The following is a 72,089-nucleotide window of genomic DNA, read 5'->3' as shown; positions in this document are numbered from 1 at the left end:
CTTTTGGTATATAATGGAAATGTTTCAAGTGAAGGAAGGTTGATAGCTCTTTTAAATTCTCTTCATGGGAGTAATTAGCTGAATGTAGAGAGACGTTGTGACAGGAGACTTCAGACCTTTGGTGTGCTCCTCTTGTACAATGTGGGAAATAATGGACGCTTTCGGTGTCCCTGATGGCTATGTGTGCAGGAAGTGTGTCCATCTGCAGCTACTGGGAAACTGCTTTTCTGAACAGGAGCTGTGGGTGGACTCACTGTGGAGCATCTGAGAATGTTATGGATAGCTTGTTTAGTGAGTTAGTCACACGACAGGTGAGGGTTTCCCAGGGAGAAAGGGAATGGGTGACCATCAGATCAAGTAAGAAGATCAGGAAGGGAGTGCAAAAGTCCCCAGTGATAATCCCTTTCTCAAACAGAAAGAGATATACCGCTTGGGATTCTGTTGGGGGTGAAGCCGTGGGGTGGCTTCTCAGGAAATCGGCAACAGCCAGGTTTATGACACCACAGATAGCTGTGCTGCACAGAAAGGGAGGAAAGACAGTGGTAGGGTTATAGTGACAGGCGATTCAATAGCCAGGGTTAGGGCAGGCACTTGTGTGGCCACAGCCGTGAATCCAGAATGGTATATTACATCTGTGGTGCCAGGATCCACGATATCATTGAGCGACTGCAGGACATTCGGGAGCTAGAGAGTAAACAGCCCGTGGAGGTGGAACACACAGATACCAACGGCATCGCGAAACAAAGGGATGAGGGCCTGAAAGCTGGATACAGGGAGACAGGGATACAGTATAATGTGGCACCTGAAATACAATAATGTCAGACTGACTCCCAGTGTCATGTGCTCGTGAGAGCAGGAATAAGACGGAAGATCAGCTGGATGTGTGACTGGAGAAATGGTGTATCAGAGAAGGGTTTAGATTCTTCAGGCATTGGGGCCATTTCTGGGTGGGACCTGTACCAGCCTGACCGTGTACCCCTGGGCAGAACTGGGAGAAATCTCCTGGTGGGGGCTATTGTCAGTTCCATTGGTGAGGTTATAAATACGCTGGCAGGGGATGGGAACAAAAGTGTACACTTAGATGGGTCAGATTCAGGTCAGAGAATGGGAAGTAGAATATTCGTGATGTAGTCAGTCGCTCGGATAGCCAAAGGAAAGGAGGATTAAACGAGGATTGCGTCCCTCTTCATCCATCAGTCCTGCCATCCCAGGAATCAGTCAACAAAACATGGAACTGTGCAGCTCTCTGACTCTAAGTGCTTCAGCAAAATGGTGGAAATCTACAATATAACCAAAAGTCCTGGAGATTCTCAGCAGGTCTGGCAGCATCTGAAATGGTGACAGATGCAAGAAATTTTGCAGCCTTGAAGAAGTTGTATAATGCCATCCCACAGCATCCACTGCTCCACGGAACATATCCTCAGCTCCTCCCTGTGGTTCACATATATCAAGACTGGCAACACCGTTGTAAATCTTTTCTGAACTCTTTCAGGTTTCCAAACATACTTCCTATCGCAGGGAGACTGGAATTGAAAGCAGTATGGGCATTCCAAAAGTGGCCAATCCAATGAACTGTACAGCCGAAACATGATCTCCCAACTTCTATACTCAATGTACTGCACAATAACAGCTAGCATAACAAACACCACCTTCACCGACCTGTCTACCTTCAACCCCCCTTTCAAGGAACTATCAACCCACACTGCAAGGTCTATTTGTTCGACAAAACTTCCCAGGAACTTGTCATTATGGGGTTGAGCCCTATTCTGGTGACATATTTCTGAAGTCGGGGGACTAGAATTTAATGTAGTAGTCTAAAACAGGCCTCACCAATGCCCAATACAGCCACAACAATAACCAATAGACAGTAGACAATAGGTGCAGGAGTAGGCCATTCAGCCCTTCGAGCCTGCACCGCCATTCAATATGATCATGGCTGATCATTCCTAATCAGTATCCGCTCCCTGACTTATCTCCATAACCCTTGATTCCACTATCTTGGAGAGCTGTATCCAACTCTTTCTTAAATGAATCCAGAGACTGGGCCTCCACACAGCCACCACTCTCTGGGTGAAGAAGTTTCTCCTCATCTCTGTCCTAAATGGTCTACCCCGTATTTTTAAGCTGTGTCCTCTGGTTCGGCACTCACCCATCAGCAGAAACATGTTTCCTGCTGCCAGAGTGTCCAATCCTTTCATAATCGTATATGTCTCAATCAGATCCCCTCTCAGTCCTCTGAACTCAAGGGTATACAAGCCCAGTCGCTTCAGACTTTCAGTGTAAGGTAATCCCTCTATTCCAGGAATTGACCTCGTGAACCTACGCTGCACCCACTCAATAGCCAAAATGTCTTTCGTCAAATTTGGCAACCAGAACTGCACACAGTACTCCAGGTGTGGTCTCACCAGGGGCGTGTACAGCTGCAGAAGCACATCTTTGCTACTATACTCAATCCCTATTGTTATGAAGGCCAGCATGCTATTAGCCTTCTTCACTACCTGCTGTACGTGCATGCTTGCCTTCATTGACTGGTGTACAAGAACACCCAGATCGCTCTGTACTGCCCCTTTACCTAAATTAATTCAATTGAGGTAGTAATCTGCCTTCCTGTTCTTGCCACCAAAGTGCATAACCATACATTTATCCACACTAAACTGCATCTGCCATACATCTGCCCACTCACCTAACTTGTCCAGGACAACCTGTAATCTCCTAACATCCTCATCACATTTCACCCTACCACCCAGCTTGGTATCATCAGCAAATTTGCTAATGTTATTGCTGATACCATCTTCTATATAATTAACATATACTGTAAAAAGCTGCAGTCCCAGCACGGATCCTTGCGTTACCCCACTGGTCACTGCCTGCCATTAATCACTACCCTTTGTTGTTTCCTATCAGCCAACCAATTTTCAATCCAATCTAGTACTTTGTCCCCAATACCATGCGTCCTAAGTTTACTCACTAACCTCCTCTGTGGAACTTTATGAAAAGCTTTCTGAAAGTCCAGACACACTACATCTACTGGATCTCCCTCGTCCATCTTCAGAGTTACAACATGACCTCCTACCCCCTTACTCAGTGACAGAATCCCTAAATGTGGAAGCAGGCCATTCAGCCCATGAGACCATACCAACCATTGGAACAGCATTCCACCTGAACCATGCAACCAAGCATTTCCCACAGCTAATCCACCTAACCTGCAAGACGTCTGATTGTTTGAGGAAATCAGAGCACACAGAGGAAGCCCACGGAGACACATAGAGGGAGAATGTGCAAACACCACCCAGTGGAATTGAACCCAGGTTCCTTTTATTGATTAGGGCACAGACCAATAAAGGTCAGCGTCCCAAATGCCACCTTCAGCACCTGATCTCCCTAAAACTCTACTTTCCAGTAACTGTAAAGTTGTTCTGAGCCCTTCAGAGGGGTTGAAGTGGAGGAGAATAAAACAGGAAAAGGGTTGAGGTGTAGATCTATAAAATAACTCTCTGTCCCCTCTGCCTCTCTCTTTCCCCTGTTTCCCCCCTGCTCTGCCCCCCCCCCGGCTCTCTGTTACCCTCCTCTATCCCAGTAACCCTCTTTCCACACACACCCTCTGCCCACCTCTCTCTGCCTATCCTCCCCTCCGTGTCTCCTAGTTCTATACTCCTCACCACAGGGAAAAGCCTTTGTCTATTTACACTACTCATACCCTGCCTGATTTTATAAATCGCTATAAGGTCACCCCTCATTCTCTGACGCTCCAGGGAAAACACCCTATCCAACCCTGGCAACATCCTTGTAATTCTTTTCTGACCCCTTTCCAGTATGAGAACACCCTTCTGATAGGAAGGAGACCAGAATTGCAACTAATATTCCAAATGTTCTGTCCAGCCGCAATATGACATCCCAACACCTATACTGAATGCTCTGATCAATAAAGGAAAGCGGACTAACTGTCTTCTTCACTATCCTATCTACCTGCGACTCTACTTTCAAGGAACTATGAACCTGCACTCCAAGGTCTCTTTATTTTGCAACACTCCCCAGGAACTTACTATTAACTGTAAGGTTTGTTTATCTAAAACGGAGCACCCCCGCATTTTTCTAAACTGAGCTCCTCAGCCCATTCACCCATCTAATCCAGATCCCTTTGCACATTGAGGTAATCTTTTTCACTATCCACCACACCTCCAATTTTGATGTCATCTGCAAGCTTACTGACAATACCTGTTATGCTCACATCCAAATCATTGATATAAATGAAGAAAAGTAGGGAATCCAGCACCGATTCTTGTGACAGTCCACTGGTCACAGGCCTCCAGACTGGAAAGCATCCCTCTGGCACCACCGTCTGTCTTCTACTTTGAGCCAGTTCTGTATTTAAATGGTTAGTTTTCCCTGTATTCCATGAGATCTAACCTTGCAAACCAGTCTCCCATGAGGAAACTTGCCAAACGCCTTTCTGAAGTCCATGTAGATCACGTCCACCGCTCTGCCCTCATCAATCCTCTGTGTTACTACTTCAGTAAACTCAGTCCAGTTCTTGAGACATGATTTCCCACGCACAAAGCTGTTATGAATATCCAGGTCTTAACTCTGTACATTAGGGTCTGTATATGTGTTAATATTCTGTATAAAGTTCACGTCCACCAGTTTTGTATTGGTAACTGTGTGTTGAGTCTTGGTAATAACACCGATACCGGTGAGTTCCTTTTGAAATGTAGTCCCTATATCCCTAACCCACTCCCATCTGCTCTTTCCCCTCCATCCCCGCCGTAGACAGTAAGTGTGAGGAGCTCATGGAGTTTCCACGTGAGTGAGATTGAGAACATCTTCCCTTCATTCCACTAGCCCACCAGGAATTGGTGGTAGTGTCCTTACCTCTGGACCAGGAAGACCGGGTTCAGAGTTGAGTAACAGCATATTTGAAGAGGCTGATTAGTAAACATACCCAAGCCACCAGGCCATAATGGCTCCCAGCTGTCCCTATCCGAGCCTCCTAACACAACCTTCCTGTAGTTTCTCTCCTGTCAAACTCTCCCCTTGCTCAGTTTGTCCAGGATCCCCTTCTGTTGCTGCGCTGCTCCTGTCCCTCACTGACCTGTCCATCCCCCAGTGTCCTCCATATTCATTCATTGTTTACAATCCCATTGCCCCAGTCCTCCAGCCCTGCCTCCTTCACTCTATTGGGCAGTAACTGCTGTCAATCTCCAGGCTCCTCTGTGATCTGGAGCATGTGCTGTAGGAGGGGAGACCAGTGCACGGGCGCAGTGCTGGCCAATTATTAGCGTAAGTGCAGTACGGGTCAGTGCCAGGGAGAGAAACTGTGGGTGTGTTGGATTAATCTGTCATTGGCAGCTCCCTCCCTTCCTCCCTCTGAGAACACAACCCAGGGGAATGGCCCCTCTCCTCGTATCCTGACGAATGGCCAAAGTATTAGTGGGGGAGCATTTTGCAGAAAATTATCAGAACTCGTGTGAAGATTCAGGATCCTTATGAAAGGGATAAGGATGCAAATGCAATTAGAGTTCTAATTTGGTTCATTTAATTCAACCAGATATGATTTGGACAGAGTGTGCAGGAAGCAGTGTGCGCAGGATGGTTCTCATCAGAGGGTGGAGCTGGGGAAAATAAGTAAGCGGTTCCAGATTGATTTTTTCCCCAATGTGGTTCTGACCAGGAAGGAAACCCTGGGCGGGTGGGGGGGGGGGGGGGTCGGGGGCAGTTGGGAAGATTCACCACCACCCAGGAGGCTCCTATTCAGACTCATTGATTTAGTTTGTAGCCTGCAGGCAGTAGCACGTAAATTGAATTCAAACAGAGGAGAGAGAGAGAGAGTGAAAACTGCATGTGGAGGCAAGGAGTGAGGAGGTTGGTTTGGATTTCAGTTCACGGAAGAAAGAGTTGAGACTGACATTTAAAGCTTTGGAGGAACGAGGAAACTAAAATGTAATATTGCAATTATGTTACGAATTCTGTATTAACAGTGGTGACTTGTTTCTCTGTTGTAAGGAACTGAAAGGGTGAATTGGCGGTTGAGAAATTCAAATTGAACTTCATGTTCAGATCTGGTATTCAGATTGCCACAGATCAAGTAAATGTCATTCGCCGTTTTATGTGGAAAGAAAGATGCATTCTGTTCATGAGCGAATATTTCAGATGTCAGTGTGACTGGAAAAAAGTATTGAGACGCAGCCAAGTGCATGGTAGTGGGGTGAGTGTTGAGTGAGCGTTCATTTGTTTTTACAAGTCTGAATAATTATTGGCAAATTTCCTAGGAACAGTTAAGCCACAGCTTTATTTTGTATGAGGGCAAGTTTTGAATTAATCATGCAACCAGAAAGTCACAATGATACCTGTTTCAGGGAAAAAAAACATGAAAATAGGAATTTTGTAAAGGAGTGAATTATCGATCATGGCTTGTAATCAATTGGGGTTGTCATGTCGATTCCAGACTCGTGGGGACACCCTGGAAATGTGATGAATACAATGTAGGTTCCAGTTATTAAATTGTAAAAAGTGCAGAATAAATTTACAAGGATGTTGCCAGGGTTCCGGGATCTGAGTGATCGGGAAAGGTTGGACAAGCGAGGACATTTTTGTTTAGAGCAGAAGAAACAGAGGGGGGAGTCTTTTAAAGAAGTGGATAAGACCATGAATAGCTTGGGTAAAGTCAATACACTCAGTCTTATTCCCAGGGAATCAACGACGGGGGGTGGGGGGGAGGTGGGGGGCGGGCGTCAGTTTAAGGTAGTCGAGAAAGAATACAAGGCAACCTGAGGGGCAATTGTTTTTCAAGGGTGGTACACGTATGGAATGAGGTGCCAGTGGAAGTGGTTGAGGATTTTACATTAACAATATGTAAAAGGCATTTGGACAAATACATGGATAGCAAAGCGTCAGAAGCAGATGGACCAAGTGCAGGGAAATGAGGTTAGCGTGATGGACATTCTGGTCAGCATGGGCCAGTTTGGGCCAAAGGATCTGTCTCTATTGCAGGACGCTATACCTCTAAGTATATTTGCTATTTCTCCCGCTAGCTTTGGTAGTACCCTGGGATGTACTCCATCAGGGCAAGGAGACTTGTCTACCTTTAGCTCCATTAGCTTGCCCAGCTCCAACTCTCTCGTGATAATGGTTGTGTCTTGGTCCTCACCTTCTTCTGTCTCCTTATCAGTTACTGGCATGTTATTCGTGCCCTCCACTGTGAAGACTGACTGCTGTGTACTCATAGTCCTGAACTCTACTGGATACGAATAACTAAGCACCGAACTCTGAGAGGTCTTCTGTGACTCTTTATTGATGAGACATGGCAGTTACCTGGATCTTGAACATGCAAAACACCTCCAGGCATTATCATGTAATTGTCCAATGTGCGGCTCCCATTCTTTTACGTTTGTGACTTGTGGTTTTGAATATAACCTGTCTATTAGGATTATCTCCATGGCACTGGCAGTTTAAAACATCTAGTTTAGTTCAACACTTAGTGGTTAAGCCACACACCCCTCCCCCACGGTTCACTCAAGCACCTGACAGACTCTTCAGTTTCAGTGGAGTTGTCTTTCAGGATTCTGATGTGGAGCAGCATGTGTTGGGTGTGGTGGACAAAGTTAAAAATCACACAACACCAGGTTGTAATCCAACAGGTTTATTTAGAAGTACAAACTTTTGGATTGTGCTGCGATTTTTAACATGATCAGGATTATCTCTATGGGAACAGTTATGTGCTTCAACAATTACATAGGACATATGTTCCCCATACAATAGGTTCCCCTCTAGCAGTGTAAACTGCTACTCTGGCCCTGGGGATAGCTACTCATCACTTTTCTCCACAAATCCCATCTAGCTTTCTGTTAATCTTTGATATTTTTTCAATCTCCTAGTTTCTCGCTGGCCTTTGCCGATTTGTATGCCTTCTATTTCAATTTGATAGACTTCCTTTTTTCCTTAGACAACCATGCCAGATTCCACCTATTCCTACAATCCTTCCTTTTCATAGATATATACTTTTGCTGAGAACTTTGAAAAATTGCTTTGATATTCCTCCTCTGTCCATCAGCTGTCCCACCGTAAAGTCATTGCTTCCAGTCTACATTAGCCAACTCCTGCCTCATCCTATTGTAGTCTCCTTTGTTTAAGCACAAGATCTTGGGATTGGATTTAATCTTCCCACTTTCGATCTGTATTCAAGCAGATTTATCACAAGTCTTTTATCAGATTAGGAGGTGAGATTATGTTTCCTGGGTGTTTGGGTTTTCATTGTCAGAGACCTTGGCATTGAAATAAAGTATAGGATAAATATTCACAACAGATTATTCTGGACGCTGTGAATGTCCTACACAGTCTAAAACCAAAGATCACTGTCTCCCCTCAGTTTAAAATTGCAACATCATTATCTCCCACATGCTTCCTCACTATCTAAGTTTGGAACACGAATCCACCTGACTATCCTGTTTTTTTCCGAAAATCTCCTTTGGTGAAGGCGGTCAGTTTAGGTTTCCGCTTTCCAGTTATTACCGTAATATATAAGCACTGGGCACAGGAGACGCAATGCAGCCCTTCGAACCAGCCCCACCATTTAATACGTTGATGATTGAACTCAGCTCGGTCTCAGCTGGATTTTTCCCGCCTGCTTTCTCTCACCCTTCAACTCACTGGAAATTAAACATCTGTATCTCTTCATTAAATTTGCTCATTGGCCTGGCATTCACTGCATTTTGAATAGGGAATTCCACAGATTCACAACCCATCGAGATAGGTGCATTCTTCCTAATGAGAATAGAATAGAGTCCCTACAGTGCAGAAACAGGGTAGTCATCTATTGAGTCCACACAAACCCTGTGATGAGCGTCCCATTCAGACTCACCCATTCCCTGTATTTCCCATGGTTAATGGCTTAACCTGCACAAGCATCGACACTGTGGGCAATTTAGCATAGCCAATCCACCTAACCTGCATACATTTGGCATGTGGGGGGAAGAAAACTGGAGCACTGAACAAAACCATGCAGACACGGAGAGAATGTGTAAACTCCACATATTCGTCTAAGACTGGAATCAATCCCGGGTCCCTGACGCTGTAAGGCAGGAATACTAACCACTGAGCCACCTCTGCTTAAAATTTGCTCCGCCTTATTAACTTCTCCAGCCCCTTAATTGGATGAATCTATATTCCTGACGTCAGAAATCATGTTTTGGACGTAGCTGCCTCAGTAAAACCCATTCACAGCCCATATTTCCAATACCCAACACCCTCCAACCCAGACTTTCCATTGACTTTCCAGAGATACGGCTTCATGGGGGCTAAAATTCCCATAATCCCTGAGGCAGGGGCAACACGTGTGTGGGGAAACCCCGCACTGTACATGTACAGAATGTGGGTGGGCTTTGGAGAATGTGCTTTGGGGTAACTAGCGGAAAGCAATCCACACTGTGGTTGGTTGGAAGAGGAACGTATTTGCTTAAAGTATTGATCTGCTGAGGGGTCAAAGTGTCACCACACCCACGTGAGACCAAGCTCCATCCCCAATTCGTCATAACGCTGGTAATCGACCAATGGGAAACAAGGAAGAATCTGACCCATTCTCCCAGTCTGTAGGTTCCTCTTCTGTCCAGGATCTGCCACCTCCCTTTCTGTTTCCTTTTGTTTTATTCTGCTGTTACATTATTGACGTGCAGCAACTGAAGGGAAAGGAAGTGAACCCAGAAAGGGTGCAGAGTCTAACCAGGAAGGGAATTGGTGGCATGGATCTGTTTATTAATAACTGAATGAGAATGGGGAGGGTGTACATTCGGGGTAGCAGAGTCAGAATGGTGGGAGAAAGTAATTTGGCTGGAGGGATCCAGCTTTGGTGGGGAAAGGGTAAAAAGATATTCCAGAGAAACAAGAATGGTCTGCTCTGAATTTCTAACCTGTACATATTCCTTTATACAGTGTGTTAGCTGGTGAATATTCGAAGGCTGAAATCTCAAAATCATGTGCAGATCGTGATTAACTTAATCAGCATTTGAAGAACCAAAGGTGGAGAATCACTTGGCCAAAATTCTACAACACTCTCCCTCACAACATTATCGGTCTATCTGCTCCAAACTGACTGTGAATGGTTCAAGACAGCAGCTCACTACCATCTTCTCAAGAGCAACGAGAGATGGGTAATAAATGCTGGCTGAGTAAGTGATGCCCATATCCTGGAAATGGTTTATATCTCTAGTTGCTGAAACCCGGATGATGTTACTGCAGGATGATGAGGGACACTGAGTGCAGCCTCCAGGAGGCAGAACCATCACATTACCCCCACCTACACCCACATAGTAAAACCGGAACGTCACTGGAACAAAAGGCAGCGACGCCAAAGGATGACTTTGATATAGTTCTTAGAGGTAAAGTCATGAAAGTGGATTGGAGCACAGCAGGAACAGGAGACTGAGCTGGATAGTCAGCTGTTTCCCATTGAAAGGTGGAGCAGGATTGAAAGGCCGAATGGCCTCCTGCTGCTATCTTCCAGGTATGTGTGTCGCCCTGGAACCCGGGTAGGAAGGAGTAGGCAGGACAGGGATTCTCCAGGTGATTGCACAGTTTTCAGTGAGTGACGGTTTGATGGAATTTAACATTTGTCTTTAAAGCAAGGTTTGTAAATTTGGTATTAAAAAATCTAAGGGCTTCTTCCACGATAAATGAAACGAAAAGAAAAGAAGCAAAACTATCCAAATATAACAGTTTTAACATTTCAAACGCTCTGTAAAACAAAATCCTGAAGAATCCCGGACACCATCACTTTCTAATTATTCAACTCCAGGGAAATATTCCCTCCCTGACTGAACCTTTGGCTTGACTTAACTGCTTTTCAGTCCTCATTCTTTTGAGGTGTGAAGCGTTCTTTTTCCCCAATGTCTCCTACCCAGAAGTGTTTTCACGTACAGCTGAGCAACTTTCCCACCATCAAAATCATTGTGACGCCATTTTAGTTTTGTTAGTATATAACCACAAGTAGCAAACCACCTGTGTAACCAATTGAATATTTACAAACAAAGCCCTTAATGGGCAAAGCAAACCATTACAAGTCACAGAGTGGAAAGCGACTAAATCAAAGTAGAGTTGATGGGGAGCGGGCAGAAGTGGAGATAAAATACTATATCTCCTGCGTTGCCCACTTCTATGTGAAGACATCGAGAGCATAGATATACTTCACCTGCTCCTTCTCCAAGGACACCCTGCTGTGCAGCCTTTATCCTCAATCACAGAATAGAAACCCGACAGTGTGGAAGGGAAACATTGCCCATTCAAATCCCACCGACCATCCGAAAAGCATCCCACCCAGAGCACTCCATCCCTGTAACACTGCTTTTCCCATGGCTGATCGACCTAATCCTCACATTCCTGAACACTGTGGACAATTTAGCATGACCGATCCACCTAACCTGCACATCTTTGGGCTGTGGGAGGAAACCAGAGCACCTGGAGGGTCCCACACTACCATGGGCAGAATGTGCAAACTCCACACAGGCCGTCGACCAAGGCTGGACTCCAACCTTGTGTATGATGCTGTGAAGCAGCAGTGCTACAGTCACAATTTAAATCAAAACAGATGATCCCTGCTCATTATCACATTTCTGTTTGTGTAGTCTTGTGCTCAGAGAGACATCGTGAGGTTCAGTAAGTGGTGATATATATTCAATCAACACCAGCCTAGTTAATGTGGTTAACAACAACATCAATACTCCAACAGTGTCATCATGTACAAGATGTTGTCCTGACTCTGACGAACAGTAACTGCAGAATCAGAGTCCTGCAGTGATGTGTAAACTCTAACAAAAACGTGGTGGTGACCACTTCCTTGTGTCCATTCAGGGGTCTCTCAGTCGTGTTGAAGACTCAGCAACTCCCTTGTCTCACGGAGAGGGAAACAGCTCCTACCCAGTGTGAACCTTCTGGTGTCTCAGCAGGAGGGATGAATCATTGAAATCCTTCTCACACACTGATCATCTGAATGACATCTGCCCAGTGTGGACTTCCTGGTGTTTCAGCAGATCAGACAACTGAGTGAATCCTTTTCCACACACTGAGCATCTGAATTGCCTCTCGCTGGTGGGAATGCATTGATGTCTTCGCAGCTGAGAGATTTGAATGAATCCTTTTGTAGTATTTATATAGCTGTTGAAGTTCTGTTTCTTACAAATACTTGTTCTCTGGACGATTATACGAAGGAATTCAGTTACAATAAGCCATTGAATATCAATGGGATATGATTAGATTCTCATTTGTCAAAGTTATCATTATAGTTTTTGGTGCTAATGTGGACCAATCCGATTCGAATTTCTAGCAGACTCCAAATCCCTATTCCCGTCTGTGCTTGAAATTTCAACCCCGTTGCCGAGCAGTAGCTTTCTCTACCTGCCTTAGTAATATGCAAGGACACATGTTTCTGTGGCACTGTTTCTCTGATTCCGGGTCTGGGAACTGGCTTTATGGGATATTCTGCAGCAAGGAGATACTGTCTTGTGTGGGGAGTTTGGTAAAGCAACAGATGAGAAACTACATTGCTATTGAAACATATGCTTCAACTTTACCTTGCACTCTCCCCTGAGCCTTTAATGTATTGTAGAAATCTATCAATCTCAGTATTCAACATGCAGTATTCGATGCAACCTCCACAGCCTCTGGAGATAGACAAGGTGGCCCAGCCACATGAGTACCTGCCACGTACATGGTAGGAAGTGTACTACATTGCAAGTGGGGATACCTCCCACCATGTACGTGGCGACTCCTCCAACACTGTCTGTCTCATACGCTGCAGACGAAGATGCCTTGAGGCATGGTACATTGGCGACATCGAGCAGAGGCTACAACAATGGATGAATCACAACAATCACAAGACAGGACGATTCTCTCCCAGTCAAAGAACACTTCAGCAGTCCGGGGCATTCGACCTCGGACCCTCCCGTGACCATCTTCCAAGGCGGACTTCTGGACAGTCAACAATGCAAAGCGTATGAGCTGAGGCTGATAGCCAAGTTTGGTAAGCATGGGGATGGCTTCAAGCGGAACCTTGAGTTATTGCCACATTACAGGTGACCTCACTGCACAGGACACCCACCCAGAGACACAAACACACACAGATACACGCACAGAGACACGCAGATACTCCGACAGAGAGACACATACTCTGACACACACGCTGACAGACTCGCGCACTCCTACAGACCCATTCCCTCAGGCAGACCCAGAATTACACACAGTACTCCATATTGGCCTAACCAAAGCCCTGTACAGCTCTTATAATCTATGCACCGATTAATAAATGCTACACCCAAGGTCCACTTCTTAACTAACCTATTATCCTAAGCAGTCACATTCAGGGATGAATGGAGAAGCAATCTCTGAAATTCCTAGTGTGCTGTCATTCATTGAGTACTCCCCTGCCTGCTTCCTTCTTCCAAATCCGTCACCTCATACATATCAGGTTTACTTTCCAACTGCAATTGATGACTGCTCATCTGACCAATCCATCTGTGTCTTTCTGTAACATAAGACCTTCCTCCTCAATACCAACCAACCAGGCGAACACAAACTTACTTATCACATCCCCCACCCCCTCCACTCACCCCCCAGCAAGTCCGACAGCATCTGTGGACAGAAATGAAAGTTAAAGCTTCAGGTAGAGTGACCCTTCCTCAGAACTCATATCAGAGGGATATTACATCACTTTAAGCACCATAGGGACCGCTAGACTGGCCCCACATTGATACACACTGATACTCACAACACTAATACAGAGACATAGAGACACTCACTTATACACGGAAAATAATACGGACATGGAGTGTCTGTCAGTAATTCTCTTGATACATGTTTTTCTTGTCAATATTTCACTTACACTGTCTGGTGCGTGTCGGTATTTAATTCTGTCCTCAGGGAGTTTGTTAGTATTGTATTTGACCACAATAGTGAGTGAGTCAGTATTTCTGCGCGGCGAGTGACTGTAGGACGATTTCAATGTTTGCAGATACCAAACCTGGAAGAATGATAAAGTTTGTAATGGACAGTGTGGAACTCCAACTGGCCAATCACACGTTGATGTCGTTTTCAGGTTTATGGCAGCTGAGGTTCAATGCAGAGCAGTGTGAGGTGATACACTTCGGTAGGAAGAACATTGAAATACAATATAAAACAGGCTGCACCTTTATAATCGGGGTGCAGGAGAAGAGGGCGCTGCATGTATATGAGCACAGATTATTGAATATGTCAGGACAAATGGGGAGAGCATTAACTATCACAGATTAGTTTCAGTACCTGAGCTGTTTAGAGGAGGAGGTGGAGGAGGGGGTCTCCGTGCCCCCTTCCTGGGAAGTGGTGGTGATGATATGTTGTGAGCCCACCCTCCTGCCCACCGAGACCGTGGGGATTCCAGTTGTACCAGCTCAACAAAGAAGGGAGATGACATCAGGGCCACGGTTCTAAGTTGTGCCGGGGGTAAATGAAATTGCCAGTGGGTTTAATTGAGAATTCCCCTTCACTGAACATTGCTCCTTACTCGGTCGGTGGGACGTGGATGTTTCAGAATCTCCACACGAAGCGTCCTGGTCCTCTCTGAAACGTACCAGGGTCCTCCCCACATGGCGGAGGGAGGGGGTAAAAGGGAACGGATATCGGGCACTCCTCCAACCAACTTGGCTCCTTCTGTCCTGTTCCAGGCTGTTTCTCCTGGAATGGGAGGAAGGAGGGTGGGAATGAGGGTGGGAGTGTGTGGTCTTGCTCTTAGTGCTGATGCAAGTGAGGATGATGGACATAGTGAGGTGTCCGGATGGAGTCAGTCCACAGTGATGAGTCCATGCAATGTTGTTAGCGGAGGGAGTGTAGTGAATGGGAGGAGCGAGAGAGAGAGAGAGAGAGAGAGGAGGGAGGGGACAGAAAAGGCAATGCAGTGAGAGTGATGGAGCATCGTATATCTGCCGCTTATCTGCCCTGGTCGGGGTAAACTATGCAGGACAGCTCTGAATTGAGAAAGCTGAACCGTGTGCGCATTGGCCTTTTGAAGATGGCACCAGTGCCAGGGATCATGTATTATCTAGGGATAGCCGGGTGATGATGAGTACCTCTACCATGATGGGTGGGAAAATCGGGCTGGCATTGAATGAGAGGGACACCATGGGGTGGGGTGGGTAGTAAATGAGGTGAGTTCAATAAGGTAGTACCAGTAAACTAACACGACCTCGTGCAGACAATCTCTCTGTCACACTCAATAAAAATGTCACTGAGACAAGTTATTGTTAGATTCAGCCCAATGAGTCGAAGTCTGTGCTGACCCTTCTCCAAGTTACAAAGCTGCAGAACAATTGCTCGTCTAATACTTTCCATCAACCTCTCAGCAATATCCCGTTCACCAATCAGTCCTGGAAACACTGGTTTATGTTGCAGGATACTGTTGAAAAGTTTACATTTCAACATTCTGAAACCTCGGAACACATCTATCCATGGCATTGTCTCTCAATTTCGCCCTCTCTGTGTATACGTCAAACTCCTCCCATTTGTTTGTATTTTAACTGATTCCCACGCGATCGTTCTCTGGCAGTCATGTTCACACCCACAGTACCCCTTTCATGGCACAGTGTAGATGTGGAGCTGTAAATAGTTGGGAGTTGCACATTCTGTCCTGCCCAGCATGGGCTGCAAGTTTCCCCGCGTTGGTCAGTGATCTAAAACAGTGTTACTGAGCAATGTACTGGGATGGTGGACACCGTTTGGCACCCTGGTAACATGTCTAACCTGCGATTATAGATCAATGCACTGCTGTGGTCTGCATATTTTTCCTCCCTGGGTAGATTGTCGCTTTCATTGTACTGTACATCAGCCCGGTCTGCACAGTGCTCCATGCTGAAAACATTTTTGATCTGGGTTTATAGATCAATGCACTGCTCTGGTCTGCCCAGTGTTCCACGCTGGAACAATTGCAGGGTTGTGTTCAGCAGTACACGAGTCTGCTCTGCACAGTGCTTCATGCTGATCAGATATCTCCTCCGGATTTATGACGTCAGAGCTGGTTCTTTGAGGTGGATTGAGAATGTGATATAAGTAATTGTTCCAGTCGATATGGCAATGACTTTATTTTTGATCTCATTCTTGTGATTGGGCTCTCCAAATGTGAATCCTCCGGCCAGTCGCATTCTTCAGTCTACTTGCATATTTTGGCAACTTGTCCCATGAGTAATTGTCTAGTTATAATATGAATAACTGTCCGGTCTATTTCCTTGGTCTTTAACGTTGCTCACCCTGGAGCACTGGGATTCACCACGATAAATTTCAGTAAGGTCACTCCTCAGACTTAACGCTCCAGGCAACAAAGCCCCATCCCATTCACATTCTCTGTGTAGCTCAACATCACCCACTCCCCCAACATCAGCAATATACTTGTAAATCTTTACTGCACCCTTTCAAGATTAACATATTTTCTATAGCAGGGAGGTCAAAGTTCAATGCAGTATTACAGAACTGGCTGAATCTAGTGAGTGGGCGAAATTGAGTAAGGCAGATGCTCGAGATTAGAGGTAAGAGTGTGGTCTGGAAAGGCACAGCATGTCAGGCAGCATCCGATGAGCAGAAAAGCCAATGTTTCGGGCAAACGTCCGATTCCTGTTGAAGTTATTTGCTCAAAACATCGATTTTCCTGCTCCTCGCATTATGTCTGATCTAGCCTCCATTTCCAGCACCACGCTATGAATCCAGTGTGCATCTCAGATGGCCCTCTTCTTCCAAAGCCGCAATTCCCCCTCCCACATGGTCGACGATGCCCTGCAGCACACCTTATCCACTTCCCACACCTCTGCCTTCGAATCCCACCCGTCCTAATTAAACAGAAAAATAACATCCCTGTTCCTCAGCTTCCACTCCACCAAACCTTCAGATACAATCTATTTTCCTCCCCCATTTGCGCCAACTACAAACAGATCCCACCACCAGATATATATTTCCCTCACCACCTCTATCTGCATTCAAAAAGTCCATTCCCTCCGTGACTACCTCATCGGGTCAACATCCCCAAACAAAACACTCTCCCCTCGCAGCTCCTTCCCCTGCCACCGCAGGAATTGCAAAACCTGCGTCCTCACCTCCACTCTCGTCTCCGTCCAAGGCACCAGAGGATCCTTCCACATCTATCTGGGTCTTACTTGCACTTCCAGACACAGCACCGACTGTATCTATTGCTTCTGATGTTGTCTCTTCCACATTGGGGAGACAGGATGCTAACCTGCGGCACACATCACAGAACATCTTCAGGACACCCGCACCAACCAAACCACTGCCCCATGGCCGAACATTTCAGCACACCCTCCCAATCCGCCAATGTCCCAGGCCTCCTCCACCACCACCCCCTAACCACCTGATGCTTGGAGCGAGAAAGTCTCAACTTCCACTTGGGATCCTGCAACCACACAGGATCAATGTGGATTTCACTAGTTTCCTCATTTTCCTTTCCCACACGTTAACCTTCCAACTCAGCAGAGCCTCCATGACCTGTCCTACCTGCCCATCTTCATTCCCACCTTTCTGCTCCACCCTCCTCTCCGACGTATCACCTCTACCTCCAACTTCATCTACCTAAGACATTCTCAGCTACCTTCCCCCATTCCCATGCCCTTCCCATTTATCTCTCAGCACATTTGGGCGACAAGTCTCATTCTTGAAGAAGGGCTGACACACAAAATGTGGATTCTTCTGCTCTTCGGATGCTGCTGGAAGGGCTGTGCTTTTCCAGCAGCACATTCTCGACTCTGACGTTCAGCATCTGCCATCCTCACTTTCTCCCTTGAGTTAGTGTATTCAGAAATTTCCCCACCAGACATTGTATGCAGCTGGTAAGTTATTTTATCCCAGTCTCCTATTATAAATAGAATGGAACTTATACAGCCTTGCACAGCTCTGGAAATTCTCCCTGATACAAGGAAATGGTAAAAAGAAAGATTGAAAGATTTATAGTCGGTCCATCAGTAACCCTCATCCATTCCATCCAGACTGAGTAAATATTCCCTTGTATTATGATATGAAATGAGATGTAAGGAAGGGGTTAAGTGAACCTGTTTGTCCAGTGACCGTGGTTAATGTCAGTCTCCATGGATTGTAGTTATTGCAGTGGAGAGTTTCCATCTTTTACTTATAAATGGGTTCCATCAACATGTTATTCCACAATATGAGTGGGATCATCACCGACAGCACGAACAGGATTCAGTGGCTCCAGAGAGAGGGACAAGAGAGATCAGAATCTGAGAACATTAGACTGGAATGTTCCAATAATGGATCAGAATCTGAGAACATTAGACTGGAATATTCCAACAATGGACAGGGGTGTATCCAATTCTGTTTGGTATCTTTCTTCATATTATGTACGGTTGTCGTTATCATGGCGGATCTATTATGCTCTTCGCATTATACAATATATTTATTATCCTCTCCTGTCTACCGTTGGTGTCCCTGGTAAGTCTCACGTCCAGATTTTTTTCTATAAACCAGTTACGACTGCATTTCTATTCATTCATATAGTCTACACTTCTTGCCACCACTAATGTGATATTTTGAATCCAGTTCAATTCCTGTCTGCCTCTTTGCGTCTGGCTGTATTACTCATGGGTCTCTATGTTGACCTACTCACTCTCAGATGTGAATCATCGTCTCTCTACCCTTGTTAATTAAATATTGGGATTGTGAAGTTCATTGCCCTCTATTGTGTTTACAAACTCCATTTTCTCACAGGGATTCCATCACATCCCTGGCCAGTATCTTTTTTAAAATTCATTTCTGGGACTTGGGTGTTGCTCGTTGGCCAACATTGATAGCTCATTTCTGTTTGCCCTTGAGAAGGTGAAGGTGAGCTGCCTTCTTGAATCGCTACAGTCCACTTGCTGTTGGTTGACCCACAATTCTAGTAGGGTGGGAATTCCAGTATGTTGACCCAACGACTGTGAAGGAACAGCAGTATATTTCCAAATCAGCACGATGAGTGGCTTGGGGAGGGCGGGGGAGGGAGGGGGGGGAGTGAGCTGTGTGTGGCGGTGCGAGGTGAAACATACAGGTGTTGATTGACACAGACCAATCACAACTGGTCATGAGCTGATTCCTGACACCATGCCCTGGCCATTATTAACTTTAACTACACACTGCTCCAGAATGTCCTTCACTGTCTTAACCCATCTGCTGTTTCGAACTTGAGCTGTGAACTACAGACTTAATGATGACAACAATCTGCTGCTGACACTCTCTGGTTGAAGCCTGCAGAAACAAATCTGATTCATACTCATCCCAAAAACCAATCCATCTGATATACCTGTGCATCCCGATCTATATCGCTATTGTGTCTGGCAATGACTTTATTTTAATAATCATAAGCACTATAACTTATTTGGTAATGAAACTTCCCTCAATCTCTCTGTTTCGATTATCTAAATCCCTGCTAGTTGTTCATATTTAACCTGGTTTCCTTCAAGTGCATTTTCTCTCAAACAATGTCTTTCATATTCAACCACCCCAAACACACACACACACACACACACACACACACAAACACCTTACACCTCATACAGATTGAATGGAGATAGAAACCTTCCCCTGCTGTGTGTATGTGGTATGTGCATCGTTCCCATATAATAGCAATGTTAACAAGCCGGCCAGATAATCCAGATTACTGAGCAATACATTAGCATGGCCTGCAGAGTTCACCGTGTTAGTCCATCACTTTGTCCCAGTTTATGCTGCTTGAAGTGATCTCTGAAGCCGATTCAAAATTTGATGAAATACACCATTTCAGTTGATCGGAAAATACGTTTATTTCATGTTCACATTCTTGTAATTTTGCTCTTTAAGGGTCCAATCCAAAAGTTAGTCCTACTACCCAGTCTTTTTCGATATATTAACAGTTCGAGTGGAGGATGGGTCTTCTCATATTCCTCCATAATAGTCTGAAGGAACTGAACAGTCTCTTCATGCATCCCTGAAATGGGACCGAGGGAGAATTGGTCTTCTCCTGTTCCCTAACAACAGTCACGTGTCTGAATTACCTCCTTTTTCATAAAGAAGTCACAGAGAGTTTGTATCCTTATCCAATTCATTTACAATAGGCTCAGTGGGGCTGAATGTTATCCCAGTGTAACAATCTCCAGTCACTGTGTCGTCTCTTCTAGTTCTTGTGGAACAGGTTTGAGGAGGCTGAATGGACTGATCCTGTTGCTGTGTAATACGATACTGGTCCGTTATCGCCTACTCTGGGTTCAGTGTAATAGGCTCGATGGGATTATTGGCCTCATCCTGTAACTGCACATCAGGCTCCAGGGGCTGAATTGTTTCGTCCTGTTCTGATGTAACAAGGCCGGAATATCCTTCTGTTGTTCCTGTCGAACAGACTGGAGAATGGCATGGATTTCTCCATTATGTGTGTGATTGACTTCTGTTGCTGACTCCGTCTGGTCATCTATGCTGAAATAGAATCATCTTTCATTCTTGTAAAGTCTAATGTATATTAGTCCAACCTGACCATCCTTTCATTTTAAACTAACAGCCTCATTCCACCATTTCAGAACTGCTTCCAATGTAACAATATTCTTTCTTCAGTGAGGAGATTGAATCTGTACACGCTACTCCAGATGAGAACTCACTAAGATCCTGCACAGCAGCAGCAACGCTTCACCAGACTGCTGTAAGTCTCCCACACAGGTTAGAGCAGTCTCTCTGATATCTGGAGGAATACACAACGTTGTTGAAACTTCCTTGACCTTCTCTACTCCACCAGCAAAACGGGAGCTCTGAAGAAAATCTCACAATGAAGCTTGAGAAGAGCATAAATGATGTGGTGAGATGATTTCTACCATTAATCTCCCCAAAACCATCTTCACTGAGATTTCACTGAATCATGTAAAGTGGATCTCAGAAACAGCAATGAGAGGCAAACATTGGTGGGAGTCATATATCAAAGTTAAAGCTCCAATACAAACGTTGGACGTGTCACAAAGCAGGAAATGGGACAGACACGTTTGTGTGTACCATAGTAATAATGTACTGTTTAAATAATGTCTAAGCTGTGTTAACCCAACTGAATGCTAATGCTGGGAAAATAGATTTCATGAGCATGCTTGAGATGGATTAACATTATTTCGAGCACCGAGGTCGACATCAGGTTATTTAGGAATTGGTGTTGGTTGATCAGAAGAGCTAAAGATGAGATTACTTACAGTGTGGAAACAGGCCCTTCGGCCCAACAAGTTCGCACCGACCCGCCGAATCGCAACCCACCCATACCCCTATATTTACCCCTTACCTAACACTACGGGCAATTTATATGGCCAATTCACCTGATCCGCACATCTTTGGACTGTGGGAGGAAACCGGAGCAAACCCACGCAGACACAGGGAGAACGTGCAAACTCCACACAGTCAGTCGCCTGAGGGGGGAAATGAACCCAGGTCCCTGGCGCTGTGAGGCAGCAGTGCTAACCACTGTGCCACAGTGCGGCCCTAATTGAAATCGTCGCTGCAAGTGACCTTTTGGAGACAGTGATCTCAACTATTTTATTTAAGATTAGATTCCCTACATTATGGAAACAGACGCTTCGGACCAAAATGCCCACAAAAATCCTCCAAAGAGTTAATCACCCAGACCGATGTCCCTCTGATTAATACACCTCCCGCTGTGGGCAGTTTACTATGGCCAATTCACTTGACCTGCACATCTTTGGACTGTGGGAGGAAACCGGAGCCCCGGAGGAAACCCACACAGATGAGGTGAGAATGTGTAAGCTCCACACAGACAGTCACCCAAGGCTGAAATCAAACAGGTGTCCCTGTTATTGCGAGGCAGCAGTGCTAGACAATGAACCACGGTGCTGCCTCTGTTGGTTTTCTGATGTTTGAGTACATGAACAGTTGTGATTTAATTTCAAGTAACCGTGAAAAATCTGCACCCTACAAGCCATGAAGGTGTGAGAAGACTGTGGAGACTGCAGACTCTGGGGATCAGATTCGAGCATGTGGTGGTAGAAAAGCACAGCCGGTCAGCCGGCATATTAGTAGCATGAGAATCGACATTTCAGGCATAAGACCTTCATCAGGAATGAGGCTTGTGGCCCAAAAGCACAAAATAAATGTGAAGGGAGTATGACGGGTTGAAAGTGGTAAGTGATGAAGGGAGACAGAACGCATCATCTCCTGCATTCATTAAGCCCGCTATGGTCTTCTCCACAGTGGTGGGGCAGGACGTCAACTTGTGGATCGTTTCATAGACCATCGCTGGTACAGCCTAATTGGCCAACTTGAATGCCTTGTGGCTGAGCACTTTAACTCCCACTCCTGTTCCACAAAGGATATGCAGGTCCTGAGCCTCATCCATCGCCAAACCCTAACCACCTGAGTAAAGGAGGAAGAACGCCTCATTGTCTGCCATGGGACCCTCCGACTACAAGGGGATCAATGTAGAATTCACCAGTTTCCCCATTTCCCCTCCTCCCACCTTATCCCAGTCCAACCTTCCAACAGTACCGCCCTTTTGGATGTTCCTATGAGTCCATCTTCCTTCCCAAGTATCCGCTCCACCCTCCTCTTCGACCTATCACTTTCACATCAACGCCCCCCCGCCTATCAGATCACAGGAAGCAGCTTAGAAAAATGCCATGTATTGCAGTAAGCCAGTGCATTCAGAGAAATGAAGGACCCAGCAAAGGAGGACAAAAAAAACTGAGAAAAAAATCATCAGGAGAAAAAGCATGCAAACAAAAAAAAACATAAAGACTGCTAAAAAAAGCTTTCATTAATGTATTAAACAAAAATGAAAACGAGGTCAATCTTGGAACAGTGATTTTGAGGATAGGGTGATTTTGTGTAAGGAAGAGAGACATTAAAGGGAAATGAAACAGTTTCTTTGTGTCTGTCTTCATGGAAGACTATCCAGAAATTATCCCAGAAATATCAAGTGACCATGGGACGTGTGTAAGTAAACAGTAAGATCATTCTTTTCGGTGATGAGGTAGCATTTGAAAAGACAGCTGGATTGAGTGTTGATAAATCTGACAGGCCAGATTTACTTCATACAAACATTTCTGTGGAAGCTGCAATTGTCATGTTGATTGCATTGTGGATTTTCACGTCATTTACCGAAATATTCCCGAAAGGCAGGTAGCCAGTAGGGATAAGGGATGGTTTTAAATATTATCTGCCAGTTTAAGTAAGGATGACGATGGAGAGCGGAGAACTACAGACCAGGTAACTTGTCATCTGCAGTTGAGTGTCTGTTGGACTCTGTTACAAAGAAAATGCCACTAGGTATACAGAAGAGAATGACAAAACTGGGAAGTAGGATAATGCATGGATGATGATGGATAAAAGGAAAACCGTAAGTGGCAAACATTTGTTATTGGAATGGTTTGAAGATGATTTTTGTTGACATCAGTAATGAGGAACCAATGGATAATGTATAGTTGGATATTCAGGTGGATATTTTATGAACCCACACATTAATATCAGTAGCAAAGTTAAAGCAAAAGGCATTGGGAAGAACATATGCGAATGGGAAATTAAAAATTAGGTTTACATTCATGTGAATATAATTGGAATGTAGAAGATGTCGTGCACCCTTTGCATAGCGTGATGCTGAGACAAAAATGAGAGAATTGTGTACTGTTTTGGAGTCCCCAACTAAGAAAGAATATACTGAGTACAGAGAAATTGCAAAAGGCATTCTCCAGATGAATCCCTCGGATGACAAGATTGTCTGTCTGGGAAACTCAAGCTTGTGATCTGAAATTCAAATAATGAGAAGTGATCGTAGTGAATCTTAGAAACTTAGAATCATAGAGGGAACTGGAAAACAGAGGAACATGGAGAAGTGCACGCAGGCACGATTAGGGAGAAACCCATAATATTCCACAGGGACAACAAGTAGAACAGATTAATCAGGGAACAGTTTGTGTCTATCAGAAAACAAGGGGGAAATCTGTGTATGAAGCTGGACAACATTGAGAGATTGTGACATGAGAGTTTCACAACTGTTTTACTTGGCAGAAGGAGGATGCAGGGGCAGAATTCGAGAAGATGGATGAGGATGCTCTTAAGCAGATTTATCTAAAATGCTGGTCGGAATTTGAGGCTTTGTCTGGTCGAAAATTGGACTGATTGCCAGGTCTAAATGAGTTGTATCACAGGCTGCTGTTGGAAACAAGGGAGGAAACACCCTGACCGGAAATGTTAACTAGAATATGACCATAGGCGAGGTTCCAGAGGAGTGGAGAACAGCTAATGCGATTCCACTTCACAGTAAGGGTGGGAGAGATAGACCAGGGAACTATAGGCAAGCGAGTATTGGATCACTGTTAGGGAAACTGCTGGAGAAAATAGAGAAGGAGAAAATTGAACTCCAATCAGAGTGGCAAGGTTTGATCAGGGATAATTATCATGACTTTATCAGAGGGACATCAAATCTAACGATTTTGCGTTCGTTTGAGGAGTTCGCTTATTTAGATTTGCAGTAAGGACATTGACAAATCTCCGCATGGGAAAGTGAAGAACAAAGTAAAATCTCATGGAATCAATGATAAGTTGACGAGTTACAAAGAAAATTGTCTTAGTGGTAGGAGACAGGGTGGTGGAAGAAGGCTGTATGTGTGACTGGAGACCAGTGTCCCCTGATGTACCACAGACATCAGTGCTGCGTCCCTTATTATTTGTAGTATTCATAAATGGTGCAGACGTGAATGGTGGGCGTTGGGTGTAGGGGGTGGGGGATGTGATAAGTAAGTTGGTGTTTGCCTGGTTGATTGGCATTGAGGAGGAAGGTCTTATGTTACAGAAAGATACAGATGAATTGGTCAGATGAGCAGTCATCAATTGCAGTTGGAAAGTGCAACCTGAAAGTAAAACTGATATGGATGAGGTGACGCACTTTGGAAGAAAGAAGCAGGCAGGGGAGTACTCAATGAATGACAGCACACTAGGAAGCTCAGAGATTGCTTCTCCGTTCATCCCTGAATGTGACTGCATAGGGTAATAGGTTAGTTAAGAAGTGGGCCTTGGGTGTAGCATTTATTAATCGTTGTGTAGATTAAAAGAGCTTTACAGGGATTTGGTTGGGTCAATATGGAGTACTGTGTGTAATTCTGGGAGCCTCATTACAGGAAGGACGTGATTGTACTGGAGGGGGTGCAGAGGAGATTCACCAGGATGTTCGCTGGGATGGAGCATGTCAGCTATGGAGAGAGGCTGGATAAGCTCGGGTTGTTTCCTTTGGAGCAAAGGAGGCTGAGGGGGACGTGATTCGGAAGAATAAGATTATGAGGAGCATGACGAGGCGAGATGGACAGTAGCTGTTCCTTTTAGCCAGAGAGTCAAGAACAAGGGAGCACACATTTAAAGTGAAGGGTTTGAGGTTGAGAGAGGATTTAACGATAGTTTGCTTTTCACCCAGAGAATGCTGGGTTCTGGGATATACTTCCTGAGAGGGGAATTATTACAGGTAAACTCATACCCTTTAAATGTACTTGGACGACCAATTGGAAGTGTCCTAACATTCCAGGCTATGGGCCTGGTGTCGGAAAGTGGGACAAATATAGATCGTTTCGTATTTCTGTTGGCGTGGTCAATGCTCCTGTGAGTGTATGGTGTGGAACGTCAATCATTGAGCAGCTTAGGACAGGAATTGATGGGTTTCAGAAGAGTATATTCACATGGGTTATAAGAGGGACCTGTAATATCTTGTCCAGTTATGTCAATGTGAGAAATGAGAAAACAAGTGCAGCGTCCTTACAATCTGAAACCAGAGAATGGAGAATGGAGACCAGGGAAATGGCAGAACGATGAAGCTGCTACTTCACAGAACTTACTAACAATACTAGGAAAACCAAGTCTGGTGTGGGAAAAGGATCTAGTACATGGATCGGAGAATATAGTAAGTAAATGATTGAGGAGAAATTATTGGGAATGGCTATAATGGTCATAGACAACACTAACATAGATTTATGAAATGGGAATTATGTTTGACAAACAGACTGTGAGACAAATGAAAGAGAAGCAATAGATGTGAAACATTTGTATTTTCATGAACATTTCGGTAAAGCTCCAAGTCTCGATTGCAAAATCAAATCTGAGTGAATCGGGCTAATACATGGACATCTTTCTAGAAAGGGATAGCTGGCATGAAACAGTGAATATAAATAAATAGTATCATCAAGCAACAGCCTGACATTGTCTGGAAGGTTTGATTCTGTGAGTATGACTATTTCTCAGACACCGCTATTATTATCCCTGGATATCTCCTGTCTCACCAGCAGGACAATCACAGCAGATGTGGTGACACAATGGGATACAAATGGAAGGGAATTGCTCTGGGAGTCCTCTGTATCCCATGAAGTCTCATTGAGTTAGTTTACACATGGGAAAGGAAACCTCCTGCTGATTGCCATGGACCAGCCTCTCTCAATCGATGAATCAGCACTCCTCCATGCTGACCAACACTTGAAGGAAGCACTGAGGGTGCCAAGGACGCAAAATGTACTCTGGGTGGGGGATTTCAATGTCCACCACCAAGAGTAGCTCAGCTGCAGCATTACTGATCGAGCTGGTCTGATCCTAAAGGATATAACTGCTGGACTGGGTCCACAGCAGGTGATGAAGGAACAAACAGGAGGAAAAGAACATACTTGATCACACCCTTACTAATCTGCCAGTTGCCGAAGTATCTGCCCATGCCAGTATCGGTAAGCGTCCCGCCTTCACGTTGAGAATAACCTCCATCATATCGGGTGGCACTATCACGGTGCTAAATAAGACGGACTTCAAACAGATCTAGCAGCTCAAGTCTGGGTTTCCATAAGGTGCTGTGGGTCCACACTACCAGCAGAATTGTACTCCAGTGCAAACGTATGGCCAGGCATATCCCGCTCACAATAATTACAATCAAGCCAGAAGATCAACCTTGGTTCAATGGAGTGTGCAGGAGTGCAGGAGCAGCACCGGGCATACCTGAAAATGAGGTGCCAGCCTGGTGAAGTCATCATATAAGACCACATGTGCACGGGACAACATAAGCACTAAGTGATAGACAGATCTGATTGATCTCCCAAGTACCGGTTCAGATCTTAGCTCTGCAGTCCTTCCACCTCTAGTTGAGAATAATTGTGGACATTTAAACAAGCCATTGGAGAAGGAGATTCCACAATTATCCCCATCCTTAATGATGGAAGAGCCCAGCACTTCAGTGTTAAAGATAAGGTTGATACATTTGCAACAATCTAAAATTAGAAGTGCTGAGGGTAAGATCCATCTCGACCTCCTCCAGTAGTCCTCAGCAATTCAGTTACCAGTCGTCAGCAAATTCGATTCAGACCACGGGATATACGGAAACAGTTGGAGACACTGGATCCTCCAAAGGGTACATAACTTGTCAACATTCAGGCAATGGTACTGAAATCTTGTGCTCCAGAACTTTCCACTGCCCGAGCCAAGCTTGTCCAATACAGTTACAACAGCATTTACCCGATTATGTGGAAAATTACCCCAAGTATCTCCTATACTAGAAAGCAGAACAAATCCAATCCAGCCAATTACCAACCCATCAGTCTACTCTCAGTCATTGGTAAAGTGATGGAATGTGTCAGTGCTTTCAAGCAGCACCTGCTCAGCAATAACGTTGTCAATGACGCCCAGTTTGGTTTCGACCACTCAGCTCCTGAGCTCATTACCTTGATTCAAACATGGACAAAAGAAGTGAATTCCAGAGGTGGGTTGAAAGTGACAGCCCTTTAAAGCAAGGCTGTCTTCGACCAAGTGTGGTACCAAAAGGCCTTAGAAATACTGGGATTAATGGGTATCAGGAGCAAACTCCCCGCGGTTTAGAATCATACCTTACACGTAGGAAAGTGATAATAGTTGATTAAGGTCAGTCAACTCAGCTCCAGGACAAGTCTTGAAGAATCCCTCGGGCAGTGGCATCGGCCCAAACATTTTCAGGGCTGCTTCATCAATGACCCTCGCTCCATTTCAAGGCCAGAAGTGTGATAGAGTACTCCCCATTTGCCTGAATGAATGCAGCTCCAACAACACTCTAGATGCTTTATACCATCCAGGAGATAGCAGCAGGTTTGACTGTCAGTTCACCTACCATGCTACACATTCAACGCTCAACAGCAGCAGTTTTTTTACTATCCACAAGCTGCACTGAAGTGATTCACCAAAGATCCTCAAACACCATCTTCTCAACTCACGATCACGTCTATCTGGAAGGACAAGGGCAGCAGATGAATGGTAACACCATCATCTTCAAGTTCCCCTCCGAGCCGTTCACTATTCTGACTTGGAAATATATCACCATTCCATTCCAGTCACTGGGTCAGAATCCTGGGATTACCTCCCTTCTGGTATTGAGGGACAACCATAGCAGGTGGACTACAGCAGTGCAATAAGGCAGCTCATCACCACCTTCTCAAGGGCAACTAGGGAAGGCAATAAATGCTCTCCCGACCAGTCACACCCAGATTCACGAAATAAATAATTTTTTTAGAAAACATTTTTTTAACAGAGGAAGATTGCTGAGGTAATGTCGGGATCGATGCTTGGGCCTCAGCTGTTCACAATACTCATTATATGTTTGGTTGCGAGAATCAGGACAATAAATCCCAGCTGCTGACAGCACGAAAGGATGTTGGATTGTGAGTGGGTGAGGAGGTTGTAAAAAGGCTCCAAGATGACTGAGACAAATGGAGTGAATGAGCAAGTGCGTGGCAGATGAAGAACAGTGTGACTAGAAGTGATGGTGTGCTCTTTGGTGGAAAAAAATAGATTGGCAGCCTATCGTTTGATAAAGGATTGGCTGAAACTTGTTGATCTACAAAGGGACGTATCCTTCCACAAAAACCTCCGAGGTCCCTCCAGCACAGTGAATTCTGAACTCAGAAGTCAATACTGGGAATGGCGTTGGAACACCCACCAGTGTACACATAACTTCCAAGTGGGGAGCTGTAACATTGCCCTGTACACTAGTCACTGAAAACAATATTGCAGTAACAGAAAGCAGTTAGGAAGGTGAATGATGTGTTGACCTTCATTTCAGGAGTATTTGTGTCCTGGAGTAAGGGTGCCTCACTGCAGCTGCACACGATTTTGATGATACCCCATCTCGAACAGTGTGCAGTATTGTGCGTAGTTTTGGTATCCGTACCTGATAAAGGACAAACCTGGCATTGACGGAGAGCAGCGAAGGATGACCAGGCTGATCTCTGGGATGACAAGCTTGTTTTTGGAGTTTAGTTTGGGGCGACAGGGCGTGTATTCTATGGGACTTAGGAAAATAAGTGGAGATCTCAATGAAATATATAAAACTCTGACAGGGCGTGACAGATTCGAAGCAGGGATGATAATTCGAAGCTGGGACGTCTAAAACAAGGGTCCACAGTATTAGGTACAGGTAGGGCACTCTGCATTGAGATGAGACGAAATATTTGCACTCAGCTGGTGAACCTGGAGAATGTACTCGTGCATGGAAACCCAGAATATAAATATGAATTTTTAGACACTATAAGGATTAGGGGAGGGCAGGAGTAACGTGTTGAAATAAAGGGTCAGTCATCATTATATTGAATTGGGTAACCAACTCAATGGATCAAAGGGTCGACTGAACTTCTTATTTTACAGCTTCCCAAGGTTAATCACATTGACAGGTATTTTTATTTTGTAGGATAATTGCATTCAGGAGACGTTTGAGCAAAAACTAGAATGGGGAAGGCGTAATGTATTGAATGACCTCCTCCTTTCCCGATGCTGATGTGCAGTCTATGGACAAGCTCTGTAAATGTTGTCACAAGTTCTCAGATGTTAGGAAGGAGGTCTCTACAGGGTCAACACGACTCTGTTTCCTTTTCCCTTTTTTCAATACCGAGGCTGGGGTCGGGTGTTCTTCCAGTTTTATCCTTTAAGAACTCGGAGCAGCTTGATACAATACAGTGACTTGCTTGGCCGATTCAAAGACCATTGAAGAGTTTATCACATGTCCGTGTGTCTGCAGTCACTTTTAGACCAGACCAGGAAAGCACGGGAGACTCACTTCCTGAAAGTGTATTGGGGAAGGAAATTGGTGTTTACAAATGACATCTGTTCAAGGTCAATGTTACTGACACCAGATTTTACATCTCGATATTTTATTAATTACTTTTATCTTCCACCAGCTGCCAGAACAGTAGCCTGGTCAGGATTAGCAATTGTTGTGGAGAATATACAGAGAATCTTCAGGCGACGCAGAGAGTTGTTCATGAAGTAGGTCTTTTATTTTCACACAAAAAACCGTGACACTGAGAAAGCAGATTCTCAAATGCCCCCGAACGTCAGGGTCCGTGGATTTTTATATCTCTGTTTTATCATTTTTCTGCTAGCTTATTAGCATGTCCAACTATGTTAATCAAAGTACCTCACTCTAGCTACACAATAAACCAGTGATGTTCGTTCCCATTATCTCTTCAGTTGTACATTATACTTAATGTTATTCTAATGTCATGGTTAGATATTTATTGCTAATTCTGCTAGAGTGATCTTCAATTACAGACTAACGTGTCATAATAGCTATTTGGCTATTCCATCTGTTACAATAGTATCCTGTCTCAAGCTGACACTACAAACTAGTAATTAATTATTTGATACCATGTACCAAATATTTAGAGTCCCAATATTGTCATAATAAACTTAACAGAGAAACTTGTTTTTATACTTGTGTTATCTCATCTCGCCATAGTGACTTTTCAGCCTTAACTTTACTCTGCTAATTGGTGAAAGAACATTCCATTAATCTTATTCCACCTTGCCTTCCACTCACCACGGATTGCCCATGGTCTTCATGCTTTCCCCCTTCCCACGCTCTCGTGTTTTTTTATATTCCATACAATCCAGTGACATTTCCACAACAGCACCATCTCCATATGGAGAACTATCGAATACCACACTCAGCAGGTTATATCTGTGCTGCTTGATAGCTCTTTAAAAAAGAATTCATATCAATTTGTCTATTGTGATGGGACTGATGTACGAGCAATTGGTCAGACTGCAATTATTCTCCTCTTAGGAGGCTGGACATAGCTGAGCAATTTTCCACATTGCCAGGGAGATGGCAGAGTTGGAGCTAGAATGAAGCAGCTTCCCCAGGAACACGGCTGTTGTGCAGTACAAGTCTTCAGTCCTAATGCAGGAATGGTGTCAGGGCCCATTGCGTTTGTCGTATCCACTGTGTTCAGCTGTTTCCTCATGTCACGTGCAGCAAATCGAATTGTTTGAAGACTGACATCTATGATTCTGTGGGCATCGTGACGATGATGAGTTAGATAATCAACTCGAAATTTCTGGCTGAGAATGGTGCAGATAGTGCATCCTGGTCTTTTACACTAATGAACAGGGCGTTTCTATTATTTAGGATGGGGATATTTGTTAGGCCCTTTCCTCTAGTCATTTGTTCAATCGTCCTTCACCATTTATGACTGAATGTGACAGGACTGTGGAGCTTCGATCACATCTGTTGGTCCAGTGTGGTAGATTTAACGTGTTAGCCTGAGGTTTAGGTTCACGTGGTTCTGACCCTGACACGTTCACCCACACTCGTCACTGAACCATAGATCATCTTGATGGTATTGGCAGACTGAGGAGCTTATCACGTGCAAAACCTTACAGGTTGTGCTTGAATGCAGGTCTGCTTCCCCTGCTGATGTGGTCTACAGCACTACATAAATACGCAGTTTTGAGCTGCAATCTCTGCAATGCAATTCTGAAGCTTGTCCCTTAGTTCAAATCGAGACCCATTCACCCATCAGTCATGTACTCAGTGACCTACTCTGGCTCTAATGTGGCAATTCTTCCATTTTCATACTCTCATTCCCGGGTCATGCTTCCAACCTGACACAATCTGCAAAACCAATTAACTGATTTTAATTCAATTGTTCCATGCATCTGAATTTCTTTCCTTGAGTAATACGATCTTCTGTGTTTGAGGTGAATGTATTTCCCTCTGTTTCTCTCCCTGACCATGGTTTAGAGCTCTGTACTGTCAGTGATGCCAGCCTAATGTAGTTTCAGAGTCAATGAATTCTCTGGATTCCCAATCATCCTCACCACATTGTATGTTTCCTCTTTTCTTTTAATGCTATCCCTGACTTGCCTTATCTCTCAAGGCCGCGTTGTCCTCCCATGTGCATCTTTCATCTACTTTGAGATAAATTTCTGATATCCTCCGAATATTCCATAGAAACTCTTGCTTTGCTGCTCCATTGTCTCCTCTGCTCGGCTCCCCTTCCAATTATCTCTGGCCAGCTCCTCCCACATGTCTTTGTAGTTACTTTGCGCAATTATAATCGCATTACACCAAGAAGAGAGCAATTGATATAAACTGAAAGAAGAAGTTTTGAGAGCAGGCACGTGAAGAATAATTGGTAAATTCCTTAACTCGCTACAATGAGAGAAAGAGAGAGAGAGGATATAGATGACGAAATGTGAAAAATGAGAAAACTAGATTATTGACAGAAGTAGATGTGCATCCCCCAATATTTTGGCAACTCCTGTGTGCTGTGGTCCTTTGTACAGTACATGTACAACAGAGTAACATGTTCAAATGCTGGGTCTAATGCCAGAAGTTTTATCCCCAATAGTATGACAGACTCTAGCTTTGGAAAGAACCCAACAGGCTAATATATTTCATTCTTGGTAGAAAGTGGATTAACTGAAATGAGTTGGACACCAAGAATTTATAACACACATCTGGATAAGAGTGAGAGACAAGAGTAGAGAATCACAGAAATGGAGGGAACATTCAGAGAATGGGAACATATCACTTTAGAAGAGGATCAAATAATGTTTTAATATTGTATAAATTATATACATCATACACATCACGTTTCATGAACTGTGTCTCCGTTGTTCATTTAGAATGTGTTGTGCATATATGAAAAATGTTACTTATCTGCGCACACACAGTTATTAAACAGTGTATATAAAATATTTTTCCGCCATTGAAATGGTCCTGTTGTCGTGTTACCAGGATGCATGAACACTAACTGGCCACCAAAGAACTTGACCCATTGTCACTATGTTCCATACATGCAGATAAAGAAAGATACTACTTTGACTGGAACAACACACGCACATGCTAAGACACGCAAGGACATTCTTAGAGGAATGGCATTCTAACCCGAAGACCATCAATAAACACATCAATTTATGTCCTATCTACCTTCTCTTGTAATAAGAAAAATCGGAAATGACATCACCCACCTTAAGAAACCAAGGCCTATAAATAGAGAGGCGGGACATACCACCAGCACTTCAGCAAGACGCTCACTGATGACGTCACCTCGTCATGGTGACGAAATGTCTGAAAACAAAATTTCAAATTCATCGAGCTAACCTGCATAAATATAAATTGTTATTTTTCGTTAATTAGTGGAATTTAGGAGTTCTGTGTCACCCACGTTTTAACAGATTTTAATGTGAGGTCAGCTTTCTGGGTGTATGGTTTTAACTAACAGAGGGGATTGACAATGACGTCATAACATTTTGCAGCCTTTGAACAGATTTGAACATATTTGGGGTACAAAAGGTTCCAGCAGATTCCAACACGTGACAATTAGTGACCTAGTTATTCAAATAAAACCGGTGGGAAAAATCATTAATTTTCTTTACTTGTGGTTGGTTGAATTAAAAATGAGAGAAATGACTTTTAACATTACTGAAGAGGGTTCCAAATTTGCCAAGGAAGATTACAAAGACAGAAGAAGGAACATTTTTAGAATTAGCAAATAGGTTGGAATTGTGCTAAACCAGGGACAAAAGGAAAGCTGAAATTGTAACGGAGTTGGTCAAGCACTTTTTGTGTGTCAGAGAAACAGGCAACTGCAGTAGAGTTAGAAAATACTTAAATTGCAAATATGGCAACTGGAATTAGAAGGTGAAAAAAAGGACGGAAACAGAGAGAGAACGAAGAGAGAGGGACAGAGAGGAAAGAGAGAGAGAAAACTTGAAATTCCGAAGTTGGGAATTAAACAAGAAAGTTAAATTAACAGGATCGAGGTGAAGGGAGAAAGTCGGGATGTATAGCTCTGTTAATACATTGCCATACATCGGTGAGAAAAATGTAAAAATCTGTTTTTATTTCATTTGAAAAAAATGGCTCGGCCAATGGCGTGTCCAGTGAACTTGTGAGCAATGCTTGTTCAGACTAAGTGGGTGGGCACAACGAGTGAGGTATGTGCAGCACTATCAGATGAAGGGTCAAAAGATTATGCTGATGTCAAACTGGCTATTTTGTTTGGATTTGCATTGGGTCTAGAAAAATAGAGACAGAGGTTCAGAAATATAGAGACGAGACCAGGTCATTTCATGTTGGTTTGAAAGAATTAACCACAGTCATGTTGATAGATGGGTGATGGCCTTAAAAATGGATAAGACCTCTGAGGCTCGAAGGGAGATTATTCTGCTGGAGGAGTTAAAAGACTCACTTCCAGAGACGGTAAGAATTCATGAAAATGAATAGAAAGTTCAAGAAGTGAGAAGCGTTGCAGAAATGGCGGGTAAAAAACGCATTAGTGCATGAGATGAAGCGTAGCTTCTGGGAGGATTTTCATCCGGTGAGGTACAGAAATTGGGAGAAGGGGAGATCCTACACAACAAAGTGAAAAGTAGAGCACACTGACAATAGTTTGCCACAGGTGAAAAAAGAAGCCCAAGGAGGTTGAAAGGAGGTGAAAGGCCTCAGGTGTTCTCACTATGTGGGAGTGGAACCCATAAAATTACATGTCGATGGTTTAAGAAAGGCTCAGGGAAAAAAAGGTGTTTTCACTGCAATAAGCTGGGACACACCGTGCTGGGCATTGAAGGAAGACACTGGGAAAAGATGTGGGAAAAGAGGCAAAGCCAGTGGCATTAGTGAAACTGGTAAAGGGGACCACAAGTGGTGTTGAAGAACTGCAGGAGAGTGTGAACATACGAGGAAAGGGCTAGGTATTGAGGTAGTACCTGATCTGTGTAAAGAATTTGCCTTTGTGATTAAATTTTACTCAGAAAGGGCGGGGGGTGGGGAAAGGACGGACAAGCAATTATAATTTTGTGAGATCCGAGATCTGCTCAATCTCTAATACTTGAGTAGTGAGGCGTCCGAAAAGCACAACAGATCAGGTAGCATCTGAAGAGCAGGACATTCGATATATCAGGCATAAACCCATCGTCAGGAATGTGGCTTGGGGAAAAGGGGGCTGAAAAATACATAGGAGGGTAGGAGCTGGGCTGGCAGAAGTGTCACTGGGAAGGCTTCAAGAAGATGTAGCTGGGAGTGATAGTGATATGAGCAAGGGGACGATGGAATCGATAGGTGGGAAGGAAGATGGACAATTAAGTTCTAGAGGGCAGTGCTAATTTGAACGGTTGGATCTGGGATGAGGTTGGGGAGGGGAGTTTTGGAAATTGTTGAAGTCGATGTTGATGCTGTATAGTTTGAGGGGTCCAGCCATCTTACCACCTATCCACTTCTCCCTCCTCTCCGACCTATCGCCACCACACCCCGCCTGCATCTACCTATAACCTTCCAAGCTACTCCCACCCAGCTCTACCGCCACCCTCTTATTTATTTCTCAGCCCCGTTCCCCCTCCATTACCCCCTTGATGAAGAACTTGTGCCTGAAACGTCAACTTTCCTGCCTCCCGGATACTGCCTGACCTGCTGTGCTTTTCCATTCCTCCAGTTTTCAACTCGGACCTCCAGGATCTGCAGTCCTCCCTTTCTCTCAGCCCTGAAGAGTAAGACATGAAAGTATTTTCACTCTTTCTGACATGTTACTCAAGAGCGTGATAATCTGTGGAATGGAGACAGAATTTAACGTTGGGGGGCAGAAACATCAGGTCGGAATGCCAAATCAAGATTGGGGTAGTAAAACTGCGTGTGAGTGACAGACTGTCAGTCCCAGGAATACAGTTTGTTCTTGGAAATGGTTTTGCAGGATCCAAGGTTGGAGAGACATCCCTTGTGGTGGAGAAGTCAAATGAAAACTCGGGAACTGATGAGGTAAAAGAAATATACCAAGGAATTTTTCCACACTGTGCACTAACAAGATCACACTGCCATAAGTTACAACACGAAGGAAAAACAAAAGAAAAAGAGAGAGGAGTGGATGCTCAGTAAACTGACACCCTGTTTGATGTAATGGCGCAGTAACACACCTGAACGTGGACAGAAATGGTAGTTTAGCTCTGAATGGAAACAGGTCGAAGTGCACGAGATCGTGTTTCCGGTAGCATACAGGGTTAGACTCAGGCTAAGGTACAGAAGCATTTGTAGCAGCCTGGAATGCACACGGATGTGGATAATTTTTGTTTTACGTGTCATACATGCCAAATGGTAGGGAAGTCACAGGCAGTAATAAAACCAGCACCTTTGTTGGCAATTCCTACATTCGAATAACCTTTCACGTGGGTGATGATGAGTTGTGTAGCTCCCCTTTCCAAAATAATCGTGGAAGCCAATATTTGCTGTCCATAATATATATGTCTCCCAGATTTCCAGAGGCAATTCCATTTCGGAGTGTTAAGGTAAAACGGGAGGTGGAGGGGTTGATAGCTTTTTTAACTCGCTGTTGCCTACCGAGAGAGATTCAGTCAGGCCGAGGGTCTCATTTTACCATTCAGCTGTTTTAGGAATTCATGGACACCTAAGGCATACAGCACTTCAAATCAAGTACGTCCCATCCTGAATCCAAGGGAGCATTGGCAAGTTAGCATCAGACACTGAAGACCATGTTAACAGCGTACTGTCAGGATTGCCAAATGATTGGGATAAAGGTGTCTCATTAGATTGCTTATCATCGAAGATGCTCCAAATAAATCTACGCTGTTTACTTCCTTTGAGTTAATATTCGTAGATGAAGTGAGCGGTCCTTAGAAGTATATTAAATATAAATTGACAGGACAGAAGTCGGAGAACTCACACTTGGATTATGTATGTGAGGTGACAGAGAAGTTATACTGAGTAGGTCAGTTAGCTAAGCTGCATCTGAAGAGGGCACAGTATAGAGTGAAGCAGGTGGGGATGACGTATTAGTATTGCCACTTGTGGTTGGAAATCCCTTCAAAGCCAGGTTTAGTGGCCCTTTTCAAATTAAAAAAAATGTTGAGTCAATTAAACTATCTGGTAATGATACCAAATATGACAAAAACGTTATCGAGTATGTCATGTGAATGAATAATGCTCCAGCCACATTTAACACTCAGGAACAGAGTTGTGGCCAGATGAACAAATTGTGTATTTTAGCTGTATGATGTAATGATCTTTAGCAAGTGATTGAAAACTCACATGCTACAGTTGGCAGAGCATGTTGAACGATTACAAGAAGCAAATTTGGTAATAAACTTAAAGAAAACAGAATTCGTGAAGGCAGAGGTGATGTTCTTGGGACATTAAATTGGACGTGGAAGGTTGACCAAAAGGAACACAAAGACGAAGGGCTTTGAGGAATTTCCACGACCAATCTCGAAGAAAAAGGTGCTTCAGTTATTCGAGCTGAGCGGATTCAATCGGAAGTTTTTTTTGCAAACTTCAGCAGCGTATTGGTAGCACTGATGAGTTTATTACAGAAGTTTGTTCGAAGATTTGTAGCATGGGTGCTCATTATTGTGGTTCTGTTCGCCGAACTGGGAATTTGTGTTGCATACGTTTCGTCCCCTGTCTAGGTGACATCCTCAGTGCTTGGGAGCCTAATGTGAAGCGCTTCTGTGAGCTTTCCTCCGGCATTTATAATGGTTTGAATCTGCCGCTTCCAGTGTAAATGCAGGAGGAAAGATCACAGAAGCGCTTCACAGGAAGCTCCCAAGCACTGAGGATGTCACCTAGACAGGGGACGAAATGTCTGCAAAACAAATTCCCAGCTCGGCGGACAGAACCACAACAAATTATGAAAGGAGAACACAGAATTGTGGTGGACAGAACAATGCCAGGCAGCATTTGAGAATTTTAAAGCAGGTTTAGTCATTGCAGAAGTTTTATCTGCATCAAATATGTTGAAACCCTTTGAAATTGTGTCTGATGTTAGGGATATAGGTTTCGGAGATGTATTGATTGAGAAGGATGATGATGGAACTGAATGGCCAATTGGCTACTTGTCAAAAAAGCTCAATATCCACCAGAAATAAATACAACATCTCCATTATTGAAAAAGAATGATTGAGTTCTGACCTGACAGTATTTTAATGTTTACATGATAAATCAATTGCTGGAGACAGTTGTGGACAACAACAACAATCCTCTCGTATTTTCTGGGGATATTTAAAGACTAAAATATGAGACAATTTCATTTGGAGTCTTATGTTACCGACTTTAAACTTACAAAATGGGTATGCTGTTGCATGTAGAAGTGTAGATAAAATTTGACTCATTCCAGTGTTATATATGCGCGCAGAATCAATATGAATGGTTTAAGTGAGATTAATGCTTTTAAATTTTATAGAAATGGGACTACGAATTAGAGGAAAATAAATGAAGCCATCTTTTCACTCGGATGGTTTATTTCTTTTTCCCTGAAGGGTGGAGATGTTATGAAGCTGAAAGCATGTCGGGTCACTTTAAGTCAGAACAGGATTTACTGAATAGAAAGTACAACCACAGATGCCCGCTAAAGGTCAGACTGTTCCAAATGTAACTATTCCAAATCTCACCTTTAGCTGGGAAATGAATACCAGGGTTTCGGTTGCTGTTTTGACAGCAATTCAAATGCAATCAAGGAGTTTAAATAACGCTCAGGATACCAGAAGCCAACGGAATTTGAATATTATGTTTTGGACACCTGGAAAGCAATCAAATTATGGCAATTATTGCATCATGGGGAGTTTATAAAGCCAGCATTTTGAACACTAGATGGAGAGCCACTGCCATACAACAGCAGAGAAACTGCTGTAGAGCAGAAGTGCTAACTGGCCATCTGAAACACTCTATATCAAAGATACATTTTCATGTCAAATCGACTTGCAGTAAACAAAACATGACCCAGGGAGATCAGCAGCTGGAAGGGTAAACACAGCAGGGAAGATGGAGACTGAAGATGGTCTTGAGATTGTAATGTTAATATATGGGTTGTTGGAACAGCATATTTTTACACAGTTGGAGTCAGATATTAATTAGTTAAGAAAAGAGGAGCTTGTAAACGTGAATAGTTGTGGTTTTGAAACTAACTTGTTATTTTACTTTAAATAGTGGAATGTAGGAGATCTGTGTCGCCCATTTTTTAACAGATTATGAGATGAGGCCAGCTTTCCTGCGTGTTTAGTTCCACTCCAATTTGTAAGTGTCCATCCACGCCATCCCCATTTCCCTGCAGTTTGCCCATATCCTTCGAGTCCTTTCTTATCCACATATTTATCCAATTGCATTTGAAATGTTGTTAATGTATCCCCATCAACCAAATCTGCTTGCAGCTCATCCATTTGCCATCCCTCTGTGTAAAGAAATAGCTCCTCAGTTTCGCTTTCATTCCTTCCCCTCTAACTTTAAACTGATCCCCTCTAGTCCTCGATTCTCTACACATTAGAAAACGACTTTTGTCAGTCATTCCGACCTTCCCATTTGTCATTCCAGCTCCAATTATTTTAATAAATCCCTGAATACAGGGACACATTTGAAAAGCTCACTGTGTCCCCAATCAAACGAATCCCTTTGCCTCCAGGCTGATGGATAATGGGTTTGTTTTCCTTCCTCACAGTTAACGTAGTGACCATCTACGTCCTGCTTTATAAAGATTGTGGATTGTCTCCATGTGTCAGACGTTACCTGGGGGCCATGGCAGTGGCGGATCTCCTGGTCATTATCCTCGACCTGATACTGAGACACATTCCCATTGTTTATCTGGACCAGTTTTATTTCCTGAACGACTCCGTCCCCGTGTGTAATATCCACGCTGTCCTGCTTTATGCAGCCACTGACTGCTCTGTCTGGTTCACCGTCACTTTCACCTTTGATCGGTTTGTGGCCATTTGTTGCCAGAAGCTCAAATGTAAGTACTGCAGTGAGAAAACAGCGGCTGTGGTTCTGGGAGCAGTGACTGTGCTGAGCTGTTTAAAGAACGTTTCCTGGTATTTTATGCTCAAGGCTCAGTATTTGCTGGGGAACCGCCCCTGGTTTTGTGATGTAACAGACAGTGTTGCACTCTCCAGTGTCTGGGTGACAATCGATTTCCTCCACCACATTCTAACCCCGTGTGTCCCATTTCTCCTGATTCTGCTGCTCAATGTTCTCACCGTCAGGCACATTTTAGTGACCAGCAGAGCACGCAGGAGACTCCGCGCTGACACAAATGGGGACGCTCAGTCTGACACTGAAATGAGAAACCGAAAAAAATCCATCATTTTCCTGTTTGTGATCTCGGCCAATTTCATCCTGTTATGGTCAACGTTCATGCTGTATTCTATATGGTACCGGATGGATTTTATTGTGGAAACCCCTGTGCATCTCCATTACTTTGTGCTGGAATTAGGCTTCATGTTGCAGCTCCTCAGTAGCTGCACAAACACCGCAATTTATGCTGTGACCCAGACGAAGTTCAGGCAGCAGCTGAAGAATGTGCTGAAATATCCCTTCTCCCAAATCCATCCATCCATTAAATTCCCTAATTAATCACATCATCCGGGATTTTCTCATTTCAGTTCATTGTTTCTGCGATGGAGCAGCCTGTCGCTCTGGGACCAGACTGAGGGTAGGGCTGGTTTGTCCATCCGTATTCCACAGGGGGCTTACAGGGGCCCATTTCAGTGTTTCTCACAACTCAGTGGCCAGTGAGAAAAGGCACTAACCCACTGACTGTATCCATCACTTCCATTTGTAACCAATAAAAATGTTCATTAAAGCGTGCCGAGCAGCAGAGAGACCGAAGTTGTTGTGTGTCTTTGTGTTGGAGAAGCTGAGCTGGAGAGAGACAGATTCTGCCCTAAGTCCTCGTCCTCAGGGAAAGGACTCAGGAGCTGGGTTTAACTCTCTCTGTCCTTACTTTCACCTCTGGGTCTCCCACTCCAATTTGGCTCTCAGCAGAATTCACCTTGTTCTCATTCACTCTCTCTCCATCTTGTGATCATAACCTCCCAATGTTACTGTCTTCACAGAATCCTTCGGTGCTGGGGGAACAGAAGAGGATTGTCAAACTTAAGGCCAATGTCAGAGAAGAGAGTTTGGGACGGCATGTCAGGCCATTGCTTGGGCAACAGTATGGAGCTTGGGCAAAACGCCATTGCTCAGGGACATAGTGGGTGTGAGAACACGAGTCGTTACTGGGGGGTAACAGGTGGAGTGGCACCATAGGTTGTGGCTGAGACTGGTACAAGAGGATATCACAAACAGAACACATTGTCTGGGACCCACTGTCTGTTAATCAGGGAAAAGAATGGGGATGGGTTTAAAGGACATTTAGAGATCAACTGGGTCGGTGTTCACAGTCAGTAGCTCAGTTTAAGGTGTGTGAGGAGTGTGATGGTGAGAGACTGCGTGGGCGTGTGAGTGTGATGCTGGCGGGTGGGGCGGGAAAGTGTGTGTGAGTGTGGTGGACTGTGTGGGTGTGAGCGTGACGGTGGGGGTGGTGTGAGGCAGTGTGTGTGATGATGGCGGAGTGTGAAGGTGAGGGGAGGGGGAAAGAGAGAGGAGGGCGAAAGAGGAGAAAGGGAAAGAGGGAAAGAGGGAAGAGCAGAGAGGGGAGGCCGATAGAGGGGAAGGCGAGAGAGGAGAGGACAAGAGAGTGAGAGGGGGCGAGAGAGAGAGGGAAAGAGAGAGGGGAGGGTGAGAGAGGAAAGGGCGAGAGAGTGAGATGGGGCGTGAGAGTGAGACGGGCGAGAGAGGGGAGGGCGAGAGATGGGCGGCGAGAGAGTAGAGGGAGAGAGGGGTGGGTAAGAGAGGGGAGGGCAAGAGAGACGGGATGGCGAGCGAGAGGGGAGGGCGGGAGAGGGGGAGGGCGAGAGAGAGGGGAGGGCAAGAGAGTGGGAAGGGAGAGAGGGAGAGGGGAGGGCGAAAGACGGCAGGACAAGAGAAGGCGGCAAGAGAAGGGAGTAAAAGACGGTGGAGTGCAAGAGTGAGGGGAAGGCGAGAACTGGGAGTGCGATAGAGGGGAAGGCGAGATATGAAAGGGCGAGAGAGGGAAGGGCGAGAGAGGGAGACGGACCAGAGAGGGGAGGGCGAGAGTGGGCAGAGCGAGAGAGGGCTGGACGCGAGAAGGCAGTGGAAGAGAGGGGAGGGCGAGAGAGGGTAGGCCGGGGTGGGGGGTGGGCGAGAGAGGGAAGGGCAAGTGAGGGAATTTCGAGAGAGGGAGAGGAGGGTGAGAGAGGGAAGGGCGAGAGAGTGAAGGGCGAGAGAGAGGGAAGGGCGAGAGAGGGGAAAGCGAGAGACAGGAGTGAGCGAGAGAATGGAAGTCAAGTGAGATGTGAGGCCGAGAGAGTGGAGGGCGAGAGAGGGGAAGAGAGAGAAGCGAGGGTGGGAGAGGGGAGGGCGAGAGAGTGGAGGGCGAGAGACAGGAGTGGGCGAAAGAATGGTGGACAAGAGAGGGGAAGGGCGAGAGAGAGGGCAGGGCGAGCGAGGCAAGTGCGAGAGAGGGGGAGGAGGGTGAGAGAGGGTAAGGGGAGAAAGTGGAGGGACGAGAGAGTGGAGAGCAAGAGAGCGGGGAGGGCGACAGAGTGGAGGACGAGAGAGAGGGGATGCAAAAGCGGGGAAGAGAGAAGGGAGTGCGAGAGAGGGGAGTGCGAGAGAGGGAGTACGAGAAAGAGGAGTGAGCGATTGAATGGAGGGCGAGAGAGTGGGAGGACGAGAGAGAGGATGGCAAGAGAGGGGAGAGCGAGAGAGGGGAGGAGTAGTGAGGGGAGGGCGAGACATGAGAAGTGGAGAGATGGGAGGGGGAGAGAGGGGAGAGAGAGGGTGAGGGGTTGAGAGAGTGAGAAGGGGCGAGAGAGTAGAGGGCGAGAGAGGGGAGGGCGAAGAGAGAGGGGATGGCATGCAAGTGGAGAGCAAGAGAGGGGAGTGGGCAAGAGAGGGGAGGGAGAGGGAGGGGAGGGCGAGAGCGCGGAGGGTGAGAGAGGGGAGGACGAGAGAAGGGAGGGCAGTGAAGGGAGGACAGTGAGAGGGGAGTAAGAGAGAGGAGAGGAAGGGTTAGTGGAGAGGGAGAGAGAGAGGGAAGTGTGAGAGTGAGAGGGAGGGCGAGATAGGGCACGACGATAGAGGGGAGAGCGAGAGAATGGAGGACGAGAGAGGAGAGGGCGAGACAGGGGACGGCAAGCGAGGGGAGGGCAAGAGTGGGGAGGGTGAGAGATGGGACGTCGAGAGGTGGCATGTCGAGAGGTGATAGGGGCTAGAGAGGGGAGGGCGAGAGGGAGGGGAGGGGTAGAGAGAGCGGAGGGCGAAAGAGGGAAGAGGAGAGATTGACAGAGGGCAAGAGAGCGGAGAGCGAGAGAACGGAAGGCGAGTGTGGGAAGGGCGAGAGAGTGAAGGGTGAGAAAGGGAGAGGGACCAGACAGGGGAGGGCGAGAGAGAGGAGTGAGCGAGAGAATGGAGGGCGAGAGAGGGGAGGTCGAGAGATGGGAGGGGAGAGAGGGAAGAGAGGGGAGAGAGAGGGAGATGGGTTGAGAGAGTGAGAGGGGGCGGTAGAGTGCGAGGGGTTGAGAGAGTGGAGGGCGAGAGAGGGGAGGGCAATGAGAGAGGGAATGGCATGCAAGTGGAGAGCAAGAGAGGTGAGTGGGCAAGAGATGGGAGGGCGAAAGAGGGGAAAAGAGAGAGAGGGGAGGGCGAGAGAGGGGAGGGCGAGAGAGCATAGGGAGAGAGAGAGGAGAGGTCGAGAGAGGGGAGGGCGAGAGAGCGGAGGGAGAGAGAGAGGGGAGGTGGAAAGAGGGGTAGACAACAGAGAGGGTGGGGAGAGAGGGGAGGTCGAGAGAAGAGAGGGCGAGAGAGGGGAGGGCGAGTGAGGGAATTTCGAGAGAGGGAGAGGAGGGTGAGAGACGGAAGGGCGAGAGAGCAGGGAGGATGAGAGAGTGAAGGGCGAGAGACCGGGGAGGGCGAGAGAGGGGAAGAGAGTGTGAGGAGTGCGAGAGAGGGGAGGGTGAGAGAGGTGAAGACGAGAAACAGGAGTGAGCGAGAGAATGGAGGACGAGAGAGAGGGAGGGTGAGAGAGAGGAGGCCGAGAGAGGGGAGGGCGAGAGAGGGGAGGTCGAGAGATGGGAGCGGGAGAGAGGGGAGAGAGAGGGAGAGGGGTTGAGAGAGTGAGAGGGGGCGAGAGAGTGAGAGGGGGCGAGAGAGTGGAGGACAAGAGAGGGGATGGCGACGAGAGAGGGGATGGCGTGCAAGTGGAGAGCAAGAGAGGGGAGTGGCCAAGACAGGGGAGGGGAGAGAGGGGACAGAGAGAGGGGAAGGGCGAGAGATCGGAGGGTGAGGGAGGGGAGGTGGAGTATGAGAGAGGATTGAGAGAGAGGGGAGGGAGGGAGCGAGGAGAGGGAGAGACAGGGGACGGCGAGCGAGGGGAGAGCGAGAGAGGGCGAGAGAGGGGAGGGTGAGAGAGGGGAAAGGCGAGGGGGGGAGGGCGAAAGAGAGGTGGGCGAGAGATGGAAGGACGAGAGCTGGGATGTCCAGAGGGTGAGAGGTGCGAGAGGGAGAGGGCGAGAGGCAGAGGAGGGGGAGAGAGAGGGGAGTGCAAAAGAGTGTGGAGTTCGAGAGAGTAGGAAGTGTGAGAGAGAGGGTAGGGCGAGAGAGGGAAGGGCGAGAGATTGAGAGAGGGCGAGAGAGCGGAGGTCGGGAGAGGGAAGGGCGAGAGGGGAAGGGCGAGAAAGGGGCGGCAGAGAGAGTGGAGAGCGAGACAGGGGAAGGGGAGAGTGGGAAGGGCCGGGAGGGGATGGCGAGAGAGGGAATTTCGAGAGAGGGAAGGGCGAGAAGGGGTAGGGCGAGAGAGGGGCGGGAGGGAGTGTGGAGAGGTAGAGAGGAGAAGGCGAGAGTGGGAAAGGCGAGAGAGTGAATTGGGCCGAGAGAGTGAGAGGGGGCGAGAAAGAGGAGAGTGAGAAAGGGGAGGGGGAAAGAGTGGAGGGAGAGAGAGGGGAGGGTGAGACAGGGGAGGCCGAGAGAGGGAATTTCGAGAGAGGGAGAGGAGGGTGACAGAGGGAAAGGCGAGAGAGCGGGGAGGGCGAGAGAGGGGAAGAGAGAGAGGAGAGTGCGAGAGAGGGGAGGGCGAGAGAGGGAAGAGTGAGAGAAAGGAGTGAGCGAGAGAATGGAAGTCAAGAGAGAGGTGAGGCCGACAGAGGGGAGGGCGAACAAGGGAATTTCGAGAGAAGGAGAGGAGGGTGAGAGAGGGAAGGGAGAGAGAGCGGGGAGGGCGAGAGAGTGGGGAGGGCGAGAGAGGGGAAGAGAGAGAAGCGAGTGTGGGAGAGGGGAGGGCGAGAGAGTGGAGGGCGAGAGACAGGAGTGGGTGAAAGAATGGAGGACAAGAGAGGGGGAGGGCAAGAGAGAGCGGGCTGGGCGAGCGAGGCAAGTGCGAGAGAGGGAGAGGAGGGTGAGAGAGGGTAGACGGAGAGTGTGGAGGGCGAGAGAGTGGAGGGCGAGAGGGCGGGGAGGGCGAGAGAGTGGAGGACGAGAGAGAGGGGATGCGAGAGCGGGGAAGAGAGGGGGAGTGCGAGAGAGGGGAGTACGAGAGAGAGGAGTGAACGATTGAATGGAGGGCGAGAGAGTGGGAAGACGAGAGAAAGGATGGCGAGAGAGGGGAAAGCGAGAGAGTGGAGGGCGAGTGAGGGGAGGGCGACAGATGGGAGGTGGAGAGATGGGAGGGAGAGAGAGGGTAGAGAGGGGAGAGAGAGGGTGAGGGATTGAGAGAGTGAGAGGGGGCAGGAGAGTGAGAAGGGGTGAGAGAGTTGAGGGCGAGAGAAGGGAGGTCGACGAGAGAGGGGATGGCGTGCAAGTGGAGACCAAGTGAGGGGAGTGGGCAAGAGAGGGGATGGCGAGAGAGGGGAGGGCGAGAGAGCGGAGGTTGAGAGAGGGGAGGTCGAGAGAAGGGAGGGCGAGAGAGGGGAGGGACAGTGAGAGGGGAGTGAGAGAGAGGGGAGGAAGGGCTAGGGGAGAGGGAGAGAGAGGGGGAAGTGCGAGAGTGAGAGGGAGGGCGAGATAGGGCACGACGATAGAGGGGGAGAGTGAGAGAATGGAGGACGAGAGAGGAGAGGGCGAGACAGGGGACGGCGAGAGAGGGGAGGGCAAGAATGAGGAGGGTGAGAGATGGGACGTCGAGAGGTGGCATGTCGAGAGGTGATAGGGGCTAGAGAGGGGAGGGCGAGAGGGAGGGGAGGGGGAGAGAGAGCAGAGGACGAAAGAGGGAAGAGGAGAGATTGACAGAGGGCAAGAGAGCGGAGGGCAAGAGAGGGAAGAGCGAGAGAGTTAATGGCGAGAGGGGAAAGGGCGAGAGAGGGGCGGGAGAGAGAGTGGAGAGTGAGAGGGGGAAGGCGAGTGTGGGATGGGCGAGAGAGTGAAGGGTGAGAAAGGGAGAGGCACCAGAGAGGGGAGGGCGAGAGTGGGCAGGGCGAGGGAGAGGAGTGAGCGAGAGAATGGAGCGCGAGAGAGGGGGCGGGCGAGAGGGGGAGGTCGAGAGATGGGAGGGGAGAGAGGGGAGAGAGAGGGAGAGGGGTTGAGAGAGTGAGGGGGCGGGAGAGTGCGAGGGGTTGAGAGAGTGGAGGGCGAGAGAGGGGACGGCGACGAGAGAGGGAATGGCATGCAAGTGGAGAGCAAGAGAGGTGAGTGGGCAAGAGAGGGGAGGGCGAAAGCCGGGCAAAGAGAGAGAGGGGCGGGCGAGAGAGGGGAGGGCGAGAGAGCATAGGGAGAGAGGTGGAAAGAAGGGTGGACAAGAGAGAGGGTGGGGAGAGAGGGAGGTCGAGAGAAGGGAGGGCGAGAGGGGAGGGAGAGTGAGGAGGAGTGAGAGAGAGGGGATGGAGGGAGGGGGAGAGGGAGAGATGGGGAAGTGCGAGAGAGAGGGAGGATGAGAGAGGGCAGGACGAGAGAGAGAGGAGAGAGCAAGAGATTGGAGGACGAGAGAGGGGAAGGCGAGAGATGGGAGGTCGAGAGATGGGATGTCGAAAGGTGATAGGGGCGAGAGCGCGGAGGGCGAGAGCGGAAAGTGCGAGAGAGGTAAGGACGAGAGACGCGCGGGAGAGATTGGAGAGCTAGAGAGGGGAAGGCGAGATTGGGAAGGACGAGAGAGGGAGAGAAGGGTGACAGAGGGGAGGGCCAGAGAGCTGAGGTCAAGATAGTGGAGGATGAGATAGTGGAAGGCGAGAGAGTGGAGGGCGAGAGAGAGGGATGGGGAGAGGGGGGTCGAGAGAGGGGAGAGCAAGAGAGGGGGAGAGCGAGAGAGAGGAGACGATGAAAGGGGGAGGGTGAGAGAGTGGAGGGCGAGATAATGGAGGACGAGAGAGTTGAGGGCGAGAGAGAGGAGCGCAAGAGAGTGGAGAGCGAGAGAGGGGAGGGTGAGAGAGAGGGGAAGGCAAGAGAGAGGGATGGGCGAGAGAGGGGAGGGAGGGTGAGAGAGGGGAGAGCAAGAGGGGGGAGAGAGAGGGGAAGATGAAAGGGGAGGACGATCGAAAGGAGGGCGAGATAATGGAGGACGAGAGAGTGGAAGGCGAGAGATAGGAGCGTGAGAAAGCGGAGGGCGAGAGACAGAATGGCGAAAGAGGGAAGGGCGAGAGGTGGAAGGGCGAGAGAGGGGCGGGAGAGGGAGTGGAGGGCGAGAGAGTGGAGCGAGAGAAGGGGCGGGAGAGATAGGAGTGCGGGAGAGAGAGGAGGGCGATGGAGAGGGGTTGAGAGAGTGAGAGGGGGAGGGACGGGACGGAGACGAGAGACGGGATAGTGTGCAATTGGCAAGCAAGAGAGGGGAGTAGGCAAGAGGGGTCAGCGAGAGAGGGGAAGAGAGAGAGGAGAGGGTGAGAGAGGGGAGGGCGAGAGAGAGGGTCGGGAGAGAGGGGTTGTTGGCAGAAGGGAGGGCGAGAGAGGGGAGGGAGAATGAGAGGGGAGTGAGAGAGAGGGGAGGGAGGGAGGGAGAGTGGAGAGGGAGAGGGAGGGAAGTGCAAGAGAGAGAGTGTGAGAGAGGGCAGGATGATAGAGAGGGGAGAGCGCGAGAATGGAGGATGAGAGAGGAGAGGGCGAGACAATGGATGGCGAGGAGGGGAGGGCGAGAGAGGGCAGGGTGAGAGATGAGGATGGCGAGAGGGGAAGGGTGAGAGATGGGAGATCGAGAGATGGGATGTCGAGAGGTGATAGCCGCGAGAGAGGGGAGGACGAGAGAGTGGAAGGCGAGAGGGGAGGGCGAGAGAGAGCCAGACGAGAAAGGGCAGGATGTGAGAGAGCGAGAGGGGGCAGGTCGAGAGAGGGCAAGACGAGAGTGGGCAGGGCGAGAGAGGGGAGGGCTAGAGAGAGAGAGGATGGGGAGAGAGGGGATGGAGAGAGAGGGGAGGGCGAGAGAGGAGAGGGCAAGAACGAGGGGAGAGCGAGAGATGGGGAGAGCGAGAGAGGGCAGGGCGATAGAGAGGTAAGGGCGAGAGTGGGGAGGGCGATGTAGAGGCAAGGGTAAGAAGGGGAGGGCAAACGGGGAGAGTGAGAGGGTGGAGCCGGAGTGTGGGGAGAGCAAGAGCAGGAGGGCTAGAGAGGGGAGGGCCAGAGACGGGAGAGCAAGAGGGAGGGGAGAGCGAGAGAGAGGGGAAAACAAGAGCGTGGAAGGCGAGAGCGGGAGGGCGAGAGGGTGGATGCCAAGATGGGGGTCGAGAGAGGGGGAGAGCTAGAGAGAGGGGAGGACGTGAGAGGGGAGGGCGAGAGAGGGGAGGGCGAGAGAGTGTAAGTCGAGATAGTGGAGGATGAGAGACTGGAGGGTGAGAGAGAGAGGAGCCAAAGAGATTGGAGAGCGAGAGTATGGGAGGGCGAGAGATGGGGATAGACATAGGGGAGGGTGAGAGTGGTTGGGCGAGAGAGGGGAGAGCGACAGAGAGGGGTGGCGAGAGAGGAGAGTGCAAGAGGGGGAGAGCGAGAGGGGGAAGGGCGAGCGGGGGGTGGGTGAAAGGCGGGAGGGCGAGAGGGTGGAGGGCGAGTGGGGAGAGCGCGGTGGGGAGGGTGAGAGGGTGCAAGTCGAGAGAGGGAGGACGAGAAAAGGCAGTACGTGAGAGGGCGAGAAAGAGGGAAGGTCGAGAGAGGGCAGGGCGAGAGAGGGGAGGTCGACAGGTGGGAGTGAGACAGGAGAGGGTGAGGGGGTGACGACAGAGGGGAGGGCGAGAGAGGGAAGGGTGAGAGAGAAGGGAGGGTGAGAGAGAGAGATGACGACGAGAGACGGGAGGGCAAGAGGGGAGAGCGAAATTGGGAAGGGCAAGCGGGGGATTGCGAAAGGGGGAGGGCGAGAGGTTTGAGTGCGAGTGGTGGGAGGAAGAGAGGGGGCGGGCGAGAGTGGAGAGAGCGAGGTGGGGCAGACGAGAGGGGTGATGCCGAGACGGGGGTTGAGATAGGGGGAGTGTGAGAGAGAGGGGAGGGTGACAGATGGGAGGGCGAGAGACTGGAGGGCGAGATCATGGAGGACAAGAGAGTGGAGCGCGAGAGAGTGGAGGGCGAGAGATGGGAGGGCGAGAGAGAGGGGAGGGCGAGAGAGAGGGGAAGGTGAGACAGAAGGAGGGCGTGAGAGGGGAAGGCGAGTGGGTGGTAGGCGAGGGAGGGAGGGTGAGAGAGGGCAGGAAGAGAAAGGGCAGGATGTGAGAGGGCGCGAGAGTGTGCAGGGCGAGAGTGGGCAGGGTGAGAGAGGGCAGGGCGAGAGAGTGGAGGTCGAGAGAGGGGGAGAGAGACAGGGGAGGGTGAGAGGGAGTGGGTGAAAGGAGGAATGGCGAGAGGGTGGAGGGCGAGTGAGGCCAGAGCGAAAGGGGGATGGCAAAAAAGGGAATGGCGAGATGGGGAGGACGAGAGGAGGGATGCCAAGATGGGGGTCGAGAGAAGGGTAGGGCGAGAGAGATGGGAGGGTGGTAGAGATGAGGGCGAGAGAATGGAGGGCGACAAAGTGGAGGATGGAAGACTGGAGGGTGAGAGAAAGAAGCGCGAGAGAGGGGAGGACAAGAGAGTGGGAGGGTGAGAGGGGAAGGTGAGATGGTCGCAAGCGAGAAAGGGAGGGCGAGAGAGGGCAGCTCGAGAGAGGGAAGTTCGAGGATGTGGTGGTCGAGATGGGGGAGAGGGATAGACAGGGGAGGGTGAGAGGGGGAGGGCAGCAAAGGGGAGGGCGAGAGAGGTGAGGGCGAGAATGAGGGGAGGGTGAGAGACAGGGGAGGATGAGAGAGTGGAGGCGAGGGACAGGGGAGTGCGAGAGAATGGAGGGCAAGGGGGAGGGCGAGTGGGGGGAGAGCGAGAGAGGCAGTGTGAGAGAGGAGAGTGCGAGGGGGGACAAGAGAGAGGGGAGGGCGAGAGAGGGAGACAGGGGAGAGCTAGAGAGAGAGAGAGACTGGACGAGAGAGAGGGCAAGGGCGAGAGAGAGATGGTGCAAGAGAAGAAGGGCACAATGGAGTGACGAGTGTGTGAGATGGGGGTCGAGGGGGTGGGAGAGGGACAGGGTGAATGAGAGAGCGAACCAAGGGGGCAAGAGAGGGCGAGACAGAGAAAGAGAGAAGGGGGTTCAGTTTGGCGGTCAGGGTCAGTGTTGGACAGTGTTGGCCAAGGTGACGGTGTGAGATGAGGTTGGGGAGGGGGCGTTGTTGGACGGTGTTGGGGGAGGGGTCGATGTTGGACAGGGTTGGAAAGGGGGCCGTGTTGGATGTGGTTGGGAAAGGGGCGGTTTGGACTATGTTGGGGGAGGCAGTGATGTTGGACGGGGTTGGGGAGGGGGCGGTGTTGAACAGGTTTGGAGAGTCGGCGGTGTTGGGGGGATGGAGCGGTGTTTGACGGGACTTAGGGGAGGGTGCTGTGTTGGAAGGGGTTGGGGAGGGGCAGTGTTGGATGGGATTGGGGAGGCGTTTGTGTTGGACGGCGTTGTGGAGGGGGCAGTATTGGGGGGATGGAGCGGTGTTTGACGGGACTTAGGGGAGGGTGCTGTGTTGGAAGGGGTTGGGGAGGGGCAGTGTTGGATGGGATTGGGGAGGCGTTTGTGTTGGACGGCGTTGTGGAGGGGGCAGTATTGGACAGGGTTGGGTGAGATGGCGGTGTTGGATGGGTTTGGGGAGGGGCGGTGCAAGACGTGTTTGGGGAGGGGCCGGTGTTGGATAGGGTTGGAGAGGGAGCGGTTTTGGACGGGTTGGGGGAGCGGGCGGTGTTTGACGGTGTTGGCGGAGGGTGCGGGGTTGTTTGAGGTTGGGGTTGGGTGGTGTTGGACAGGGTTGGGTGAGAAGGCAGTGTTGGCTTGGATGGGGTAATGGGTGGTGCTGGAGGGTTTTGGGGAGGGGAGGAGTAGGAAGGGTTTGTGTGAGGGGGCAGAATTGGACGGGATTATGGTGATGGGGCGGTATTGGAAGGGGTTGGGGTGGGGTGGTGTTGGACGAGGTTGGGTGAGCGGTGCAGTGTTGGACTAGGTCGGAGGAATGGACTGTGCTGGAGGGGTTTGGGGATGCGGAGGTGTAGGACGGGTTTGGGGAGGGGGTAGAGTTGGACAGAGTTGGGTAGGGGTGGTGTTGGATGGGGTTGGGGCAGGTGCGGTGTTAGACATTGTTGGGGAAGGGGGCGATATTGGACGAGGTTGGGGGGTGGTGGCGGTGTTGGGAGGGGTTGGGGAGGGGGTTGTTGTATGAGGTTGGGGAGGGGGCAGTGATTGGCGGCGAGGCGGTGTGGAAGGGGTTGAGAGAGGTGGCGGTGTTTGATGGCGGTGATGGTCCGGCTGGGGGCAGTGTTGGTCTGCGGTGAGGTTCAGGCTGGGAGCGGTGTGTGGATAGTGGTAAGCGACAGTCTGGGGGTGGTGTTGGACTGTGCTGAGGGTCAGACTGGGGGCAGTCTGTGGACAGTGGTGAGGTTTAAGCTGGTGGCGGTGTGTGGATGGCAGTGAGGTTCAGGCTGGGCACGGTGTTGGATGGCGGTGAGCTTCATGCTCAGGGGCCTGTGTGGACAGCAGCGTGGATCAGGCTGGAGGCGGTGTTGGATGTTGGTGAGGATCAGGTTGGGGTCAGTGTGTGCAAGCGGTGAGGGTCAGACTGGGGACAGTGTGTGAGAGGCGGTGAGGGATGGGCAGCGAGCAGTTTTGTACAGTGGTGAGGCGTAGGCTGAGGAGAGTGTTGGATGGTGGTGAGAGTCAGGCTGGGGCCAATGTGTGGCAGTGGTGATGGTCAAGATGGGGGCGGTGTGTAAACGGCAGTGAGGGACAGGCAGTGGGCGGTGTGTGGACGAGGGTGAAGGCCAAGCTGGGGGCGGTCTGAGGATGCCAGCAACAGTCAGGTTGGTGGTGGTGTTGGATGGCAGCGAGGGTCCAGTTGGGGGCGGTGTAGGACGGCGTGAGGGTCAGATTATTGGGCGGTGTGTGGACGTCAGTGAAGATCATTCTCTGGGCGGTGTGTGCATGGCAGTGAGGGTCAGGCTAAGGGCAATGTGTGGTTGTGGTGAGGGTCAGGCTGGAAGCGGTGTGTGGACGGAAGTGAGGCTCAGGCTGGGGTCAGTGTTGGACGGTGGTGAGTGTCAGGCTGGGTGCGGTGAGTGGGCGTCAGTGAGGGTCAGGCTAGGGACGGTGTGTGGAGAGCAGTGAGGGTCATTCTACGGGGTATGTTGGACAGCGTTGAGGGTCATGCTGGAGGCGGTGTTGGACTGCAGTCTGGGTCAGGCTAGGGACTTTGTGTAGACGGCAGTGAGTTTCAGGCTAAGGGCAGCGTGTGGCCGGTGGGAGGTTCAGTAAGGGGTCCGTGTGTGGGCGGCAGTGAGGGTAAGGCATGAGCGATGCATGGGCAATGCTGGGGCTGGTTTTGAACTGTGGTGAGTGTCAGGCTGGGGGCAGTGAGGGTCATGCTAGAGGCAATGAGGGTCAGTCTGGGGCATTGATTTGGGCAGCAGTGAGGGTCAGGCTGTGGGTGATGCGAGGACGGGGGTGAGGGTTGTGGATGGTGGTGAGGGTCAGGCTGGTGGCGGCTTGTGACAGCAGTGAGGGTCAGCTTGTGTGCGATGTGTGGACAGCAGTGAGGGTCAGGCTGTTGGCGGCGTTGGAATGTGGAAGGGACAGGCTAGGCGCGGTGTGTGGATGGTAGTGAGGGTCTGGCGGCGGAGGTATTGGACTGTGGCGAGGATCAGACTCGGTACGGTGGGTGGATGACAGTGAGGGTCAGGGTGGGGGCGGTGTTGGATGGCGTTGAATGCCAGGCTGGGGGCGGTGTGTGGTTGGCAGTGAGGGTCAGGTTGGGGCGTTGTGTGGACGGTGGTGAAGGCCTGGCTGGGGGTGGTATTGGATGGTGGTAAGGATCAGGTGTGTGGACAGCAGTGAGGGTTAGGCTGTGGCTGTATTGGACGGCATTGATTGTCTGGCTGGGGGCAGTGTTGGATGGCAGTGGGGGTCAGGCTGGGTGTGGTGTGTGGATGGTGATGTGGGTCAGGCTGGGAGTGATGTTGGATGATGGTGGGGGTTAGAGTAGGGATGGTATTGAACGGCGGTTAAGGTCAGGCTATGGTGGTGTTGGACTGCGATGGGCGTCAGGCTTGGGTTGGCATGTGGACGGCGGTGGGGGTCAGGCTGGGGGCGCTGAGTGGATGGCCGTGATGATCAGGCTGGGGCGGTATTTGGACAGAGGTGAGTGTCAGGCTGGGGGCGGTGATGAACTGCGATGACAGTGAGGCTGGGGGTGGTGTGTGGATGGTGGGGAGGGTCAGGCTGGCGGCTGTGTGTGAGCGATGTTGAGTGTCAGGCTGGGGGAGGTGTGAAGGTGGTGGCAAAGATCAGGGTGTGTGGTGAGTGGGCAGTGATGAGGGTCAGGCTGGTGACAGTGTTACATGGTGGTGACGGTCAGGCTGGGGGTGCTGTTGGATGGAGGTGAGGGTCAGGCTGTGTGCAGTGTGTGGACGCTGGTGAGGGTCAGGCTGGTGTGGTGTTGGACACTGATGGGTATCAGTTTGGGGGCAGTGAGAGGGCGTCTCTGAGGGTCAGGCTGGGGACGGTATGTGGACAGCGGTGAGTGGGTGGCAGTTTGTGGGCAGCATTGAGGATCAGGGTTTGGGGTGGTGTTGGACAGCAGTGAGGGTAGGCTGGGGGTGCTGTGTGGACGGCGGTGAGGTTCATCCCGGAGATGGTGTTGGGTGGCAGTGGGGGTCAGGGTGGGGGCAGTGAGTGAATGGCGGTGAGGGTCATTCTCGAGCGGGGAGTGGACGGCAGTGAGGGTCAGGCTGCGTGCGGTGTGTGCGTGGTGTTGAAGGTCAGGATGGGTTGGGGGTTGGATGGCGGTGAGAGACTTGCTGGGGGCAAGGTGCGCACAGCAGTGAGGGTCGGGCTGGGGACTTGTTGGACAGCTGTGAGGGATAGGCTAGGGGCGGTGTGTGGGCGGCAGAGTGGGTCAGGCGGGGGCGGTGTGTGGACGGTGGCAGTGGTCAGGCTGAGGGCAGTGAGTGGACAGTGATGAGGGTCTAACTGGGGTCGGTTTGTGGACGCTGGTGATGATCAGGCTGGAGGTGGTGTGTGGACGGTGGTGAGGGTCAGGCTGCAGGCAGTGTGTGGACGGCAGTGAAGGGCAGGCTCGTGGTGGTGTCGGATCACGTGAGGGTCAGGCTGGGGACGGCGGCATGTGGGCAGCGTTGAGAGACAGGCTGGGGTGGTATTGGACGGTGGTGTCCATCAGCCTTGGGGCGGGATGGGGACGGCGGTGAGGGTCATGGTGGGGGCGGTGTGTGGACGGTGACGGTGGTCAGGCTGGGTGCGAAGGTTGGACGTTAGTGTGGGTCAGGCTGGGAGTGGTGTGTGGACCGTGGAGGTGGTCAGGCTGGGCTGGGGGCAGTGTGTGGATGGTGGCAGTGGTTAGGCTCGGTACAGTGAGTGAACAGCTATAAGGGTCAGCCTGGGGGTGGTGTGTAGACAGTGGTGAGGTTCAGGCTGGGAGCGGTGTGCAGATGGTGGTGAGGTTCAGGCTGGGAGCGGTGTGCAGATGGTGGTGAGGTTCAGGCTGGGAGCGGTGTGCAGACGGTGGTGAGGTTCAAGCTGGGGGCAGCATTGGACAGCTTTGAGGTTCAGGCTGGGGTCGGTTTGTTGTTCAGCGGTGAGGGTCAGGCTCGGGGCGGTGGGTGGACAGCAGTGAGGGTCAGGCTGCAGGTGGTGTTGGAAGGAGGTGGGGGTCAGGTTGTGTGCTGTGTGTGGACGGCATTTAGAGACAGGCTAGGGGTGGTGTGGGACAGTGGTATGGGTCCGGCTGGGCGCAGTGCATGGACAGTGGTGAGGGTCATGCTGGGGGTGGAATGTGGATGGCGGTGATGGTCAGTCTGGGGAAGGTGCTGGTCAGTGGTGTGGGTCAGGCTGGAGGCAGTGTGTGGACGGCAGTGAGGGTCATGCTGGGGGAGGTGTTGGGTGGCGCTGAGGGTCAGGTGGGGACAGCGGTGAGGGTAATGCTGGGGGCGGCGTGTGGACGGCAGTGAGTGTCAGGCGGGGGGTGTGTGGACGGCAAAGAGGGTCAGGCTGGGGGTGTTGTGTGGACGGTTGCAGTGGCCAGGCTGGGGGCAGTGTGGGTCGGCGGCAAGGGTCATACAGGGGGAAGTGCGTGGACATTGGAGTGGGTGAGGCTGGGAGTGGTGAGGGTCAGGCTGGGAGCGGTGTAGGTCAGAATGGGGGCGGTGTGTAGACAGCAGTGGTGGTCAGGCTGGAGCGGTGAGGGTCATGCTGGTGGCAATGTGCAGACGTGGGTGAGGGTCAGGATGGGGGCGATGTGTGGACTGCAGTGAAGGTCAGGCTGGGGGTGGTGAGTGGACGCGGGTGACGGGTAGGATTGGGGCGGTGTTGGATGGTAGTGAGGATCAGGCTGGGTTGGTTGTGTGGACGACAGTGAAGGGCAGGCTGGCAGTCATGTGTGGGCGGGTGTGAGGGCAGGGATGGGGCGATGTTGGGCAATGGTGTGGGTCAGGCAGGGGGCGATGTGAGGGTAGCAGTGAGATTCAGGCTGGGGGCGGTGCGTGGGCTGCGGTAAGAGTCAGGCTGGGCGCGGAATTGGACAGCGGTGAGGGTTACACTGTGGACAATGTCGACGGTGGTGAGGGCCAGGTCGGGGGTGGTGTGTTGTCGGCAGTGTTTGTCAGGCTGGGGGCGGTGTCTGGACGGCAGTGAAGGTCAGGCTGGGGGTGGTGTGTCGGGGGGGGGTTTGAGGGCCAGGATGAGGGCACTGCTGTACGGGAGCTGAGGGTCATGCTGTGGGCAGTGTGTGGACGGTGATGTGGGTCAGGCTGGTGGCAGTGTGTGGAATGCGGTGAGGGTCAGACTGGGTGAGCTGTGTGGTCGGTGATGATGGTCTGGCTTGGGCAAGTGTATGGACGGCGTTGAGTGTCAGGCTTTGGGCAGTGTGTGGACGGAGGTGAGAGTCAGGCTGTGGGAAGTTTTGGACAATGACGAGGATCAGGCTGGGGGATGTGTTGAACGGCAGTGAGGATCAGATTGGGGATGGTGTGTGGTCGGCGATGAGATTCAGGCTGGGGCCAGTGTGTTGGTGGCAGTGAGAGTAAGACTAGGGACGTTGATGAACGGGGTGAGGGTCAGGCTTGGAGCGGTGAGGGTCAGACTGTAGGCCATGTGTGGACAGCGGTGAGGGTCAGACTGGGGCGGTGTGTTTATGGCTTAGAGAGTTAGGCTGGGGTCGGTGTTAGCAGTGATGAGGGACAGGTTAATGACATTGTTGGACGGGGTGAGGGTGGTGGGGGCGGTGTGTGGGCCGCAGTGAGGGCCAGGCTGTGGGCAGTGTGTACGGCGGTGAGCATCAATCGAGGGGTGGTATGAGGACGGCGGTCGGGGTCACGCTCAGGGCGGCGTGTGGGCGGCGGTGAGGGTCAGGCTGGTGACAGTGTGTGGATGGTGGTCCGGGTCACGCTGGAGGCGGTGTGGGGGTGGCGGTGAGAGTCAGGCTGGGGACAGCGTGTGGACGGCAGAGGGGATCAGGCTAGCGGTGGTGAGGGTCAGGCTGGGGGTGATGAAGGTCAGGCTGAGGGCAATGTGGGGTGGCGGTGAGGATCAGGTTGTGTGCGGTGTTTAACAGCAGTGAGGGTTCGCTGGGGATGGTGTTGGACAGTGTTGAGTGTCAGGCAGGGACGGTGTTGAATGGCGTTGGCGGTCAGGCTGGGGGCAGTGTTGGGCGGTGGTTGAGGTCAGGCTGAGGTCGGTCTCTGGACAGTGGTGGGGGTCAGGCTGGTGGCGGGGGGTTTACGGTGGTGAGGGTTAGGCTGGGGGTGGTGTTGGATGGCGCTGAGGGTCAGGCTGGCGGTGGTGTGCAACAGCGGTGTGGGTGAGACGGGGCATAGCATGTACGGTGGTGAGGGTCAGGCTGGAGCTGGCGTTGGACGGTGATGAGGGTCAGACTGGGGGCGGGACGGGGACAGCAGTGAGGGTCAGGGTGGAGGCAGTGTCGGAATGTGGTGAAGGTCCGACTGAGGGTGGTGGATGGACAGCGGTGAGTGTTAGGTCCTGGGCAGTGTTGGACATTGCTGAGAGTCAGGCTTCGGACGGTGTTGGACAGTGGTAAATTTCAGGCTGAGGGCGGTGTTGTGAGGTGGTGAGGGTCAGGCAGTGGGCGGCATTGTACAGCGAAGTGGGTCTAGCTTGGGGCGGTGTATGGATGGCAGAGAGGTCAGGGGAGCGGTGTGTAGATGGTGGCGGGGGTCAGGATGAGGATGGTGTGCAGACGACGGTGAGTGTCTGGCTGGGGGCGGTGTGTGGATGGCGGTGATGGTCAGGCTGGGGGCTGTGTGTGGACAGCGGTGAGTGTCAGGCTGGGGGTTGTGCGTGGACGGCAGGGAGGGTCAGGCTGCGGGCAGTGTGTGGGCGCTGTTGAGGGACAAGCTGGGGGTGTTGCATGGGTGGCAGTGAGGGTCAGGCTTGGGCCGGTGTCAGAGGATGGTGAGGATCAGGCTGCTGGTGGTGTGCGAACAGCAGTGAGGGTCAGGCTGGCAGCGGTGAATGAATGATGGAGAGGGTCAGGCTGGGGGTAGTGTGCGACAGCAGAAAGGGTCTGGCTGGGGGCAGCATTGGACAGTGGTGAGGTTCAGGCTGGAGACGGTGTGTGAGCGGTGTTGAGCGACAGGGTGTGGGTGGTGTGTCAACGCTGGCGCTGGTTCAGGCTGGGGCAGTGGGTGGACGGCGTTGAGTGTCAGGCTTGGGTTGGTGTGTGGATGGCGGTGAGTGTCAGGCTGTGGGTGTTGTTGGGCGGAGGTGAGACTCAGGCTGGGGGCGGTGTGAGGCCAGCGATGACGGGGCGGCGTTGGATGGTGTGGAGGGTCAGGCTGGGGCCAGCTTTGGACGGCAGTGAGGGTCAGGCTGGGGGCGGCGTTGGACAGCGGTGATGGTCAGGCTGGGCAGAGTGTGGACTGTGCTGAATATTAGTCTGGTGACGGTATTGGACGATAGTGAGGGTCAGGCTGTGTGCGTTGTGTGGGCGGCATTGAGGATCAGGCTGGGGCAGCATTGGGTGGCAGTGGGTGTCAGTCTGGGGACGGAGTAGGACACCAGTGAGGGCCAGGCTGGTGGCAGCTTTGGACGACGGTGAGGGTCAGGCTGGGTGCGGTGTGTGGGCGGTGTTGAGGGTCAGGCTAGGAGCGGGGTTGGATGGCGGTGAGGGTCAGGCTGGGGGCAGTGTGCGGACTGTGGTAAGGGACAGGCTGGGGTCATTGTTGGAAAACAGTGAGTGTCAGGCTGGGTCGGTGGGTGGACGTCGGTGACGGTCAGCCTGGGGGCGGTGTGTGGGCGGTGTTGTGGGACAGGCTGGGGGCAGAGTGTGGACAGTGGTGAGGCTCAGGCTGGGGACAGTGTTGGAAGATGGTGAGGGTCAGACTTTGTGCGATGTGTGGGCAGCCTTGAGGATCAGGCTGGTTCGGGATTGGATGGCGGTGAGAGTCTTGCTGGGGACGGTTCGCAGACAGTGGTGAGGGTCAGGCTGGGGGCAGCGTGTGGGTGGCGTTGTGGGTCAGGCTGGAGAGGCGTTGGACGGTGGTGACGTTCAGGCTGGGGGCGGTGTGTGGGAGATGGTGAGTGCAAGGCTGGTGGCGGTATTGGACGATGGTGAGGGTCAGAATTGGTGCGGTATGTGGGCGGTGTTGAGTGCAAGACTGGTGGTGGTATTGGACGATGGTGAAGGTCAGAGTGGGTGGTGTTGAGGGACAGGCTGGGGACAATGTTGGAAAATGGTGAGGGTCAGACTGGGGGCAGTGAGTGGACGGTGGTGAGGGTCAGGCTGGGGGCAGTATGAGGATATTGGCGAGGGTCAGGCTTGGGCTGGAGTTGGATGCTGGTGAGGGTCAGGCTGGGGACGGTATGTGGAGATTGGGAGGGTCAGGCTAGTGGCAGTGTTGGACGGCAGTGAGTGTCATGCTGGGGGATGTTGGACGATGGTGAGGGCCAGGCTTGGGGCTGTGTTGGACGGAGGTGGGTTTCAGGATTAGGGCGGGGATGTAAGGCGGTGAGGGTCAGGCAGGGGGTGGCGTTGTACAGCATTTAGGGTCAGGCTTGGGGCGGTGTGTGGATGACGGAGAGACTCCGGCTGGGGGTGGTGTGTGGATCGTGGTAGTGGTCAGGCGGGGGCCGGTTTGTGGACGGCAGTGAGAGTCAGGCTGGGGGCGGTTTTGGACGTGGTTGAGTGTCATGCTGGGGGTGGTGCGTGTAAGGTAGCAGTGGTCAGGCTGGGGGCGCGTTGGATGGTGTTGAGGGTCAGGCTGGAGTCGGAATGTGGATGGCGGTTACGGTCAGGCTGGGGGCGGTGTGTGGACGGCGGTGGGGGTCAGGTTGGGAGTGGTGTGTGGACAGTGGAGGTGGTCAGGCTGGATGCAGCGTTGGATGGCAGTGAGGGTCAGGCTAGGGGCAGTGTTGGAATGCGGTGAGGGTTAGGCTTGGGGTGGTGGGTGGACTGCGGTGAGTGTCAGGCCCTGCGTGGTGATGGCTGATGGTTACAGTCAGTTTTGGGGCGGTGTTGGACGGCAGTAAGTTTCAGGCTGAGGGCGGCGTTGTAAAGCAGTTATCGTCAGGCAGCGGGTAGCGTTGTACAGCGTTTATGGTCAGGCTTGGGACAGTGTGTGGACTGCAGAGGGGGTCATGGGGGCGGTGTGTGGATGGTGACGGCCAGCCATCATTATATTGAATTGGGTAGCAAAGTCGACAGATCAAAGAGTCTACTGCACTTCCTATTTTATAGCTTCCCAAGGTGAATCATAATAACGGATATATTCATTGTTTGGAATAATTGCACTGTGTAGATGTTTGAAAATGAACGACAATGAGGAAGGCTCATTGTGTCCTTTTCCGATGTTTCTGTGCAGTCTGTGGGAAAGCTCTGTAAATGTTGTCACAAACTCTCAGATGTTAGGGAGGAGGTCTCTTCAGGGTTAACTGGACTGTGTTTCCTGTTGCCTTTTCTAATAGTGGCTGGGGCTAGGAGTTCTGTCCCGGTTTACCCGTTAAGACCTCGAAGCAGTTTGATACAATAGAGTGTCTAGCTTAGGCGATTCAGAGACTATTGAAGAGTTTATCACATGTCTGTGCGTCTGGAGTCACGTCTAGGCCAGACCATGAAAGCACGGGAGACTCACTTCCTAAACCTACATTGGGGAAAGAAATTGGTGTTTGCAATCTACATTGGTTTCAAAGTCACTGTTACTGACACCAGATTTTGCATCTTAATATTTTATTAATTATTTTTAACTTCCACCAGTTGCCAGTGCAGTAGCCTGGTCTGGATTAGTAATCCAGTGACATTTCCACAACAGCACCATCTCCACATGGTAACCTATCGGAAACCACACGGAGCAGGGTATTTCTGTGCTGCTTGGCAGCTCTATCAAAAATAACTCCCACCAATGTGATTATCATGATTGTACTGAGGAGATGGTAATTGGTCAGATTGTAATTATTCTCCTCTTAGGGGACGGGACATAGCTGAGTAAGTTTGCTCATTGTCAGGGAGATGTCAGAGTTGGAGCTGGAATGAAACAGCTTCCCCAGGTACACGGCTTGTTGTGCAGCACAAGTCTTCAGACCTATTGCAGGAATGGGGTCAGGGCCCATTGCCTTTGTCGGATCTACTGTGTTCAGCTGCTTCTTTATGTCACGTGCAGTGAATCGAATTGGTGAGTCTGTGGGCAACATGGCGAGAGTGAGGTGGATCTTCAAATCAACACTTCTGGCTGAGAATGTTACAGATACCACATCCTTGTGTTTTACACTGGTGTACAGGGCAGTTCTGTTTTGCAGCATGGGGATATGTATGGAATCCTGTCCTCCAGTCATTTGTTTAATCGTCTATCACCATTTATGACTGAATGTGGCAGGACTGCGGAGCTTCGATCAGATCTGTTGGTCAAGTGCGGTAGCTTTAATGTGTTGACATCACGTTTAGCTTCACGTGGTCCTGACCCTGACAGGATCACCCACACTCGTCACTCAGCCATAGATTGTGTTGATGGTAACGGCAGACTGAGGAGATTATCCCGGGCAAAATGTTACACATTGTGGTTGAATGTTGTTCTGATTGTCCTGCTGCTGTAGACTACACACTACATAAATACGCAGGTTTGCGCTGCAATATCTGCAATGCAATTCTCATGTCTGTCCCTTGGTTCACATTGAGACCCATTCACCCATCAACCCTGTACTCAGTGACCTACTCTGGTTTCTGATGTGGTAACTCTTCCATTTTCGTATTCTCATTTTGCTAAGGGTCTCTCCCCGGGTCATTCTTCTAATCTGACGCATTCTGCAAAACCAATAAACTAATTTTAATTCAATTATTTAATTAATCTGAATCTTTTTTTCCTTGAGAAATACCATCTTATGTGTTTAAAATGAAAGTCTTTCCGTCTGTTTCTCTATCTGATCATGATTAAGAGCTATGTAGTGTCAGTGGTGCCAGGCTTAAGTAATTTCAGAGCTAATGAATTCTCTGGATTCCCAATCATCTTCACGACATTGTATGCTTCCTCTTTTGATTGGCTACCTTATCACTCATGGCTGCCTTGTCCTCCTATGAATATGTCTCAACCCCTTTGGGATGAATTTCTGATATCCTCCGAATTATCCCCAGAAACACCTGCCATTGCTGCTCCATGGCACTGCCTGCTCGGATCCCCTTCCAATTAACTCTGGCCCGTCCTCCAACATGTCATTGTCGTTGCATTGCTCAATTGCAATCACATTACATCAAGAAGAGAGCAATATATATAAACCAAAAGAAGGAGTTTTGCGAGAAGGGATGTGAAGAATAATTGGTAAATTTCTTAACTAGCTACAAAGAGAGAACGAGAGAGAGGATAGAGATGAAGAAATGTGAAAAATGAGAAAACGTGATTATTGAAAGGATAAGATATACATCCCCAAATGTTTTGGCAAAGCCTGTGTGCAGTGGTCCTTTGTATAATGCATGTACGAGAGAGCAATGTGTTCAAATGCTGGATCAGATGGCAGAATTTTTATCTCCTATGATACGACAGACACTAACTTTGGAAAGAACCCAGCAGGACCAATATATTGAATTCCCGGTAGAAAGGGGATTAACTGAAATAATTTAGGATACATGAAGCAAGAATTTGTAACACACATCCTGATTTGAATGAGAGATTACGGAATTCCAGAAAAGGAGGGAACATTGAGAGAAGGGGAACATATCACTTTAGATGAGCATCAAATAATGTTTTGATGTTTTATAAAGTTTATACATCATGTGCATCATTTTTCGTTAACTGAGTGTCCGTTGTTCATTTAGAAAGTGTTGTGCACATATGAAAAATGTTACTTATCTACACACACACATTGATTAAACAATGTATGTAAAATCATTTTTCCGCCATTGAAATGGTCCTGTTGTCGTGCTACCAGGACACATGACCACCAACTTGCCACCAAAAGATACGACCCATGACCACTATGTTCCATACAGACAGACAAAGAAAGTTACCACTTTGATTGAGACAGCACACACAGATCCTACGACGCAAAGACGTTCTCAGAGGAATAGCATTCTAACCAGAAGTCCATCAATAAACATGTCAATTTAGATCTTATCTACCTTCTCTTGTAAAACAAAAGAAGTTGAAATGACATCACCCACCTTGAGAAACCAAGACCTATAAGTAGAGAGGAGGGACATAACACCAGCACTTCAGTGGAGACTCTCATTGATGATGTTACCTAGTCATGGTATCGAAACATCTGAAAACAAACCTTCAAGCACATTGAGCTAACTTGCATACATATAAACTGTTATTTTACTTTTATTAGTGGAATTTGGTAGTTCTCATGTTTCAACAGATTATGATGTGAGGTACGCTTTTCTGGGATGTCGTTTTAATTAACAGAGGGGTTCGACATTGATGTCATAACATTTTGCGACCTTGCTGGGGACTTGGACAGATCTGAACAGATCTGGGGTACAAAAGGTCCCAGCAGACTCCAACACGTGGCAATTAGTGACCTAGATCTTCAAATAAAACCAGTGGGAAAATTCGTTTAATTTTGTTTATCTGTGCATGGTTAAATTACAAGTGAGAGAAATGACTTTTAACATTACTAAAGATGTTCCCAAAGTTGCCAAAGATGTTTAGAAAGACACCAGGACATTTTTTTAGAACTATCAAATAGGTTGGAATGGGGTTTAACCAGGGACAAAAGGAAATCTGAAATTGTAATGGAGCTGGTCGAGCACTTTGATGTATCAGAGAAACAGAGAAGTGCAGTGGTTATTCATTGGTACTAGAAGATTATAGACAGAGATTCAGAAAAATAGAGAGACAACCAGACAGGCTTATGCTGAGTTTGAAAGAATTAAACACAATCATTTTGATAGATGGTTGCGGGCCATAAAAATGGATAATAGCCTTGAGGCTCGAAGGGAGATTATTCTGCTGGAGGAGTTTAAAGACTCACTTCCAAAGATGGTAAGAAGTCATGTAAATGAACAGAAAGTTCAAGAAGTGAGAAGCGCGTCAGAAATGGCAGGTAAATATGCATTGCTGCACGAGATGAAATTTAGCTTCTGGGAGGATTTTCATCCTGTGAGGGATAGAAATTGGGAGAAGGGAAGATCCTACACTGCAAAACATAGAGTAAAGCACACTGTCAATAGTTTACCACAGGTGAAAAATAAGCTCAAGGGGGTTGAAAGGTGGTACAAGACCTCAGGTATTCTCACTATAAGCGAGTGGAACAGAGAATTGCAGGGCGGATGGTTTAAGAAGGGCACTGGGAAAAGATGTTTTAACTGCAGTCAGCTGTGCACACAGTGATGGACATTGAAGGAAGACACTTTGGGAAAATATGTGGTAAAAGATGTTAAGTCAGTGGCATTAGTGAAACTGGTTAAAAATAAGTCTCCAATCAGGTGTAGGAGAGTGCACAGCCTAGGTATACAGTCAGTGCCTGAACTCTATAAAGTATTCGCCTCTGTGGATAAAGTTTACTCTAAAGGTCGGGGGTGGGGGAGGAAAATAAATTATAATTTTGTGAGATACGGGATCGGCTCAGTCTCTAATAGTTGAGAAGTGAGTTTACAGAAAAGCACAATAGATCAAGCAGCATCCTAAGAGCAGGACAATAGAAATATCAGGTATAAACCCATCATCAGGAATGTGGTGGGGGGAAGGGGGGGCTGAAAGATAAATAGTAGGGTAGTAAATGGGCTGGGGAGAGGTCACTGGAAGGGTGATAGGAAGATGTAGTTGGGAGTGAGAGTGATATGTCAGAGGGGAGGGTGGAGTGGATAGGTGGGAAGGAAGATGGACAATTAAGACAGTTCAAGAGCGCGGTGCTAATTTGAACAGTTGAATCTGTGATGAGGTTTGTGGAGGGGAGATTTGGAAATTGGTGAAGTTGATGATAATGCTGTATAGTTTGAGGTTTCCAGCTGTCCTACCACTTATCCACTTCACCCTCATCACCTACATATCACAGCCCACCTGCATCTACTTATCGCCTACCAAACGCCCGTCCATCTAGCTCCAGCCATACCCTCCTATTTATTTCTCAGCTCCCTTACCCCTCCCTTACCCCTCCCTATCATGATGAAGGATTGATGGCTGAAACGTTAACCCTCCTACCTCTTGATGCTGTTTGACTTACTGTGTTTTTCCAACCCCACACTTTTCAACTTGGGATCTCCAGCATCTGCAGTCCTCACTTTCCCTCTTCCTCTAATAGTAAGAGATGGAAGTATTATCACTCTTTCTGACATGTTATTCAAGAGTGTGGTAATTTACGTAATGGAGACAGAAAGGAAGCATTCCCTTGTGGAACATCAGGTTGCGGTGCCAAATCAAAATTGGGGAAGTAACAGTGAGAGTGTGCGACAGAGTGTCAGTTCCAGGAATACAGTTTGTTCTTGTAGTTGGGAATGAAGGTGGGAGAGGCACCCCTTGTGTAGGAGAAGGCTAAGGAAGACGAGGGAACTGGGGAATAAAAAGAAAAATACCCAGGAATTTTTCCAGACAATGTAGTAACAAGATCCCATTGTTATAAGCTACAGCAAGAAGGAAAAACGAAAGAAAAAGACAAAGGAGATGATGTTCAATTACCTGACACCTTGGTTGATGTCACGGTGCAGTAAAAACCTGAACGGGCAGAGGGTCAGGCAGAGGTGTTTCGTCCAGAAAGGCTAATGGACTTAGAAAACACACACACACACACACACACACACACACACACACACACACACACACACACACACACACACACACACACACACACACACACACACACACACACACACACACACAGACAAGGTATTTAAATATATTGTTGAACGTTACTCACTTAAAGATAAAATTCTAGAATTAAAATGGAGGCCAGGACAGGTTAGTGCAGGAGGGAACTCTGTGAGGTGCACCAGCTTGAGTTTCTGGTAGCATACAGTGTTACTGGTAGTACATGAACTAACTGCAGGCGGTTTCTTGGGTGTACGGATGACTCAGGCTAAGGTACAGAAGCATTTCTAGTGGCCTGGAATGCACAATGACGTGGTTAATTTTGTTGTACATATCAAACATGCCAAATGGTAGGTAAGCGCAGCAGATCAGGCAGCATCACTACGCTTTTACAGCAACACATTTTTTAAGCTCTGATCCCCAGCATCTGCAGTCCTCGCTTTCTCCTAAATGGTAGGTAAGTCACTGGCAATAATAAAACCAGCACCTTTGTCACCAAATCCTGCATTCGAATAATCTTTCACATGGGTTATGATTAATTGTGGAGTTTCTCTTTCTAACGTAAAAGTGGAAACCAATATTTTCTGACCATAATAGATGTGTCTACTAGATTGCTAAAGACAATTCCATTACAGTGTTAAGGCAAGAAGGGAGGTGGAGGGGTTCGTAGCTTTCTTTACTCGCTGTGGGCCAAGCAATGAGATTCAGTCAGACCAAGGGTGTCATTTTACCGCTCAGCTGTTTAAGAAAGTCATGGATAGCGCAGGCATGCAGCACTTGAAATCAAGTGAATCCCAGGGAGACTTGGAAAGTTAGCTTCAGCCGCTTAACAGCCTACTGTCAGGATTAACCGAATGATTGGGATAAAGGTGCCCCATTAAATTGCTTGTAATCGGATAAGCCCCAAATAAATCTACTCAGTTTACTTCCTTTGAATTAATTTTCTACATGAAGTGAGAGGTCCTTTGACATTAATTAAATATAAAATGACAAGACCAAAGTCGGCGATCTCACAGTTGGATTACGTATGTGAGGTTAGGGAGAGATTAGACCGAGTAGGTGAGTTAGCTAAATAGTACCTGAAGAGGGCACAGTATAGAATGAAGCAGGTGGTAGATGAAAACTCTGAAACTTTCACGATTTCCCATGGGGATGACGTATTAGTATTGCCACCAGTGGTAGGAAATCCTTTCAAAGCCAGGTTTAGTGGCCCCTTTCAAATTAAAAACAAAATATTGAGTCAGTTAAACAATCTGGTCAAGATATCGGATATGACATAAACGTTATTGAGTATGTCATGTGAATGAATAATGTACCAGCCACATTTAAGACTCAGGAACAGAGTTGTGGCCAGATGAACAAATTGTTCAGGTTATCTGTATGATGCAGTGATCTTTAGCAAGTGATTGAAAACTCACATGTTACAGTAGGCAGAACATGTTGAACGATGACAAGAAACAAAACTGATAATAAGCCTAAAGAAAATAGAATTCCCGAAGGCAGAGGTGATGTCATTGGGACATTACATTGAACATGTAAGGTTCACCCCATGGAACACAAAGACGAAGAGCTTTGAGGAATTTCCACGACCATCCTTGAAGAAAGAAGAGCTTCAATTTTTGGAACTTAATAGATTATACCGGAAGTTTGTTGCAAACTTCAGCAGTGTATTGGCACCACTGCTGGATTTATTAAAGGAGAACACAGAATTGTGGTGGACAGAACAATGCCAGGAGGTATTTGAGAATTTTAAAGCAAGTTTGATCACTGCACCAGTTTTTGCCACACCAAATATTTTGAACCACTTTGAAAATTGTGTTTGGTGCTTGGGATATTGTGGTCAGAGATGTATTGAAACAGAAAAATGATGATGGAATTGAATGGCCAATTGGCTACTTGTCAAAAAATCTCAATATCCAAAAGAAAAAAAAATACAAAATCTCCATTATTGAAAAAGAATGATTAAGTTTCGCACTGGACTGACAATATTTTAATGTTTATATGACAAATAAATTGTCGGAGTTGATTGTGGATAACGACAAAACTCTCGCTTTTTTTTAGAATATTTAAAGGCCAGAATGTGAGAGTATTTACTTGGAGTCTTATCTTACCGACTTTAACCTTACAAAATGTACATGCTATGGGTCCTAAAATGTGATAGCAGATGTGTTATCGCAGAGTTAAAGGAAAAGGTTTAGATAAGGTTTGACATATTGCAGTGTTATGTATGTGTGCAGAATTAATATGTATGATAAAACTGAGATTAATACTTTTGTAAGTCATAATAATGGGATTAAGAATTAGAGCAAAATAAATGAAGCCATATCTTCATTCTGCTGGTTCATGTCCTTTTTTTTCTGAAGCGGGGAGGTGTTATGAAGCCGAAAGCATGTCCGGTCACTTTAAGACAGAACGGGTTTTTCTGAATAGAAAGTACAGTCACAGATGCCAGCTAAAGGTCAGACTGTTCCACATGTCTCCATTAGCTGGGAAATGGATACCTGAGTTTTGGCTGTTGTTTTGACAACAATTCAAATACAACCGAAGAGTTTAGATAACGCTCAGGATATCAGAAGCCAACAGAATTTGGATACCTGGAAGGCAATCAAATTATGAGAATTATTTTGTCATGGGAAGTATATAAACCCACCATTTTGAAACTAGAGGGAGAGCCACTTACACCCAACAGCAGAATAACTGCTGTAGCGCAGGATTGCTAACTGGCTATCTGAAACACTTTCTATCAAAGATACATGTCCATGTAAAAGCTACTTGTAATAAAAAAAATGACCCAGGGGGATCAGCAGCTGGAAAGAGTGAACACAGTGGGGAATATGGAGAATGTGTGGTCTTGAGATTGTAATGCTTAATATGTGGGTTGTTGGACTAGCATATTTTTTACAGAGTTGGAGTCAGATAGTAAGTAGCTAAGAAAAGAGGGGCTTATATTTGTGAACAGCTGTTGTTTAGTGTTCACTGTTAAAGTTAAGAAACTAACTTTTTTTTGTTTAAATAGTGGAATGTAGGAGATCTGTGTCGCTCATATTTTAATAGATTATGAGGTGAGGCGAGCTTTTCTGGGTGGTTGTTTTTAATTAACAGAGGGGTTCGACTCTACCTTGTAAATGTCCATCCACGCTCACCCCATTTCCCTGCGGTTGTCCCATATCCTTCCAGTCCTTTCCTATCCACATATTTATGCAAATGTTTTTGAAATGTTGTTAATGTACCTCCTCAGCCACATCAGCTGGCAGCTCAACCACGTATCATCCTCTGTGTAAAGACGTGGCCTGTCAGGTTCCCTATTATTCCTTCCCCTTTAACCTGAAACTGATCCCATCTAATCCTCGATTCTCTACACCTTGGAAAAAGACTGAGCGCATTAACCCTATCCATACAGCTCTATAAGGATCTTATACAGCTCTATAAGGACTCCCTCAGTCTCCTACACGCAACAGTAAATGTCCTAGCTTGCCCAACTTCTCCCTATATCTCAGACAATTGGGTCCTTGCAAAGTCTTTGTAAATCTCTTCTCCACTCTTTCTAATTGCATAACATTCCCCCTATAACAAGGTGACAAAAATGACTACAATACTCCAAGTGCGGCCTTACCGAAGTCCTTCGGAACTGCAACATAAATTCCCAATGTGCCAAACGCCTTCTTCACTGCCCTGTTTACCTGTGACTCCACTGTTAGAGAACCGTGTGCACCTGAACACCAAGTCTCTCTGCCCACTGCACTCCTTAAGACCCTTTCATTCACCATGAAACTCCTACCTTGATTTGAGTTTCCAAAATGCAAGAACTCACACTTCCATATTAAATTCCATTGGCCATTTCTCTGCCCACTTCCCCACCTGAATAATGTCCTGCTGCCATTTCTGATAAACTTCGTCATTCATCATGCTCCCACTTACTTTAGTGTCAGCTGCAAACTTACTAATCATATCTTGTACATTCTGAACCAAATCATAGATAACAAACAGCAATGGACCCAGCCTCCAGTCTGGCATACATCTTTCCACTAAACCCTCTGTTTCCTATCATCAAGTCAACTGTGTGTCCAATTGGCCATGCCCCCAGCATTCCATGTGATGTAACCTTCCTTAGCAGCCTGACATGTGGAACCATATCAAAGGCCTTACTGGAATGCATAGATACTACATCTACCGCTCTGTCCTCATCAACCTTCGTGGTCTCTTCATCAAAGAAGTCTAATAAATTTGGGAAGCATGATCTCCCATTCACAAGTTTATGCAGACTGCTCTGAATCAAACACTATGAAAGTAATGGGTGCAGTCAATGGTATGCTGTCCTTCATTGTATGATAAATCAAGTACATAAGTAAAGCCATTTTTCTGCAGATGTAGAATCTTGCTGAGAGAGCATTTGGGACACTATGTACAGATTTGATCACCTTTGTAAGAAATGATCTCGTTACCACAGACACGGATGATGGTAACATGAGGATTGAGTGAAGAAGCTAAGTATTTAATCTGTAGAGCTGTGAGAGATAAAGAAATGGTGGTGCTGAAACAAGAGGAGTGGCAGCGATCACTTATTTCCAAAAGAGACATTGACAGGCTGAGAAATTCCATACTTTACCCAGGATTAATTGGTTTGATTTATTATCACATGTACCTCAGTAAAGGGAATCACCTTATTTATGAGCAGTTCAGGCAGATCATCGTAAGCATGGACAGACAGATCATAAGTTGGAAATAGATATGGACGGAGTAAGGCATACAGGTCACACGAAACAAGACATGAACTAGACATTATCAACATGAATAATATCATCATTATTTGAACTTAGAGAGTTCATTCATCTGTCTGATGTGACTTTCCTAATAGTTTATATATATTAATTAACTCTCCCCACATTGATGTGAAGTCGGCGTGTGAATACGTGCTGAACGCATATTGCTCACAATCCCCAATAGCAGACACAATACCTTTCATCTGAAACAGGTAGCCATTCATACCAACTTCCGCCCTACATTGAGAACATCAGGCTGGCTTCTCAGTGATGAAAGATGCCTTCCTGAGACTTCACACAAGACATATGGCATCCCTCCTCAACACTAGAAAACCACATTAAAGTCCCACGTGTGTATCATAAGCAACGGAGCCAGGAGGAACAACATGGAACAGTCTGTCTGTGAGCCTCTGCTCTACTTGTTCATCATGTGAGAGCATCAATTAGGAGACAGTGAGGACGGCCAATGCTGGAGATCAGGGTAGACAGTGGGTTGCTGGAAAACCACAGCAGGTCGGGCAGCATCCGAGAGGCAGGAGAATTGATGTTTCGGGCATAAGCCGTTCATCAGGAATCAGCATCAATTATCTCATTCTGTCCCTGTGTAGGTACGTTGAGGGGGGATGACCTCCTGTTCCTGTATGAGTGGCTCAAGAGGCTGAATGGCTTCCTCTTGTTCCTGTGTAATTGACTCAAGGGGCTGAATGGCCTCATCGTATTGCTGTGTCAGTTACTCAACGGACTGACTGGCTTCTTAGTTGTCCGATTGGACATTGCCAAGTGCCTGACTGAGTTATCCCTGGTTCCTGTTTGACAGTTCGATGCACTGACAAGTGTGATAATGATGCAGCTTTAAGTGGTCATTTTGTCCTGGATTCTTTTATGAGTGAAATCGAACAATTGTTACAAAGGTGGCTACTTCAGACCACTTGAGTAAACAGCTTGGGAGGCCTTGCGTTTATTTTAATTCAGCCTGAATGGGTGTGGTCAGCTCTCACAGAATAGGCTCTATGTGTTTTGCTTTCTCAGTAACATCAGAATCTATTGGAGTTTACACACAATTGGAAGCCTCAGTGGATGTCTTCTGTCTGCTACTCTCTCTGAATTTTCTCTTGACGCTGTTTTGAATTCCTGAATTGGAGAAATGTTGGTGACAATCTGTGACTGAATATTCCTTTTTGCCTGGCTCTGTGTTTATGCGATTCTCCTATATTGGAACAGTTCATTTGTAATAGTTCCTCGATCTATTATTCCGTTAACTTGGTCAATAGAATTAAGTTATTCTACATTCCCCTTTCTTTGGTTTCATTTTATCTTTTGTGTTTAAATAAATGGTGTTTTGCTTCACAGCGAGTAGTTTGACTACTCAAATTGTATCTGGAACAAACAGTTTACATTTCCTTTAAAATATGAAAATATGAGAGTCTAGGCTACCACCTTCAAATATGTTCATGAGGCTCTGGTGTGGTCCATCACACTAGTCTCCTTCTATTCCTGAATAATAGGCTGGAAGCACTGAATGGGCTGTCCCTGTTCTTCTCCAATAGTGTCAATGGGCTGAGTGACTT

Source organism: Hemiscyllium ocellatum, chromosome 46 (assembly GCF_020745735.1).
Source record: "Hemiscyllium ocellatum isolate sHemOce1 chromosome 46, sHemOce1.pat.X.cur, whole genome shotgun sequence".
Classification (NCBI taxonomy): domain Eukaryota; kingdom Metazoa; phylum Chordata; class Chondrichthyes; order Orectolobiformes; family Hemiscylliidae; genus Hemiscyllium; species Hemiscyllium ocellatum.
Note: the sequence above shows the minus strand (reverse complement) of the source record.